Source organism: Lactuca sativa, chromosome 7 (assembly GCF_002870075.4).
Source record: "Lactuca sativa cultivar Salinas chromosome 7, Lsat_Salinas_v11, whole genome shotgun sequence".
Classification (NCBI taxonomy): Eukaryota; Viridiplantae; Streptophyta; class Magnoliopsida; order Asterales; family Asteraceae; genus Lactuca; species Lactuca sativa.
The window spans coordinates 127558819-127630907 of NC_056629.2; the positions used below are offsets into that span (position 1 = coordinate 127558819).

At 39.3% G+C, this 72089-nt stretch overlaps 4 protein-coding genes across 5 annotated transcripts; 3 read left to right on the top strand and 1 right to left on the bottom strand.

Moving 5' to 3' along the window:
• The first annotated feature begins 1939 nt into the window (after positions 1 to 1939).
• On the top strand, positions 1940 to 2539 carry LOC111884234 (uncharacterized). The gene has a single exon (XM_023880548.1). It carries the CDS (start codon positions 1940 to 1942, stop codon positions 2537 to 2539), a length of 600 nt encoding a protein of 199 aa, XP_023736316.1.
• Positions 2540 to 5256: 2717 nt separating this feature from the next.
• LOC128127325 (uncharacterized) lies at positions 5257 to 6192 on the top strand. Its single transcript, XM_052765788.1, has 2 exons — positions 5257 to 5745; positions 6046 to 6192. The coding sequence occupies exons 1-2, from the start codon at positions 5257 to 5259 to the stop codon at positions 6190 to 6192; spliced, it is 636 nt and encodes a 211-aa protein (XP_052621748.1).
• A 15017-nt stretch (positions 6193 to 21209) lies between these two features.
• On the bottom strand, positions 21210 to 26356 carry LOC111884237 (uncharacterized). Of its 2 annotated transcripts, XM_042896644.2 has the most exons (3): positions 25217 to 26356; positions 24967 to 25103; positions 21210 to 24648 (listed from the first exon to the last, which is right to left on the bottom strand). In XM_042896644.2, exon 3 carries the CDS (start codon positions 24012 to 24014, stop codon positions 22659 to 22661), a length of 1356 nt encoding a protein of 451 aa, XP_042752578.1. In that variant the 5' UTR covers positions 24015 to 24648; positions 24967 to 25103; positions 25217 to 26356; the 3' UTR covers positions 21210 to 22658. The 2 variants fall into 2 exon arrangements, with proteins under 2 accessions (XP_042752578.1, XP_023736319.1); XM_023880551.3 differs by having other exon boundaries at positions 24967 to 26356.
• Positions 26357 to 26383: 27 nt separating this feature from the next.
• Positions 26384 to 31768, top strand: LOC111884238 (probable pectinesterase/pectinesterase inhibitor 58). The gene is made up of 4 exons (XM_023880552.2): positions 26384 to 27374; positions 27488 to 28539; positions 31149 to 31359; positions 31458 to 31768. The coding sequence occupies exons 1-4, from the start codon at positions 26384 to 26386 to the stop codon at positions 31766 to 31768; spliced, it is 2565 nt and encodes an 854-aa protein (XP_023736320.2).
• Positions 31769 to 72089: the final 40321 nt, after the last annotated feature.

Genomic DNA, 72089 nt, shown 5'->3' on the forward strand with positions numbered 1-72089 from the left:
ACCCGAATGGAGGGCAGTTGTGTCGACGGTTAAAGCGCATGAGCAGTTCAAATCGTATTCCTTGGCAAAACTGGTGGGGATTCTGAAATCCCAGGAAAAGATTGTGCTACAAGAGAAGAGTGTGGTTTCAAACTTGGGGTCTTTGGCTCTTCTGTCTAAAGGTAAGAATGCAGAAGAAGAAGAAGAAGATTTGAATCTGGGAGACTATGATTTAACACCTGAAGACTATGCAATGATGGTGTCAAATCCCAGAAGGTTCATCAAGAAGAAGTTCCCTACCAACAAGAACAGAAACTGGCAGGGAAGCTACAACTTTGAAAAGGTGAAAAAGGAGTCGAAGGTTGAAGAATCAAAGAAAGAAGCAAAGGGTGAAGCTGACTCTGGTGTTAGTTGTTTTTACCGTGATGGGAAAAATCACTACGCAAAAGATTGCGTGCTGAAAAAGATGGCAGAGAAAGATGAGGAGAAGGATGAAGAAGCGAGTCTCCTGAAAAGACTGGAGGAGATTAAAAGTAAGAAAGCTGCTACTAATCCCTCTATGAATGCTCTAATTGTGCAGGGTTCGGTAGATGATGATGAGTTCGGTGGGGTACAGGTGTGGTCAACCGACTCAGAGGATGATGAAGTGAGAAAGCCTTCTCATGGAAAGGCTTATGTTGCGAAGAGTGATGATGCCAGTGGAAGATGTTTGATGGTGACGGATGTATCTCAGATGAGGGGATACAACACTGATGGTGGAAATGAAGTGGATAAGGAGCGAGAGGACGTATGCTTTACAGCGAAGCCTCTCAGTGTGCAGATCAATGAGCTTGATGAACTGATCAAGAAGGTACAATCCATTTTTATTTCATTTAAAATTCCACAAGCATCATACGAAAAAGAATTAAATAACTTGAATTCAATAATTTCAAATCTAGATAGTTGTTTAACTCAAACACGGGTCACGAATTCTAATCTGACTGACCAAATGAACAGGGTGTCATCCAAGAGTGAGGAGCAAAGAATGTGGATTGAGCAGAAAGAGTTGGAGTTGGTTAAGTCTAGGGATGAAAACATTTATTTTCAAAGAGACAATCTTAAGTTGTTAAAACAGAGGAATGTGTTTTGTTTGATTGCAAAAAGACTTTACACTAACATTACACAACTGCATTTGGATTGTGAAATAGGCCAGAAAATACATCGCATGATTTTGCCCTTCCTTGAGCTAAAGGAGGATGAAATCGATGCTGAAGCATACAACTGTGAAAGTGTTGTATCTTCAGATGATGTTAATCCCACTTATATGTATGGTCTGGACAAAATTGAATCATTTATAAAGTCCAAAGACCATAAGAACATGCTTAAGAATCTTTTGGATGAAAATGATAAGTTGAAACTCAAAGCCGAAACAATACAAAAATTTGACTCATTGAGTGCCAAATTAAGTTCAGAAAATAAAATTGATGTTGAAAATGTATCTGAACTTAATGAGGACGATGACATGAGTGAAATCTCTGTAGAGGATGTGGTTGACTGTTCAGAGTTTATTAGGATTGAACATGAAAACCACAAAAACTTGATTTCTGAAAATTTTGTGGAATTCGCTTGCTTGTCCAAAAATAAGTTCCCAATTCTTAAAGAAAAGGCCGTTGTGTACCAAAAGGTGAGAACCACACCCAATCAGGTTTATAAAGTCACAGGAGTAACCGAACATCAGACAGCCGAACTTATTGCACTGGTGAATGAAGATAATGCAGATGGTTGTGATGAGTTCTTCTGGTCCGCACCGATAGACAATGCAGATGAAACAATCGGTTTATCGGAGCGAACATCATGGAAAGTAAAAGGTAGATATGTGGCATAACCACTTAATAAACCTACCAACTTTGACGTGCCTAGTACCAGTGGTACAAAAGAGGTTCCAGTGGAAAATGTCTCCTCAAAAAGCGAAACCTCTTCCATGGAAAGCGAACCTGTTGTTCAGAAGCCGAAACAGAAGGCAAACATTCATAGACAACCGAAACAGGTGAAAAATCAAAAGCAGCAGAGGAATCTAAGGTATAAGAAAAACCTCTCAGAGCGAAAGCAATTTTGGCACTCCCAAAATCCTTACTATGCTCACTTTGATAGAAACTCCAAGGCAAAAGGAGAAGAGAAAAAGGATAAAGGAAGCTTCGATCCTTTGGATCAAAAGAACCAAAAGAAGACTTCTGGGTCACAGAAAGAACAAGACCAAGAAGACAGGTTTGATCCTGAAAGTAACAACAACCGAAAGTCTAGTTTCGTTCCACCAAACAACAACAACCAAAGACCAGGGTTCAGTCCATCTAGCTTTTATAGCAGAAGACCCAGTCTCGGTCCAGAGATCCACAACAACCGAAAAGCCGGTTTCGGTCCGTCGTCAAACTGGAACCGATGGTCAAGGTTCGGTCCCTCAAATGATCACAACAGAAAGGGTCATTTCAAACCTGAAGGCAGGAGAGAGTCTCATTCTAATTCTTCTAATTCTTCTCCTTCTCATTTTTCTTCTAAGGCTAACTCTCGTCCTACACCAAACTGACAATCGTCGAAGGATTTGAAAGGAAAAAGGAAGATTTCCTCAGCAAATGAAGACCGAAAGCAAGCTAAAGTCCAAACGCCCGAACTTGAATCCAAAATACCTGCATCTAACTCCAATAAAATCAAAGTGTTTACCATTAAGAGGAAAGATGAAACAACCTTAATAAAATGAACATATCTTGTTGATGTTTCTCTTACTATTCCTGTTTCTGTAAAAGGCTCACGAGGACCCAAGAAACTTTGGGTTCCTAAATCTGCTTAATTTTTGCAGGTTATAAGTGACGAGCAATTCGAAAAAGAATGGTACATAGACAGTGGCTGCTCACGTCACATGACAGAAAAGGAAGGAAGAGATAAGGGAGTTTCGGCCACTTCAAAACGGTGGCAATGTCAAGTTTGGTAACAACTCTTATGGAACGATAAAGGGTTATGGGATGATAACCAATGGAGATTTTACAATCAGGAAGGTGGCATATGTAGAGGGGTTGCAGCATAACCTCATCAGTGTGTCTCAACTGGTGGGAGGTACAGGTCTCAAAGTCTCATTCGATGACTAAGGTTCAGAGATAATAGAGAAGAAATCCAACAAAGTCATTCTCAAGTCTAAACGAAAAGGTGAAATGTTCCCTCTGAATCTCAGACCAATCAAAGGGAATCCAGAAATATGTCTTTTGTCCAAAGCTCATTCAGACGAAAGTTGGTTGTGGCACCGAAGGCTCTTACATCTCAACTTCAAAGACATCAACAAGCTAGTCACCGGTGGTCATGTTCGGGGATTTCCACTGCTCAAGTTCGATCGTGAACACTTATGTGCTGCATGTGAAACGGGGAAACAAAGTCGCCAAAGCCACCTAACAATCATAAACACCAAAGTTGTTGAACCACTTGAGTTGCTTCACATCGACTTATGTGGTCCATCATCAATAGAGAGCATTGGCGGTAACAAGTACATCCTTGTAATTGTTGATGACTTCTCATGTTTTACTTGGGTTTTCTTTCTAAAGCACAAATCTGAGGCGACTCCCAAACTGAAGATCTTTATCAAGCAAGTCGAAGTGCAACTGAGAAAAGTCGTTTGAAACATCAGGAGCGACAATGGACTGGAATTCAAGAACAAAGAATTCGAAGATTTTTTTAGCAGAAAAAGGCACCAGTCACAACTTCTCAGCCCCCTATACACCTCAACAGAACGGAATTGTCGAAAGGCGAAACCGATCACTGTGTGAGGCGGCCCGAACCATGCTGAGTTTTGCTTCTCTTCCTCTATATTTCTGGGCTGACGCCATTGCTGCAGCTTGTTTTACTCAAAATAGATCTTATCTCAACAAGCGTTTCTCACTCACCCCTTATGAGATTATTAACAACAAGAAGCCAAATGTCAAGTTCTTTCATGTATTCGGTTCAAGGTGCTTCATCTTCAACTCCAAAGAACATCGCAACAAGTTTGATGTCAAAGCTGATGAAGGTATCTTTATGGGATATTCTCTTACTTCAAAGGCATACAGGGTTTTGAATAAGTGTTCTAAAAGAATTGAAGAAACCTATTATGTGACGTTCGATGACAATTACGTCAAAAAGATGAAGTCTACTAAAGAAGCAATTGGAGAGATTTTCTCTTAAATAGGTCAAGTAACAACATCGATCGCCAACTTCTTTGACCAATTCATGGATTTGTTTGATGAACTTGAGAAAGCTACTCACTCTGAGGCCACGACAGCAGACAACAAGATTGATCACCTTAAGAAGATTGTTGAAAATGCAACCAAACAAATGGGAGAAGAAGAACCAGTTCGAAAAGAACCTCCCCAGAGCGGTATTTCAGTCGAGGGGGAGAATCAATTTTCTTCAAGTCATCAAGACTCACATATCCAGGGGGAGAATCCTATCTTTGACGCACCCGAAAGTCCGGGAGCACCCGAAAGCCCTGTTGCACCCGAAAGTCCAGTGACAACCGAAAGTCCGGATCAACCCGAAAGCTCAGTCAAAGAAAGAATTCTTGGTTCATCATCTATCGAGGGGGAGAACTCAGATATGCTCTATGATGATGACATTCAATTAGAGTTGGAAGAAATGGTAAATGCTGAATTGGATCCATCCTATGATCCAAATTATCCTCCTCTCACCAAATGGACCAGAGATCATCCTGTATCTCAAATAGTGGGTGATGCATCTGAAAAGGTTCTAACTCGATCTCAACTGAAGGCGAAGCAAACTGCCTTATTCTCCAAAGTAGAATTCTGCATGTTTAATTCTTTCATCTCCAAAATAGAGCCGAAGACCGTCAATATTGCTCTCGATCATTCTGATTGGGTTCAGGCAATGCAAGACGAACTCAATGAGTTCAAAAGAAATAAGGTCTGGAGACTCATTCCAACACCAAAAGATGCCTCGGTTGTCGGTCTCAAATGGGTGTTCAGAAACAAAATGGACAAGGAGGGAAATGTGATTCGAAATAAGGCTCGGTTAGTGGTGAAAGGTTATTGCCAGGAAGAAGGAATCGATTACGAAGAGATGTATGCGTGTGTATCAGGGGAGAGTCGCATCATCACGACCTACAAGGAGGTTTTTTCCTTCGGGTCCCAGAGAGCTCACTCCAGAGTTGACTCAATCAACCCATGACGCTGACAAGCCTGCTCCCAGGGGCAAGAAACCAGAAAAGGGGAAAGACAAGAAGGTGGTCAAAGGGGCGAAAGGCCCTTCTCCTAAAAAGAGAAACCCATGAAGGCAGCCCAATCACCTCCACCAAAGAAGAGGAAAACCCAGACCAGGCGAAAACTCATTCTTGCCTCTTCCTCCAGTGAATCAGAGGATGAGGGTTCAGACTCAGAGGAGTCGTTTCGTGGTGACACTCCTCCTCGCTCGCCTTCACCTGAGGTACCAATTTCAACCAAACGTGTTTCTCCTCCCCCAATCTCTATCTCTATTTCCATTCCCCCTATAACCTCCACTACTCATATTCCACCCACTTCTATTCCTGTACCACCTCCCATTTTCTCAGACACTACAACAACAACAGCCACTGGAGTCCGAACCAACGTATCTGATACGGGGGCTCGCACTTCAGCACCCAAACACACACCTGCAACCGAACCTACTTCCAAACCCGAACCTACTACCTCAACCGAACCTCCACCTTCGCCTTCATCTCCAAATCACTCAGCAGATACCGAGACTTTTCTTGGAGGAGAAGACATGACCTTCGATTCTGTCTACTACAGTCCCTACCAGGTTCAAAGCGATGATGACGATGATGCTCCTGTCACCAAAAATCACATCAAGGAACTTCATGAGAAAATTGATAGTCTCATCGCTTCCTCCTCCTCCTCTCGGTCCAATATCTCAGAGGTTGCCATTTAGGGCCTAGTTGATTCTTTCACCAAGACACATGAAGCTTCTATCAACTCCGCCACTGCTGCTATAGAGGCATCTACAAAGGTCTGTGCTACTGCGACCGAAAAAGTCAAAAAACTATTTCACGATGCTAACAGTCTTTTACAATCTTTACAGGGAGCAACTGAGTTTAGTGCAGCGAAGGTCGATTCCGTTGTCGAGAAGCTGGCTACTTCATTCCCATCAGAACAACATTTCTTTGCCGGTCTTCGTCAGTCTCTTGAAGCTGACAATAAATCTTTCCAGGCGACTGTTGAGGAGTGATTGACCAAGCTCCAAGAAGATCTTGCTTCGGAGAATTCAATGATAGATGCGCTTGCTCGTAAAACCACTGCTCTAAAGGTCAAGAGTCTTCAGCTTTCCCAATCAGAAAAGGAGGTTGCGTCTCTTCGATCTGAGCGAGCGGTCATTTCAACTTTTGTTTCGGATGTCCACGGCGCCCTCTCCAACATTATTGAAGCACACGAACCTATCCTCAACTACTCAGTACGGTGAAATCTTGCTGAGAAGCTTGCTCCTGCCCTTGCCCTGCTCAGCAAAATTGAGGGGCTTCCTGAGTTCGTGGCCCATGCAAAACAAGGGGGAGAAGGAGTTTTAAAGGGCGAAAATCAATCTCAACCACCTCCTACTTCTACATCAGCTTCAACTAAAGCAACCGAACCTCCAACAACTGGTCAGGCTTCTGGTTCGGGTGCTCAAGATAAAGGGAAAAAGGCTATGGTTGACAGTGATGGTGATGATGACAAAGAGACCATTGCTGATCTCTTGAAGAAACAATCCAGGGATAAAGATTCAGACATGAGTGCTCGAATCGCTAGAGAGGCAGAAGCAAACGAAAGGAAGATGAAGGAGGCTCATGATCTCCTTGAAAGTCGAAAAACCCTATTCCCTCCATGGACTCTCGAGAAGCTTATCAAAGAAGCTATCGATATTCCCAGTATCCTCTGGTTTGAACCAGTGATTTCCTTGGACAGGGTTAATTCTGTCGACTCTCAGTTCGACATGCCTTTGACCCGAAAGGCCTTTATATTTCATGCATTTTCCCACGTTGCTGATGTCCCTCATCCTCACCCGAAGGTCGATAGGGAGCTTGTTGAATTCTATCTGAGGTCTGCTCAGCCTCAGTATCAGATGTGGAGTGCGCAGAAGATCATCAATGTTCGGGTCCTCAAACCCTTTCGGGAGGGTAACTTCACAAATGTCAGGTTCAAAGTTTTGAGGGGGTCAGCTAAAACCGAACATGCCATTTCACTCGCTGATCTTCCTAAACTGAATCCACATGATTGGATCATTTTGCATAACATCCTCCTCACCAATGAAGCTGAATATGGGCCGATCATAGATCACTTCAAGTGGATGTTGGTTTGCTACATCATGGAGGTTACCAAGATGGATCAGGAGATTGCAAGTGTCTATAAGAAGAAGCCCACCATCTCTCTAGTTGGTTTTGCAAGTGATTTGAATATGATGCAGATGGGGAGAATCGATCCAAAGTGGAACTCAGTCATGTTCACCAGGAATGAAGGCCAAAAATGCCTGTTCGCCTTGGCAGACAAGCATCTTTATACCACTTCGTGCTTGGAGCATGTTCTGGGGATCATTAATCGGTGCAAGCAGAATTCTGAAGATGACAAGAAGTATTTTGATGATATGATCCGGTGGTACATTCGTTTCAGACAGACCATTTTGCCATCATTCCTCGTCTGTTCGATACCACGAAGAAAGTTTCTGCAGCAGGACCCAGCAAGCCTAAGTAGAGTCTCGCTCCAATTGACGCAAAAGGGGGAGATTGTAGGGTCCATTAGGTGTTGCGTCTTGGGCTCGGTCTATAGTCCAAATTTTGTATCTGGATTGGGCCTGTCCATCCGTGATTTTATTATTAGGGTTTAGTATTAATAGATGTTTGCATGCATCTTTGTACATAAGTTTTTAGAGTCAATTATTCACAGAATATATCTTTTATCGATTGTAACCCTAGAAAGCCTCTACAGCGGAAGTTCTTTATCGAGCTCTGCTAAGGCGTGAATCTAATGAATCATTCATCATATTTTGATTCATTCTCTTGTTTGATATTTCTGTTTGAATTATTGTGATCAACCTGTTTAAGATCTAATCGATCAAAGAGTTTTTCAACTCATCACTCCAATTCACTCAAACCAAGGCTCTGATACTAAATTGTAACACCCATAAAATTTGAAACAAATTAAAACATTTTATCTCATTAAAAAACCATTAAGTTCATACAACTTGTTTTCAAGATAGTTTAAACATCAGAGTATTCCCCAGAACCATATCAGATAAATCATAAAACATGAGGAGCGGTACGATCACGCCTTCGCCTTGCCACGATCTCCAGAAGTACCTGAAACAATACACTAAACTGTAAGCCCGAAAGCTTAGTGAGTTACCCCCAAAATACCAACCACACATAAACATACTCATAACATATCACAAATAGAACATCCATGCACATCGGGTGTACTGTGTGACTGGTCCGCCCGCACCGGGCCTTCAGTCCACCTGGTCTACCCTCCGAGTCTAGCCATGTACATTGAGTCTACAATGTGATTGGTCCGCCCGCACCGGGCCTTCAATCCACCTGGTCCACTCTCTGAGTCTACAGTATGACTGGTCCTCCCACATCGGGCCTTCATTTGGCCTGGTCCACTCTCCGAGCCTCGTCACGTCTGGTCCGCCCTCTTGGGGCCTTCAGCCTATCCGGACCGCTCGTTAGGCCTTCGGAATATCCGGTCCGCCCTGGGTATGTTGGCCTACAGCACAAAGCAGGACCTGCCTCAACCCAACCCTCGTCAAACAACCATGTGCACATAAAACAATTAATCACATAACAAATCCTTAACCAGACAAACAGTCTAACAGATCACATAGCATATCAACATCCTAACAAGGATTCCGGCCTAACCGGTCACTAGCATAACATTACCCTATATACCGGGTACCTACCTTAACCAAGTCACTAACATAGCATTACCCTAAATACCGGGATGCAGATCTATCAAAGCAATAACATAATGAACAATACCCGGATTTCCATCCGATAAAGGGCCGACCTTGGTGCCGTAGACCCTGTCGATATAATGAGGATAACTCACCTGCAATTTGTGACTGAAGAGATAAGACCAAGCTGCTTTGTCCACCGACACGAACTCCACCACAGAACACTACCAAAGAACCAATTCCATAAATACCAAAATTACCAAAATACCCTTGGAAGTCAAACTGGTCAACTATTGGTCAAAGTCAAAGTCCTCAGTCAAAGTCAATCTTTTTGGTTGATTCTACTCGCCGAGTCAACCTGTAGACTCGCCGAGTTCCTATTCCCAGAAAACTCTCATAACACAACTTAACTCGCCGAGTCGCCCCAAGACTCGCTGAGTCCAACAATCTTTGAATCCCATCCTGTCCGACTCATTGAGTCGCCGACCGACTCACTTAATCCAAGGTTTTAACCGAAAGAGGTTGGGGTCTGCGACCAGAGTCGCCGAGTCCAAGGCAATCTTCAACAGACTCGCCGAGTTGTTCTTCCAACTCGCCGAGTCCATGCACATGTTCATACAACTCGTCGAGTACACCCATGTGACTCACCGAGTCTCTTTAGTTCTTAATCCATTCAGAGGCTTTTCGAGCCATGCAGGGGCTCCAACCCATAGATCCACCCTTCTACAATCTAAACCTCACATAAAGTTGCAAACTTTACGTGAAACCATGGATATATAGGCCCAAAACATAATAGGGCTTGGGTTTGAGACAAAGGGGCTTCACCAACAACTTAATGACTGAAACTTTATGACATTATGGACCAACACAAGCCTAGATCTGAAGTAGCAACCTCAGATCTAAGCCTCTAACTCGAAATAGCTCTTGACCATACCGAAAATGCCCCAAATCTCACATGATAATAGATCTAGATGCAAAAGAGCCCAATCAACAGATTATTACCTCCAATATAAGCTCCAAATGAAGTAGATCCTGGATCTACACCCCTCCTTTGCAGCAAACCTCTTGATCTTCAAGTCCCTTTCCACCAAAATCACTTATCAATGCTCCAAATTGCTTCCAAGGGCTCTCACTCACGATTTAGGGTTTCTGGATCTAAAAAGGGTAGCAAAGATGCTGAGGGTGGGTTATAATGTGCTTTATATAGGGAACAACCCCTGGGATTAGGGTTTTCTCTCTTCAGCACCAACTCGTCGAGTCCAAGCCACCGACTCGGCGAGCTGGCTGCTTAAACTGCGACAGAATTCCATTCCGACTCGGCGAGTAAGCGGACCTACTCGTCGAGTCCCTTTCCTAAATTTACACTTTTGGCCCTTCATTGAACATTAGAAATTTGGGGTGTTACAACTTCATTAGTTTCTAGTGGTGATATTCCTTGATCATTGTTTACGACTGAATTTTCCTTTCCTTGCACCACATCTGATCTTGTTTCAACATCGGAGACATAAGGTTGCTCTCGACATAAAAAGAAAAGGTGTTTTCAAATTCCACAATACAGATCATCACAAATTTGCCCCCGATTTCCACCGGTATTTCCGCATTGATATTTTTTCTGTGACTAATGCTGATACCAAGTTTTATGCAGGAGAGATCAACACAGTTTTGGATATCATCAAATGGAAAAATAATTTTTCCAAACTTGAGAATGATTTTCTTGGAATTAGATTCACACAAGAAATTTATTGGTAACCAACAATCTTTACCCACGCGAGCCTCTCGAAGTTGACACATGATGAGTTACCTTCTGAGAGCCAGTTGAACATTTTTTTCCAAACTTCTTCATCTCTTAAGAATTCTTGAGGAGATTCATCACTATCGAATCTCAAGGGTATCCTTTGTCCTCCGATATACTTTACTTCAACTGGTTTATCACAGTGGATAGATAACAAAGCTGACATGTGGGTAAGATGTTGAATAGACCTTCCCTCACCCGACAGAACCCTATACTGCATCCATCAGTCCATTGATTCGTCAACTTGCAGGTGTATAGGACGTGGCGGTACTTTAAGGGAGGGCGGTGGTACCAATTTGTGGCCAGTGACTTCGACAAAGGATATACCATCTCTAATATCACCCCCGACGTACTTGTTAGGGTTTGAAGTGATAGGGATTAATTTACTTTCCTATAGTGGTTTGTTAGGGTGATCTTTGATTTTATACCTCTCGATATTCACCTTCAAGGGATTGTTCCTGCACATCATCTCATTTAGGGGTTGTTTGATAAGGCTTCTAACTGGATCCAAAAGTGGACTGGGTCCAAAAATTTTAATTTGGCTTTTAAACTCATGGAATCGGTCCACACCTTGGACTCGGTCCATGATATTAATCTGATTTGGTCCCTTCTCAAAATTTGAAGGACCGGGAGAACTCTGGAGAAAAGGGGAGATTACCCATATTGTCCTAATCTTCTATAGGAATCTTCCCTCCTATCAGCCAACTGTATAGTCTACACAACACCATCGTCTTCCTCCCAATCTCCGACCACCCTTCCTCTTCCTCCAAATCACCAGGTGCATACTTTTTGATTTTCTTGTTCCCGTTTTCCAATTTTGTTGTTCATGTTTTTATTTCCATTTTGCTGTTTTCGTTATCATATCAGGGATGGAAATGGAATACGAAATTAAGAATAACTTCTGCAATAACACATACAATAATCTATTTCTTATCTTCTTCTTCTTTTTGATGTTGTCTAGAAGTAGATTAATCATTTCATGAGCTCCAATTTCACCATTAGAGAAGAAGACAATCCAGTGCTCGATACTCCGATATCTACAAAGAATCAATTTCATACAACATAAAATCGATTATTGCGAAATCGAGTTCAAACATTGAGTTCATATTGTAGAAAATTGAGTTCACAGCAACATTGAGTTGATAATGGAAAAAACGAGTTCATACAGATTTTACACCGATTAAACGAATTTGGCAATTGATAACTTATAAACCAAAACGGGTTCAAAAAAGAAAAGAAAATTACTTGGGAGTTCAAAAAAGGAAAAGAAAAAGAAAGTTACTTGGTATTATTCATGGTTATGAGTCTGCAGGTTCTCTAAATCTTAAGTGGGGAAGATAAAGGCGTTCCTTTTTATTTTAATCAAAGCACACACACCTTTAAGTGCTCAAAGTCTTGTAAAATGAAGCTCCTTTAAATAGTAATTAATTTAAACAGATTTGGATATATATATATATATATATATATATATATATATATATATATATATATATATATATATATATATATATATATATTTGAATTGTTTTGTTATTTATGGAAGTGTTTTTGAGAGAATGACCTTTTTCATTTGTGTTTTACTGAGTCATTGATCCAATGAATTATTATAAAAATATTGTTTGGGGGTAATAGTGTCGTTTTACACAGTCAATCAGATTCAAAATCAAACAGTAAGTTTTGGTTTGAACTCAGTCAGAACTTCTAACCCAGTCAACTCTAACTTAGTTAGCAACTATCAAACAATCCCTTAGTTTTCGTTCCAAGTCTTTCACATTAGAGACAAATCTAATGAACCCGAATTATTTCCATTACTTCCTATCCCCCCCCAAATATACGTCAGATAAAATCCCAAAAGGAGATAAATTAATTTTTAAACTCCGTCTTTTTTATGCTGTTGGGTATGTTGGTGACTAAGAAGTTTGTTTCAACGCTGCCAATCTTGATCACTAGTTTGCTCGCCAAATTCTTCCTTCTTTGGACTTGCAACCATCCGTCTTCTCTTAGGAGCATCTTGGATCTTTAGGGTTATAGCAGTAAGTAACAATCCCATGTCTCTTGTTACCACTCGTTCATCCATTGGAAAGCAACTTACACTGCCACAAACAACCATGTTACCACCTATCTCATAAAACAAGAAATCAAATAAATTCCACTTTGGAAATCATCTCCTTTATCGAAAACTTAAAGGAAAACTAACAAAAGTACAATAATATTATTAGTGAAGTATGGATATTCAAAAGTGAAACATCTTAAGTAGAAGCGTGTTAATTTGAGATACTACTAGAATAGAAAAGGAACAATTTTTTCGTGTATACGAAAAATGTTAACAATGTGTAGTGTCATGATTATGTGATTTTGGAAGCTCTTATATAACAAAAGTGTCTTTGTTATAATAATAAATAAATCACTAATATATGTAATCTAAGAAACCCAAAAATGGTTATAACATGTAAAAATGGTATATTTTAGTCCAAAATATTAAGAGTTAGGATGTTCAATCAAATCAGTAGTGACCAATGGTGTATGTTTGTCACTACTTTGTTAACTATATATGTGAATTACCTCAATATGATTATATTATCTAGCCCATAAAGATTTAAGAGTTGCAATAAATATGTTACCAACCAAAATAATCAGAATATGCAAGTAGTAATGTGAACTTATATTTTTATATAGATGACACCTAATACAAACATAAGTAATACAACCACCGTTTTCCCAATATGTGAAAGCGACAAATTAAATGGCGAAAATTCCATTGAATGACACTAGAACATCATAAATGTTTTAGAATATGAATGAAATCTTTATATCCTTTATGGACCTTATCCATGATGTGTATTTTAGTATAATACATTGTGTGTAAAGGTTATTATTTAATTGGTAGATGTAAGATGTCAGGGGTGGAGACACCATAAGGATAGGATTATAGAAAATAGGGTTTCAAGCGGGAGATGGTTTTGCAGATGATTTCATGGTGATGGTCGTTGAATTGATCGGTGGAGACACCATACGGTTGCGGTAAATAAGGGTTTACAAGTGAATGGTTTCAAAGTGCAGAGCTTGAGAGAGTTCTTTTTTTTTTGTGTAAAGGGCATTCCTTTGCAAAATGGTCCCTTAAATGAGGCATTGACATTTCTTTGCAAAAATGGTCCCTTAAATAAGAAAAGACGGATATGCGCTCATATGAGAGGCATATGAATGGGCTAACAACAACAAAGTAACGAGAGTTAAGTCAAGGGACATTTTCCACATACAAACATGGTCAAAAAGACTACTGATCCAAAAAAGCTGTTGTTTGGACAAAACCTCGTGAAAAATACATACCATAACGACTATTTTTTACAGTTTTGTCAACCTCTTATAATATTTGTGGTAGACAATTAGTAAAATTATGATATTGGCCAGTAAACTATAACATCCCAAAAATCACAATAAATTTTAACTTTTCAAAAATAACATAAAAACCATAAATGTTTACAAAACCATTGTTTCAAAAGTATATTTTGGTAATTAGAGTAACCCAAAATCCAAATAACATAAAACTAAAGGATGTGCACGATCACGCCTTCACCTTGCCACGGTCATCTGAAGTACCTGAAAAAATAAACTAAAACAATAAGTTAAAGCTTAGTGAGTTCCTCCAAAGTACCAACACACGACATATAAGCAACAGGTATCGGGTCCACAACCTCCTTGTTGGATTACCCCTGGCCCACAACCTTTTGGTTGGATTACCTAATACATAATAGGTACACTAGCTCCTGGTTGGATTACCCCTGGCCCACAACGTTATGGTTGGATTTCCCGGTCTATTGACTATCAGCACACAACAGTAGTCTCAACCCCAATATAATATGTCGAAATATACATAACAGATAACATATAACGATCAAGAGATGATCATATAACTAGTCAACAGATAAACATGCAGATCTACGTATCACTACCGCATAACAATATCCTATATATACTAGGATACATAATCTAGTGGGCCGACATTAGTGCCTTATACCCACAAGTACAATGAGGAAAACTCACCTCAATCAGAAGATAGAAATCTCACGCCCAAGGCTGCTCCACAACGCGTCATCACACTGAACACAATCAATACCAACCCTAGTTAATTTATAAGGTTAAGACCATAATCACGAGGCCCTATAATGGACCAAGTCCAAACTGAGCCCACAAATGGCCCAACCCATCTAGAGAACAATAAGCCCAAATGTTCCAAAATGGTCTCAAGTCAACGTTCCAAACTCAAACAGCTGATCTTCACTACATGACTAGCTCATGGTCACATCGTGAGCATTAACTCGACCCAGTCCCCACTCACCAGGTCAACTCAGCCTATCAATTCGATTCCAATCACCTTCATGTCATGACCTCTTCCTGAGTCACTTCATGACCTAATCCGGACAAAACAGTCAGGATGGCAAGCATCCTCATGATGCGACAAGCTTAATCCTCATGTCGTGAGCGATGCATTGACCAGCTTTGAGCATTAAGCTCTTATTCCTTACAACCATAACTTGGTAATTTCCACAGGGTCTTCCCCTACCCAAAGGATGATAAAAATCATAACGTTTTAGTCATGCATGTCCAATGCATGACTCAAAAGAGGAAAAAATGAGATCTAGACTTATGCTTGGAGTCTCAAACTATACCAAAATCTTAGATCCAAGGACTATATCACAGAGAATGACTCAGTGATCCATAAAGTTGCCAACTTGACCAAACGTCAACGCATGTCAAAAGTCAATGGTCAATGTTAACTTTAGTCAACCACCACGTCGTGGCTTTCCTTGGACACACCGTGGCACCCACATAATGATACAACCAGGAATTTCCCAATCACTACACCGTGGCGACCTATGGTGATTTCGTGGGCGATGGGTCTCCAACAACTTAATGAATTAAGCCATTTTCTTCGATTCTACGAGCTCCAAAGCTTATATCTGGTCCATTTGTTTCCAACTTTACCCATTATGACACCCAAAGAGATCAAGATCTCAAACCCTAGGTCCAAATAAAGCTAAGTACAACAATATCTTAACCATTAATCCCTTAATCCAAAAAAGTCCTTAAACCAGCCACTCCAGAATAGTTTCTAATACCAGATCTAGAATAAAGATGGTAGCTTTATACACATGCATGCCTAACGCATGTCTAGAATCCCTTTTAGGTCAAAATGAGCTAAAATGACCAAAAACTCACGCAAGGTTAGGAACCTTGTGACATCCCTAAAATCTCGGCCAGAAAAGACCGATTTTCATTTATGCTTTTAAAATAATTTCAAAGTAAATCATTTTGATTTGAAAGAGTTGCGGAATTTTTTCCTAAAAACAAAGTATGATAAAATAATATTTACCAAAGCATTTCATAAAGAAATGTATTTTCATTATATAATCAAAACTCGAGATGTCATGTTCCGATACAGACCATAAAGCATAAACGATAACATTACAAGTCGTTCAACAAATATATACATATACAGACTTGTAAACAAAACAACTTGATGATTCATCCATCTTATGTCCTTGCGCCACTTCCTGTAATACAAATAAAACTAAGTGGGTCAGGCTTGGGAGCCTGGTGAGCATATAGGGTTTTCAACCCACAATAAGTAATTAACTTTATTTTCATTAACCAACAATAACCCAATTACCCATTCCCGTTATTCTCACTTTATGTCCCTAAAACAACTAACACAAGGGACCTAGTCTAATAATATTTCATTGGGACGACAACACATGCGTTCGGGGGTTTCTCAGCAATATATGTCAAATAAGGCAACCATGAGGGGGATGGAGTACAACGAATGAACACCCAAGTTCATTAACACCTACAGGTGGCGAGCCTGCTAGCGTTCCACATGACTCTCTAGAAAAGTCTGTTGTCGTCATCTAAACTCCGCTAGATGACTGAATCAAAAACAACATCGAGGCCTCTCATCTGTTTATCCCACATCAACTATCTACCCATGTTCTACCCAACATATTAGTAGATAAAAATATATATTTTTATACATAGTTTAAAACCTGTATAGCATTCTCATTCAATACATATTCCAACCAATAGATGAAACACATACACATAACACATATTTCATAGAGAATAACTCATATCTATGAGATAGAAGAAAGTGAATATACATTTAGAAATATAACAACAAAATATACACATAACACGTATTTCGTATAAAATACTTCATAATTATGCGTTAGAAGAAAGTGACTACACACTCACTTGATCAGAAGATGATCGGACAACACTACGGCTTGTAGAAGTAGTATTCTTTGGCAGATCTTCACAAACACCGGACTCCTCGCAGGCAGAGCTTCGGCTCGGGAATCTTACTTCTCGGGATCTTCAGGGATTTGGGACATGCTTCGGGTCTCGGGATTAATACCGGGGTTTCAGGATAATTCTTGCACGAAAATCGAGGTAAAATGGGAGAGAGAGAAGAGAAATTGAGCAAAAGAATCGGCTGCACTCGCCTTCCTTTTATAGGGTCTGGATCCTCGATTTACGTTGGGCGTAAATCCTAGTTACGCTGGGCGTAACCTGGATAAGACCGCTGACTCCCCCCTTTGGATAATATCAGATATTTTATAATTAAATTTAATATCGAAATTATTTAATAAACTTCAAAAATTCATATATTCCTCATACGAACTCTGTTTTTGACGTTCTTTATATCCCCGCGTAGGTGAGACTACGATCTACAACTTTTGTTTAGACTCCGTCGGCTAATTTTGACTTTATTTTTATTATTTATTTTTAGTAGGCCGGGACAGGAAAACTCTGTTATAAATTCATAACTTCTTCATCCGAAGTTCGTTTTCGCCTATCTTTTTATCGTTTCACTACTATTAACGAGATCTTCGATTCTCGTTTAGATTGTTTTGGCCAAAAACCACTCGGTCTCAAATCGAGTATTTGGACTGCATATTGTTAAGTCGAAACTTCGAAAAATCATAACTTCCTCATACAAAGTCAGATTTGGACGATCTTTTTATGCATGCTCTCGGTTTAACGAACTCTACAACTTTAGTTTAGATCACTAAGGCTAAATATCGATCTAACGTAAATTTCACTTTTTACGTCATTCAGCGTTGTCGGTTCTGTCGCGAAACTTCGACAGATCATAACTTCTTCGTTATAACTCGGATTTCGACATTCTTTATATATTCAGAAACATCGTTTCAACTACTACAACATTATCCATAGATATCCGCTTTATCTAACATTTTATTTTGACGCTTATTTTCATTCTTAATTTAATTAAGTCACACGACTAAGCACAAAACACATAATACTCAAATAATACATCTTTATTATTTCAAGATGGGTTACAAGGGTTAACCTAGACTATTACATTGCTATTAATGACAAACCCAGAAATACGGGAGTTACAAACCCCCCCACCAAAGTCTAGATCTATAATATATGTTGCTCATGGGACTCAGGAGAGTCGTAAAGTTGTCAACTTTATGTGTTCCTTCCATTCAAACTTGCTTAGACATGAAGAACATTGGACAATATCTTAGCTCTAACCACTTCAAGCCATAACGTTTGAGCCTTTGACACTTACAAAGGTCCATAAGCAATGTGAGATGTTGAAGATGTTGTTTCCTGGCAAGATCCACCACTAGACCACCTTCTTCTCCAAGCCAACAAATGATCCAAAAGGCCATAAATCACTAAGGGAATTAGGGATAGGGTTTCTATGAGGTAGAAAGGCGTTGGATGCTGGTAATGAACCCTAGAAATGACTTAGAGGGGTTTAAATACAAAGGGAACCCTAAAAGAATCATGACTTGAGCCAGACCAGTTGCCATACCTTGGCAACACAGTGGCGGTCCAATTAAACATGTGTGATTTCATTCGATGCCACGCCATGGGTATGCTTGATCCACGTCGTGGTGGCATAAAGTTTTTCCCAAAATTCCATCTTTAGCCCCTGAACATAAAAGGCTAACCATTTTAGAACACGAGTGTTACAAGTAACCAGGTATCCGTTAAAAAATAACGGAAGTTACTTAATTGACAGATAACTTACGATAAACAACACCCCATGGTGGGCATTCTTTTCTATGTTTGATAGGTTCGTATTGATATCTAATCTGTCCTTAGACGATAAGTCGTTATCTCAATCGAAGCCGAACCTAACTTGACTAATCTCTATTTAGTCAATTAATAAAAATTATAATATTAGTTATTTCAGTGGGGCCTAATTTTTTTTCTTTTATTATAATTAACATAAAAACAAAAACACTTAAAAAAACACAGTTAAGACTATTTTTTACCAAACACATCTATAATAAATAAAAATTATAGTTTTCATTTGTCATCGTTTTTTTCCAATATTTTAATTTTATCAAAAGAAGTTTAATATTAACAATAAAATATGTAATATTAATACCATATGAATTTATATTTACTAAGTATCAAAGTTATCAACCATATGAATATTATTCTTATAAATTGACTTTGAAAATAATAGACATTGTCAATGAAGACGGTAATAATAGATTTATGATATGAGAGATCTTGGGAAACACTCAAAGGATAATAAGTTTAATAATAGGGATATAATTTGATTTGATGTGGTGATTATACGTTATCTCTCGAAAAATTGAATGTTCAAATTTCGTTTAACATAGTAATATAGTTACGAAAAGTATTCTATTACATTTTTATATTCAAAAGATGAAAAGGTATAAAAAATTGGAAAAAAAAGATAAAAAAAAGTAAGTAAAAGAAACAAAAACACCTAGTTGTGAACATGTGATTTCGAATCGTTTTTATAATCGTATTCCAACAACAAGGATAACTCTTTTAAAATTGTTTTGTAGGATCCATTAACACGAATTTTAAAACTTGTAATATTGAAGTTTCAAGTTATGATGAAAGACAAAATTGCAAGCATGGTCCTTGTGGTATGTCGAAAATTTTCACTATGGGCCAAACAAGTTTGGACTAGCATTAATCGTCCAAAAGTTTCCATTTTTTTGCGATTTTGGTTAATTTGGTTTGATTTTTTATAAGACGATTTTGCCGCTTTATATTTGTTTTTTTTTTCTTTTTGTTATTTAATTATTTTCCTAACTAAAATATAAAAATAAAAGAAAAGAAAATAATCTATCCCTCTCTCTCTCTCTCTCACTCTCTCTCTCTCTCTAAGAGAACGTCACCACCATCACTCCCTCCCCCAAACTTCACTCTTGTCGGAAAGCCTGAACACCACCGGGTCTAAGCTCTGGTAGCGAAACCCTAACCCTAAAAGGCGAAGCTTATCGATTCTCAGGAAGCATATCTGAAACCCTCGTTACCCATGAACTCCAGTGGTGCTAGGGCTTGTGTTCTGTTCATCTTGAAACCGCCATCATCTTCATTGATTTGGATTTCCACCTAACCACAGCGTTGTCATCATCATCGATTTGGATTTCAGCCACTAGATCTGGTTGTCATCGGAATATGTCGTCGGACCACCAATGTCGCCATCTTTGTTAGCAAACTCTAGCTTGTAGTCACCTTCATTTCTCTCCATTTCTGACATTTCATCGTTAACAGGAGTTCAGATCTGTTCGTCGGACTTCAGACCTGGTAAGATCACTTTTGTTGAACAATGGCGTCTCCATCTTCCTCAGTCTTTCCGTCCTTATGTTTGTCATAATTCAGACCTTGTGGCCCCCCTCCTTACGGATCTGCAACACCTATCATATCATGGTCATAATCGAAGGGTTTGCTGAGGAAGATGGGTCTGCTAAGGAAAATGGTCATTTGAGAAGGCGACATGAAATGGGTTTGCCGAGGAAGATGGCGACGACGTTATGATTCTTCGACGGTGGTCGGGAGATGTGACTCATATCGACGGTGGGAATGAAGGCGGTGGCGGTACTGATCGGTGGCAATAGTGGCGTTTATAACTCCGAAAAATGGTGGTTGTGGTGGTATTTTTTATGTGAAAATGAGAGAGAGAGAGAGAGAGAGAGAGAGATTCTTTTCTTTTCTTTTATTTTTATTTTTTAGTTAGGAAAATAATTAAATAACAAAAAGAAAAGGGCAAAATCGGAATTTTCTAAAAGATCAAACCAAAATGGACTAAAACCGCAACAAAATGAAAACTTTTGGATCATTAGTGCTAGTCCAAACTTGTTTTGCCTAAAGTGGCAATTTTCGACATACCATAGGGACCATTCTTGCAATTCTGTCATGATGAAAAGGTGCATAACTTGTAATGCATATATAAAGACTTTCACGTTTAGATATATCTAAACATCGCATGAGATGCATTCTTTTATAATAAAAATTACAATAAAAAATATTATCGTGTTCTTACGAATCTCTGAGTTCTCAGAAGATTATACTCGTCAAAGCCCCTCCCCTAACACACATATATACATATATATATATATATATATATATATATATATATATATATATATATATATATATATATATATATATATATATATATAACTGAAATAACAATATACATTAAATTGAAGTAGTAAGTTTTGAAAGTAATTTTTCATAATAGAAAAAGGATATAGATTGAAATAAGTTTTAACTAGAAGGGAGTAAAGATGTAAAAAATATTTAATATTTGATAAAATGATTGTTTCAATGGTAAATAAAAGGGGAAATGACATAAATGCCTTACAAACTTTCTAGGATTAATCATTAAGTCCCTAAACTTTTTTTTTTGTGATTTTATAAGGGAAGAAAGTCATTTTTTTCAGGTCGATTGCGTCTTTTTGGCTAAAGTAAAGGGGCCAACCGGTTACCCCTTTGCTAGATTGACATTTGTTGACCAATTTTCTCATGTTGACTTTGAATTTTGCTTATGCGTCAATATTTTTGTTGTCTAGGTACAACCTCTTGAAGCACATGACCACCTTATCCCTCTAACAACCAAGCTCACAAACTCCTCCTTATACCACCATTAAACCATCCTTACACCACCCCACCCAAACCCAAGAACTCCAGCCAGAATCCACCCATTAACCACTGCTAATACCACCTTAGATCATTCGAATCCCACAATTGACAACCAAATCGACCCACCTGCTCCATATACCACCCCCATCGAAACCCATTTAAACCAGAAACAACAACTACCTTTAACTACCGCTTCAACCACCAATACCGCCAACACCATCGACATATCTTCACCCCGTTGCAACCCCTCTTTATCTCACCCTCATAAACCACCATAGCCGAATCCCACCACGTTCCACTCTTAGGGGCGGAGCTTGAACGATTCATTTGGGCTTGGGGGGGGGGGGGGGGGCAAAAGTATTAGAAAACTAAATTTAATGTTTTTACACATAAAATAACCATTTTTTCCAGCAATTAAACACCAAAAATACCTATAATTACGGTTCTTATACATAAAAAAAACAATTTTTTTTCAACAACTAAACACCAAAAATACCTAAAAGAAGAATTACAACTCAGCCCGACGACCTTTAAGGTCTTTAAATTCATCAATTACTGACTTCGTATCAATGTTTTCAGCAATTTCTCTTTCTATGTAAACCACCAAGTTGTTTGCGAGAAAGTCATCTAACATCTTATTGCGAAGGCGATTCTTAAATATTTTCATTGCTGAAAAGCCCCTCTCTGTTGTTGCGGTAGAAACTGAAAGTGTCAAGATTAACCGAACCACTCTATCAAGCAAATAATATGTCTCACGTTTCTGAGTTTCTACAAGACCCTTGCATAGGTCAGCAATAGTTGATACACCACTTAGCTTGGGATTCTTTGTCATATCAATATTAAAAATCTCCAATTGATATCGTAAGTGAATTCTCTCTTGCTCCGTAAAATCTTAAGGATAATACTTTTCAACGAGAAGATAAATCTGATCAATGTTAATCACTTTAGGGTGTTCTTTTGAAACTAAAGTAAAGCTAAGACTTAACAACTCCATCGCTTTATCATTGAATCTACTATTAAACTCATGTAACTATTTGTCCAATATGGATGTAAACAAATCTACACGATAAAAATGTTCAAAAGTAACATGATTATCGTTTTTCCGAGGCTGGTATCGAGTAGAAGTATATGGAGCTTTCATATCCGGCATATCTACTTGATGTTTCTCACAAAATAACTTTACCTGTGCAAATAAAGAATCCCATCCGTTGTTCCTGAAATCATTTAGACTCTCCTTTGTTGTTGAAACTAACTCCATGACATTAAGAATATCTTGGGATTCCTTTTGTAGAACTTGAGAAAGTATATCAATTTTTCCCATTACTTCTTTCATTAACTGAAGAATAAAAACAAACTCAAATGATTTCAGGAAACAATAAGCTACATCAGCATCTCCGCGTTGAGAATAAGTAGTTGATACATAATCAATTATTCCCTGGAGAACAACATGAGTACAATCAAACATGCTAAGCAAACTGAAAATGGAACGAAAATGAGAACCCCAACGTGTATCACCAGCTCTTCTTAATGTCCCAACTTGATTCAATCCTATAGCTGATTCGATTTCACCAAGTTCCAATAAATGTTCAATCTCAGTTGCATTTCCCTTTTGTAACTTATCATGACGTTTACTAGAAGCACAAACTACATTAATTATAAAAATTAAGTTTGTAAAAAATTGGTGTATAGGAATAATTTCCCTTGAAGCAGCCACCAATGCTAGTTGTAATCTGTGAGCGAAGCAGTGAACATAATACACATAAGGACAATACTTAAGAACAAGTGCCCACAATCCATTCCATTTCCCTCTCATATTACTAGCACCATCATAACCTTGGCCACAGATTTTACTAACATCAAACTGATAGTGCAAAAGTTGGGTCCACATATTTGTTTTCAAGGTTAATGATAATGTGTCCCTAACATGAGCCAAATCCAAGAACCTTTCCCGTATGATCCCTTCTGCATCAACAAATCTCAAAACTATGGCCATTTGCTCTTTTTTAGACTCATCTCGTGACTCATCGACCATGACACAAAAGTATGAATCCCCGACTTCACTACGAATATGCTTCCGAACTTTATTTGCAATAATACTCAGAATTTCTTTTTGAATATCTCCAGAAGTATACTTTGAATTATAAGGAGTTTTCTCTAATTTAACATTTGCAACTTCATCATTATAAGAAGCTAGAAGTTTTAGTAGTTGAAGAAAATTACCTCGATTTTTGGAGTTAGGCGTTTCATCATGGCCTTGTAAAGCACAAGCTTGGAATGTCAACCAACGAACTGTGTCAATTGAAGCTTTTAATCGTAAACGGTTCTTTAGTATTTGTGCTTCATTTTGCTTCACTATCATATTTTCAATGTGTGTTGCTTGATTCATCAAGTTTTCAGCAAATGTAACAGCATTTCTATGTTGTGAACAACATTTCTATGTTGTGAACAACCTAAGTGCTTCAAGAATGCACACTTTTTCCCATCATTAACTTTTTTCCAATTGTCAAATCCTTTAACAGTAAATGCATCGTAACCATTGCACACACTTGGTTTATCATTAAATATATAACAAATAAAACAATAAAAAACATGTGTTGTTGGAGAATACTCTAACCAATTAGGGAAAATGTTGAACCAAGAATATTGGAATCTACAAGGATGTTTCTTTGAACCTTTAGCATGATATTCTTGAAGATGTATTTGGAAAGGTCCTAAAGTCATATAAGCTCGTCTTACTTATTCCCTTAAATTAACCGGATATTCCCACATTTGTTTTCGTTTAGCGGGATCTCTTCTAGATTTTTAAGATCCACTTCATTAGAATTTGATTGTGTAGCTTTAAAAATATCATTCTCTTGTTGATTTTCATGTTCTTGCGGTTGCGGCTCACTTGTTGAAACTTTGTGATGTTTACTTTGTTGATTTTCATTATGAGTTTCTTCATCATCATTCTTTCTTTTGAAAAAAGAATCAATGGTTTTCATCTTTCCCATAAAATTGTAAGCTTTGTATGATTGTATCTGTAAAAATCAAAATTGAAATCATAATCTCATATTGCAAAATTCTAAATTCAATTAACCAATAATGCTCCTAAATCCTACAAATTTTATTTATGAGAAATCATTTAACCTAACAATGCTCCTAAATCCTAACAATCAAAAATCTAATCAGTTAACTAATAATTACATGATATAAAACCAATCAAACATTGTAGATTTTGATTTAGAAAAAAATAATCAAACAGTTGATTCCAGCAGGGACAGGGATGCAGGTCAGTTAAACATAATTGAGATTAGAGATTATGATTTTTGCATTCTGAAGATAAAAAAAAGACAAACCTGATTAAGCAATTGATTCTAGCAGGGGCGCATGGCAACAAGCCTTGCAGCGACAGTAGATGGAGACTTTAGCGTGCAGCACAGCAGGTCAGCAGCATGCAAAGACAATCACGATCCCTTCTTTTGTTTCATTCGGACTATTGGAAAGCACTAGGGTCAGCCCAATTTTTTAATGTGTATGGCTTAATATGGATAAAAAAAACATGGGCTATTTAGACTTCTAATAAAAAAAATCAGGGCCCTATACAACCTTCGCCCATGTCCACTCTCCTCGAAGAACACAATAACCGAACATCTCAGCTCCATCATTTCACATAGCCACCACCTTCACGACTCCCTTAAACCAGCGCCTGTGAACCTCGAGAACATCCATCATCACCTTCGTGAATAACCTTACCAATACCATAGCCAAACCTCCAAACAGGAAACGACCACCTTATACCACCTGTTGTGACCGGAAACAAACATCACCGTGAGTTCTACCTCCGCCAAACCAACACCGGTAACCATTGTCACCTCGGGTTTAACCCAAAGACACTACCACCAATAAAGCCACATGTTGCATTTGTGTTTCTCATAAACCGAAACCATCACCTTGATCTTCGTTTTCTCACAGTCGACCATCACCAGATAACCACTACCCCTTCTATTGTTTTTCACAGAACTGAAAACATATATAAGCCATCTGTTTGTTTTTGAGAAAAAAAAAAAGAAAGAATGAAATATTTGTCTATGTGTGTGAGATCTCTTTCGAACCGGAGAAAATGAAGAATATGTTGATTGTTTTTTGTTGACTACATAAGAGAGAAAGAAATGAGGATGGTAGTGCTCAGTTATCATTCAAACCTACTAAAACAAATAAATGGACTAAAACAAAGATTGTCCACAATTTAGTTCCCTAATAAAACCACAAAATTTGTGGGTTATATGTCTATAAATTGGGGTTATTTAACCCAAGTCAAAATGGAATTGACTTTTAAAGGGTTTTTGATCTTTAAATTGTGGGTGTTTAACAACACCCCTCATTTTGTTTCTCCTCTAAAAATAGAAAACGCAAAATTTTGTTTTCCTCCTAACCTCTGCTTCTATTCGAGAAAAAAGGAACCCAGCTATAAAGATACCTCATTCATCACCTTTTCGCTCTTACCTTAATTCACACAAAAAATTAAGGTTATCCTAAAATTCTAACTAATCTGTAAGGGGGGGCCTTTGTCCAATAGATTCAACAGGGGGAGGGTCGAACCTACTCTTCAGGCCCTCTCTCAATTATCAACGCTTCTTTACATATCATAAAGCTTATATTAGATTTAGGTTTTAGGAGATATATGTAGAGGTAGGAGAAGAGCACCAGAAGAAAGAAAAAAGAAAATCTAAGAATAGAAAATTTTATTTGTTTTGGAAGAGGTAAAGATTAAGGATGGGCAGCACCGCAAAAGTTGCCATTTTAAGCGTGACTTTCATAGCGCTTCTGGCTGCTGTTGTTGCGTTGATTGTCATGATGCACAGACATTCCGAGGAAAAGGCAGAACATACCAAACAGGACGATGACGTAAAGGCCTCCATTAGAGCGGTTTGCGAGCACACTGACTACAAGGAAACTTGCGTTGAAAGCCTATCCAAAACAGGCACCCATTCTACTGATCCTTATGACCACGTAAAGGCCACGTTTGAGATCACAATTAAGCAACTTGAGGATGCTGCTAACAACTCCACGCTCATGAAAGAGGTTCATGCAGACCCGAGAACCAATGATGCTCTTAAGTGTTGCAAAGAGCTTGCAGATCTTGCTGTTATGGATCTAAGGAGATCTGTCGATAAAATGTTAGGTTTTGATCTTAGTGACGTCGGTCATTCCCTTGTCCAACTTAAGATCTGGATGAGTGGTGCGATAACTTATGAACAAACTTGCCTAGACGGGTTTGAAAAGACCGAAGGAGATTCAGGAGAAAGAATGAGAAAATTGTTGAACATATCAATGGAGTTAACTAGCAACTGCCTTGCTATGATCACAGATCTCTCGCAGGCGTTTGAAATAATCGACACACCCCAGAATAGTAATCGTCGTTTGCTTCATATGTCCAACAACGACCTCAATCTTCCTGAATGGGTAGATGATAACGACAGGAGTATGTTACAGAAAGCACCCAAAAAAATCAATCCAAACCTGACTGTTGCACAAGATGGAAGTGGAGATTTCTTGTCAATTGTAGAAGCTTTGAAAGTCATTCCTACTAAATCAAAGAAAGGGTTTGTGCTCTATATCAAACAGGGCGTTTACAATGAGATAATCCGATTCCCCAAAAACTTGACTCATCTAGTGCTCATCGGCGATGGCCCAGAGAAGACAAAGATAACAGGAAACTTGAACTACATAGACGGAGTTTCCACCTTCCACACTGCAACTGTTGGTAAGCTAGCCATTGTAGTGTTATCTTTTGCGAAAAATAAAGTAGAAACTTAAATATATATACCGGCTTTATGTAGGTGTAATTAACACGGTGTCAACAATTTATGCATGCAGCTGTTTCTGGAGACTTTTTCATTGCCAAAGATATCGGATTTGTGAACACAGCAGGTCCCGAAAAGCATCAAGCTGTGGCTTTGCGTGTTAGTGCTGATAGAACAATCTTCTACAACTGCCACATGCATGGCTTCCAAGACACCCTTTACGCACACACCTATCGTCAGTTCTACCGTGATTGCACAGTCTCCGGTACGATTGACTTTGTTTTCGGAGACAGTGCGGCGGTGTTTCAAAACTGTATCATGGTTGTTCGGAGGCCAATGGATAACCAGAATTGCATTGTCACAGCACAAGGAAGAAAGGAAATGCGACAGCCAACAGGATTGGTTCTCCAAAACTGCAGCTTTGTTGCGGATCCTGGGTATTTTCCGGTGAGAATGGAACTCAAATCCTACCTTGGACGACCATGGAAGCAGTATTCAAGAACCATTATAATGGAATCCTTCATTGATGATTTGATCCAGCCTCAAGGGTGGTTGCCATGGAATGAAACTTTTGCTTTCGATACCCTTTATTACAGCGAGTTTAATAATCATGGACCAGGATCTAACAAGTTGCAACGTGTGAAATGGCCTGGCGTTAAGGAGCTAACTACAAAAAGAGTTAAACGCTTCTTGGCCGGAAAATTCATCACCGGTGATACATGGATCCCGCCAACAGGTGTGCCTTACAACTCAGAGTTTATGTTCGAACCCCCAAAAGATGATTCCAAGAAGGATAAAGATAAGAAGGATAAGGATAAGAAGGATAAAGACAAGAAGGATAAGAAAGATAAGAAAGATAAAGATAAGAAATCTGATGGAGAGAAAGGAGATGATAATCCAGGTAAAAAGAAAAAGAAGAAACGTAAGAAAGACAAGGGTAGATCGATATCAGAGCCTCCATCTTCAACCCCAGCACCTTCACCAGCTGAAATTAGTCCTAGCAACATACCTAACCAAGTACCCAACAGTGACATAAGTGCGCCAGCTTTAAGCCCTGTAGCACTGTCACCAGAAGCATCCCCACAAATCAGAAAAGGATCTTTTTTCAATAGAATTTTTGGAAAGGTTTTATTATAAGTGTATGTAGTCGCGAGTTAAAGGATTAGTGTGTATCTATGTAGTTGTTTATAGTTCCAATCGGTATGCACCCGTGATAAGAAACGAATATGTGGCTTTCAGTTCAGATTAAACTTTTAACATGGAATCATATGTAACATATATAAAGTAAAATGATGACAAAACTACAACCTCAGCGTAAACATTGATGATGATGATCATGACTTCATCTATCACCATAAGCAGCATTCATTTAATCAAACCATGTTTGAAGCAGATCGCCAATTAAAAGTAATGCCGATGGGTATGGGTAACATCCATACCCACGTTACGGGTGCCACATCATCTTCTCTCTATAACATATCTATAAACACCAAAAGGAAACGGTGGTTTTTTATTTGAAATGACGTTGAGAAGAAGCAAATCAGGAAAAAACCAGAGGAATAACACACGTTTCGTCCCGTTACCACCATCACGCCCGGTGGCATAACACCCGATAACGGCTGGCTGGGGCGGTGTTCCTACCGCCATGGCGCCGTTAATTAAGGATCTGCCACATAAGCATAACGGCCGGTGGCGTTGCCCGCTCCATATACTCTAATGAAAATTATGGATCCGGATACAACGTTATATAATAACTTTGTCTATATGATGGTGACATTTTCATTTTTAATTGGGGTTTATAGGATAAAATTTGTTAGAATTTATTGAATAAAATATAGTAGGCTAAAAATAAGACTGAAATAAGTGCTCAGTAAAGAGTATCGACTTTAATGGATAGTAAAGGCATCCACAATGTATTAAACTTATTAGAGTTTAATGGATTGATACTTCATCATTTTATTTACTAGATAATTCTATATTAATTAATTTTCTTACAATGCATTGAACTCAATAGAATATATATTTAATAGTTAAAATATTTTTTTCCCATTGAAGAGTTCAATGACCATTGAACTTCATATCTATTAAATGCTAAAACGACATCCCACAATAGTAAAGTTTAATCCATTGAATGCCAATTAGGCATGTCACTTCATTCAACTCTCACATTGAATTATGCATTGTGGATGCTCTAAGGTAGACAATGGATACAACTTGGATGTTTTTTATAATGGATAATCGTTCCATAAAACATGGCGGGATATTGGCTCTCAATCAAATGATTAGGACAACAAGGATTAAGCATTATTTTATTCAAGAAAGCTATTCACCTTTCTTATTGAGCCTCCTCTGTTGAGCTATACGACTCGGCAAATGTTATCTAACATTTGCTATCCACTTGTCCTGCTATCTAACTATCCGACTATGATCATATCCAACATCTTCTATGCAGTGGCGGAGCCAGGGTCAAAATGGGTATTCCAGGAAAAAAAATTGTGTAATATAAAATAAGAAAAGAAAACCGCAATTTCATTAGACATAAAGTTCAACTTCCATAACAAAGTTACGTTTTGAAGTTTACATCTTTGCCATTTCATTTTACGAAAATGAGTAATTACATTTTCAGTCTTAACATTCTCTAGTGCTTCCTCTTTTACACTACAAATCAAAGCATCATTCGTAAAATCGTCACCTATTTTATTATGCAAATCGGTCTTCAAGAACTTCATTGTAGAAAACACCCTTCAACGGTTACGGTTGCAACGGACAAAACCAAAGTTAGTTTTGATAATTTATAAATCAAAGGAAAAGAGATGTGCTTCCCAATTTCCACCAACAAATAAGAGAGTTTTGTAATTCTCTTCGAGTTGAAAAATCTATCATCATGGAGCAAAGAATGATAATAGATATCAAGTTGCCCATTAAGTTGCACCCTTTCTAAATGGTCAAAATCATTTTTTTATTTCTCGCTTAGCTTCAATAACTTTGCTTTATCAAAACTAGAAAATGAGTCACAATGACTCAAAGCCGCCATTTTCTCTATCAAATTTGTGCCAGCTTTACTAAATCTATCCCCAAATTCTTGAATTTGCATATCCAAAACTGTGTTAAAAATCACAACTTCAAAATGATGTCGATTAGTCATATTGTTCCTACGCTTTCGTGGGATAGCATAATATCCCAACATGTCTACAATTCAAATACTATGTTTTTCACAAAAAGCACGTACCTTCTTCTAAATTTGTGGAAACCCATCTTTTCTAAAAGCTTTCAAAGCTTTCTTTGTCCCTTTTACTAACAAAGCCGCTTCCAAAATATCTTGATCTTTTTTTTGAAGATGCTTTGACAAGGTATCCCTGAGGCCTACAATTTCCAACATCAAGTGTAAAAGAAACACAAAATCAAGTGTCTTGAAATTTAAGAAAATACCAATTGCTTGATTACGGTTAGATAAAAAAGACCCCTCATCTTTGACATATTTACGGACCACAACAAATTTACGGACCTCTTCATCTTCTTCATATGGACCTTTTTGGACCAATTCCGACTAATTCAAGAGCTGGGAAGAAATATACTCTTGTCATTGTGGATGAATTTTCAAGGTTTACGTGGGTAGTCTTTTTAAGAAAGAAAAGTCATGTCGCTGATGAAATCATTGCTCTCATTAAGTAGTGGGAAGTCCTCTATGATCACAAAGTAATACAATTACGTAGTGATCATGGAACTCAATTCAGAAACTCCTATCTGGAAGATTTTTGCTTAGAATCTCTCAGAAATTTTTGGCAGTTAGAACTCCCCAACAAAATGGTATTGCAAAAAGAAGAAACATAACTCTCATTGAAGCTGGAAGAACTATGGTTGTTGAAGCTAGTCTATCATTATCATTTTGGGCTGAAGCTGTCAATATAGCATGTCATACCCAAAATCAGTTTATCATTGTTAAATGTCATAGGAAAACTGCGTATGAGCTACTGAAAGGAAGGAAACCATACATTTCTTATTTTCATTTGTTTGAATGTGTTTGTTACATCTTGAATTAATAGATCTGTGTTTGAAGTTTGAGGCTAAAGCTGATGAAGGAGTGCTCCTAGGATACTCCAGCGTATCCAAGGCTTTCAGAGAATTTAATCTTTCAAGGCAAATTGTTGAAGAAACAATTCATGTCACCTTTGATGAGGACTCATTCATTCATGATCGAGTTGATCATCCCTCGTCAATTCTGAATGATCTTACTTATAGTCCTTCAGAACCTGTTCCTGAGCTCTTATCAAATAACGATGATCCCGTTGTTTCTAATGTTGATCAATTAATTAGTTCTCAATCTATCTATGAAGATCAGCCTGTTGTCCCTTAAGAAGCTAAATCATCAAATTAGGAAGTCTTTGCCTATAGCAATACAAATGAAAGTTCTTATCCAAGAATCCTTCGAGATCATCCTAAACTTAAATCATAGGAGATGTAAATTCTGGGATTCTCACTTGCAGAAGAGTCAACAACAACTTTTGCATGTTTGTAAACTTTTTCTCAATGATCGAACCAAAGAATATTGTTGATGCCTTGAAAGAAGCTGACTGGATTAAGGCCATGCAGGATGAACTAATTAATTCGAATGTCATCATGTGTCAACTCTTGTTACCAAAACTCAAGAAAGACTATCATTAGAACTCACTGGGTTTTCAGGAACAAAATGGATGAAGATGGAATCTCATAAGAAACAAAACTAGGTTTGTAGCTTAAGGGTTCTGTCAGATTGAAGGGTTAGACTATGATGAAACATTTGCTCCAGTTGCAAGACTTGAAGCAATTCGTCTGTTTCTAGCTTTTGCCTATTTCAAAAACTTCAAAGTCTATCAAATGGACATCAAGAATGCCTTTCTACATGGAGATCTTTAAGAAGAAGTCTTTGTAAAACAACCTTTGGGGTTTGAAAATGAAGAGTTTCCAGATCATGTGTATCGTCTTGATAAAGTTATCTATGGCTTAAAGCACGCTCCTAGGACATGGTATGACAAGTTGGCAAGATATATTCTTTCAAGTGGATACAAACAAGGAAAGATCAATAACACTCTATTCATAAAGCAATCAAGATCTCATATCATTCTTGCTCAAGTGTATGTGGACGATATCATCTTTAGATCCACCAATGAAAAGCTAAGTTCAGAATTCGCGGAGGTCATGACCAAGAAATTCGAGATGACCATAATGGGTGAAATAACTTTCTTTTTAGGCTTGCAGCTGGTATTTTTGTTTGTTAAGCTAAATATATTGAAGATATGGTAAAGAAGTATGGTTTCTCTGATTGTAACCCGACAAAGACTTCGATGTCTTCATCAGCGTCTATTGGCACTGATCCAAGTGGCATTGATGTAAATGCAACTCTATTTCGAGGAATGATAGGCTCTCTACTCTATCTTACAGCCATTCGCCCTGACATTATGTTTGCCACCATATTGTGTGCTCGCTATCAAGCCATACCTAAGGAATCTCATCTTCACGCTATCAAAAAGGATTTTCCGGTACTTAAAACATACACCCAATCTTGGGTTATGGTATCCTCGTGACTCTAAGTTCAAGATGGTGAGATACACTGACCCGATCATGGCGGGTATGGCATTGATCGTAAAAACACTTCAGGAGGAGCTCAAATGCTTGGAAATAGATTGGTAAGTTGGTCTAGCAAAAAGCCGACATCAGTGTCTTGTTCTACCACCGAGGATGAATATGTTGTCGCTGGAAGGTGTTGTGCTCAGATTCTATGGATTTAAAATAAGCTCTAGGATTATGGTCTAAACTTCTTGAAGACACCCGTCTGCTCTAACAACACCAGTGTCATTCAGATGATACAAAATCTAGTGCAACATGCCAGGACCAAGCACATCGACATCCGTCATCATTTCATTAGGGACATAGTTCAAAAGGAAAGAGCGGAATTGTTTTGTATTCCATCCATTGATCAGTTGGCTGACATCTTCACTAAGTCATCGGATGAAAAGAGTTTAAACAAATTAATTGCAGATCTTGGCATGCTTTCAATGTCTAATCATTTTCTAACTGTTTATTTGCATCTTATTGCTTCAAAATTTGTAAGGACTAGAGCTTTCTTGAAAGATCTCACTGCTCTTGGTGTTAAGAAAAAGAGTGGCATCAAGTCCTCTTATTCTTGAGGATACCTTCTTTCTCCTTCACTTATTGTTATGGATGCAAAGAGCAACCATCAATGCAGTAAGTCTTGTTTTCATCTATTGGCTCATGATCATGTAAAACCTCGAATGCCCTCATGTTGATCTTGAAGACATGATGGTTTTATGGATTCGAGCCAGTTAACTTGTTTGTTACAAAGACTGATGTTAGGGTCAGTATAGTGTTGCGTCTATTGGGCTCGTTAGCTAGTCCATGTTTGTCTCCGGTATGGGCCTGTCCATCCGTGAGTTTTGTAGGGTTTAATATAAATAGATGCTTGCATGCATTCTAGAACGAGATGATTAGTATTGATTAGAAAAGTATTGTTCAGCAATATCATCGTTCTTGTTTTTGTAACCCTAGAATCCTCTACAGTGGAAGTTCTTAGTCGAGCTCTGCTGAGGATCGAGTAATCTAATCATTCGACACATTTTGATTCATACTTGTGTTTTGTTTACTGTTTTACGTTCATCACATACCTGTTACAAAGATCTAATCGATCAAAGAGTTAATTCATAACTCATCAATTGGTATCAGAGCAGGAGGCTGTGTAATTCATACACATCTTTTCTGTGAAAGAGTTTGCGATTAGGGTTATTCCGCATTAACTAATATTTATTGAGTCGTCATTCCATTATTGACGTAACTCAGTATTTATTTGTTTTGCCCTAATATCAAATATTACAAGTCTGATCTTTCAAACAGGTTAAAATGATCAAGCATGGACGAGTCACAATTTAATCCCATCAACATCTCTAACAGCATGGGATCGACGATGAAGATTCCTATTCTTTACACCCAGGATTACGAAGTCTGGGCACATCACTTTGAAGATTATGTCATCGGATCGGAAGACAATGGATACCTTATTTGGGAAGCAATCGTTTCTGGACCATTTGCTCATTCAGGAACATCAAAAATCATTAAAACCCAGAAAGAGTATAATGATATGTTAAAGGACGTAAAGGATGTTGCTCAAAACGAAAAGGAAAAGTTTCAATACAACATTAAAGCATTGAGACTGATTCGATTCGCTCTGCAATCAGATACGTTCAGGCTAGTGAGTTCATGCAGCACCGCTAAAGAAATCTGGGATAGGCTGCGAGAGCTATACTCCACTGATGAGGATTTGGAGCATTCTATTCAGACCTTTCTTTTGTCTAAGTTTGGTGAATTTAAGTAGAATTCTGATGAAACTGTTACTCAGACGTTCGATCGCTTCAATCATCTTCTTAGCAAGATGATCAAACACGATACAGAAAGGAAGCTGATTGAACAAAAAGTAACCTTTTTGAATGGACTTAGATTCGAGTGGAGAGCGGTTGTGTCCACTGTTAAAGCTCATGAGCAATTTAAATCTTATTCGTTGGCAAAGCTGGTGGGGATTTTAAAATCCCAAGAAAAGGTTGTTTCGCAAGAGAAAAATGTGGTCTCTAGTTTAGGGTCCTTGGCCCTCCTGTCCAAAAGCAAAAGTGTGGTAGAAGATGAAGATCTCAACTTAGAAGACTATGATCTTACTTCTGAAGACTATGCAATGATGGTGTCGAATCCAAAGAGGTTCATTAAGAAAAGGTTCCCCACCAATAAGAACCGAGATTGGCAGGGAAGCTATAGTTTTGAAAAGGTTAGGGAGGAACCGAAGACAGAGGAACCAAAGAAAGAGGCGAAAGTTGAATGTGATTCTGGTGTGAACTGCTACTACTGTGGAGGAAAGAACCACTATGCCAAAGACTATGTCCTAAAGAAAATGGCAGAGAAGGATGAGGAAAAGGATGAAGAGGCCGTGTTGATGAAAAAGCTGGAAGAAATCAAGAAAAAGAAAGCTGCTACTAACCCTTTGATGAATGCTTTAATTGTGCAGGGTTCGGTAGCGGAAGATGAGTTCGGTGGCGTGCAGGTCTGGTCAACCGACTCAGAGGATGATGAGGTCAGGAAGCCATCTCATGGAAAGGCATACGTTGCAAGAGGTGAAGAAAGCGGTGGGAAGTGTTTGATGGTGACAGATGTATCTCAAATGAGGGGATACAATATGGATGGTGGGAATGAAGACACCAAGGAGCGAGAGGACCTATGCTTCACAGCAAAACCTCTCAGTATGCAGATCAATGAGCTTGATGAATTGATCAAGAAGGTACAATCCGTTTTTGTTTCATTCAAAGTCCCACAAAATTCGTATTAAAAAGAATTAAAAAGCTTAAATTCAAGAATCTCAAATCTAGATAGTAGTTTAACTCAAACACGGGTCACCAATTCTAACCTAACTGACCAAATAAGCAGGGTGTCATCCAAGAGCGAGGAACGGAGGATGTAGATAGAGTTGAAGGAGTCGGAGCTGATTAAATCCAAAGACGAAAACATTTATTTACAAAGAGACAATTTAAAACTTCTGAAACAGAGAAATGTTTTTTGTTTAATTGCTAAACGTCTTTATGCTAACATCACTCAACTTCATCTTAACTGTGAAATAGGGCAGAAAATTCACCGCATGATTTTGCCCTTCCTTGAGTTTAAGGAGGATGAAATCGATGCTGAAGCATATAATTGCGAAAGTGTAGTTTCGTCTGATGATGTGAATCCGACTTATATGTATGGTCTGGACAAAATTGAATCTTTTATAAAGTCCAAGGACCATAAGGACATGCTGAAAAACCTTTTGGATGAAAACGATAAACTGAAACTAAGGACCGAAACCATACAAAAGTTTGACTCATTGAATGCCAACTTGAGCTCAGAAAATAAAATTGATGTTGAAAACGCATCTGATCTCAATGAGGATGATGATATGAGTGAAATTTCTGTAGAGGATGAAGTCGACTGTTCTGAGTTTGTCAAGAGCGAACCCGAAAACCACAAAAATCTTATTTCTGAAAATTCTGTGGAGTTTGCTCGTCTGTCCTAAAATAAGTCCCCAATTCTTGAAGAAAAAGCTGTTGTGTATCAGAAGGTAAGAACAACACCAAATCAGGTGTATAAGGTCATAGGAGTAACCGAACATCAGACAGCCGAACTCACCGCCATAGTAAACGAAGATAATGCAGATGGCTGTGATGAATTTTTCTGGTTTGCTCCTATAGATAATGCTGACGAAACCGTTGGTCTGTCACAGCGGACGTCATGGAAAACCAAAGGCAGATATGTGCCAGAGCCTCTAAACAAGCCTGACAACTTCGATGTGCCAAGTACTAGTGGTGCAAATGAAGTTCCTGTAGAAGAAGTTACTCCTACAATCGAAACATCATCTGTTAAAAGTGAACCGGCTGATAGGAAGCAAAAGCAAAAAGCCAACATTCACCGACAGCCGAAGCAAGTGAAGGATCAGAAGCAGCAAAGGAATCTGAGATACAGGAAGAATCTCTCAGAGCGAAAACAGTTTTGGCGATCTCAAAACGCCCATTTCTCTTATCATGACAAAAACTCAAGATCAGAGAAAAGTACTGTCAGGCCGCAAGAAAGTAATAACAACCGAAAGGACAGGTTCGGTTCTGAAAGGAATAACAACCGAAGGGAAAGGTTCGGTTCCGAGAGCAAAAGCTACCAAGGTTCTAGGTTCGGTCCCACTAATGACCAAAAACAAAAGGGTCACTTAGAACCTCAAGTCAAGAAAAATTCTCAGTCTAAATTCTCTCATTCTAATTCTTCTCAACCCCATTCTAAATCCAATTCTGTTCAAACTCAAAATCTAAAATCTTCAACAGATTTGAAAGGAAAATCGAAGGTTTCCTCAGTCAAGAATGAACAAAAGCATTCCAAGGCCCAAACGCCTGAACCTGAATCCAAACCGACTATAACAAATCCCAACAAAATTAAAGTTTTCACTATTAAGAAGAAAGATGAAACAACTTTAATAAAAAGAACATATCTTGTTGACATTTCTCTTACTATTCCTGTTCCTGTGAAAGGCTCACGTGGACCCAAGAAACTTTGGGTTCCTAAATCTGCTTGATTTTTGCAGGTTATCAGTGACGAGCAGTTCGACGAAGAATGGTATATTGACAGTGGCTGCTCACATCACATGACAGGAAGGAAGGAAGAGCTGAGGGAATTTCGATCTCTTCCAAACGGCGGGAATGTCAAGTTTGGGAACAACTCATATGGCACGATTAAAGGTTATGGGATGATAACAAATGGAGACTTCACGATTAGCAAGGTTGCATACGTTGAAGGACTACAGCATAACCTCATCAGTGTATCTCAGCTTGTTGGAGGTACCGGTTTTAAAGTTTCGTTTGATGATGAGGGTTCGGAAATAATAGAGAAGAAAACAAAAAGAGTAATTCTCAAATCGGAGCGCAAAGGCGAAATGTTTCCTCTCAATCTCAAACCCATCAAAGGAAATCCAACTATCTGTCTATTATCCAAAGCACATTCTGACGAAAGCTGGTTGTGGCACCGAAGACTCTTTCATCTTAACTTCAAGGATATCAACAAACTTGTCACCGGAGGTCATGTACGGGGTCTTCCATTGCTCAAGTTTGATCGAGAACATTTATGTGCTGCATGCGAAATGGGGAAGAAGAGTCGTCAAAGTCACCCATCCATCATAAACACTAAAGTCGTTGAACCACTTGAGTTAATTCACATTGACTTGTGTGGTCCATCCTCTATCGAAAGCATTGGCGGTAGCAAGTATATTCTTGTTATTGTTGATGACTTTTCAAGTTTTACATGGGTGTTCTTTCTGAAGCACAAATCTGAGACTACTCTCAAGCTAAAGATGTTTATTAAGCAGGTTGAAGTGCAACTGAGGAAAGTCGTTCGCAACATCAGAAGCGACAATGGGCTGGAGTTTAAGAATAAAGAATTTGAAGACTTTTTAGCAGAAAAAGGAACCAGTCACAACTTCTCAGCCCCCTACACCCCTCAACAAAACGGGATTGTCAAAAGACGAAACCGATCTTTGTGTGAGGCGGCCTGAACCATGCTAAGTTTCGCTTTTCTACCTCTATATTTCTGGGCTGATGCTATTGTTGCAGCTTGTTTTACGCAGAACAGGTCCTATCTCAATAAGCATTTCACTCTTACTCCTTATGAGATCATCAACAACAGGAAGCCAAACGTCAAATTCTTCCATGTATTCCGCTCACGATACTTTATCTTCAATTCTAAAGAACATCGTAACAAGTTCGATGTTAAAGCCGATGAAGGGATTTTTCTGGGATACTCTCTTACTTCAAAAGCATACCGGGTTTTTAAAAAAGCGTTCGAGGAAGATTGAAGAAACGTATTATGTGACTTTCGACGACTGCTACGTCAAGAAGCTGAAGGCCATGGAAGAAACAGTTGGAGAAATTTTCTCTCAAACAGGCCAAGTCACAGCCTCGATTGCAAATTTGTTTGAGCAGTTTGTGGAGTTATTCGATGAACCAGAGAAGGCTACTCTCTCAGAAGCCAATGCAGCAGACAACAAAGTTGACCGTCTAAAGCAAATCGTCGATGACGCTGCCAAACGACTGGGTGAAGGAGAATCATTTCCAAATGGACCTTCTTAGCACAGTGCTTCAGTTAAGGGGGACAATCCATCTTCTTCAAAACTGCCGAGTTCACAAGTTGAGGGGGAGAACTCTTCTCCAGCCGCACCCGAAAGCTCTATTGCACCCGAAGGTACTGTAGCTCCCGAAAGCTCAAATGCACCCGAAACTCCTGTAGCACCGGAAGGTCAAGATACACCTGAAAGCTCATCAGTCGAGGGGGAGAATGCCGATATGTTTTATGACGATGACAGTCAATCTGAATTAGAAGAGATGGTAAATGCTGAATTGGATCCATCCTATGATCCAAATTACCCTCCTCTTGTCAAATGGACTAGATCATCCTGTTTCACAGGTTGTGGGTAATGTCTTTGAAAAGGTCTTGACCCAATCTCAACTGAAGGCAAAACAAACTTCTTTATTCTCAAAAGTAGAGTTCTTCATGTTTAACTCTTTCGTCTCAAAAGTTGAACCTAAGACAGTAAACACTGCTCTTGATCATTCTGATTGGGTTCAAGCTATGCAAGACGAACTTAATGAGTTCGAAAGAAATAAGGTTTGGCGCCTCATTCCAACTCCTAAAGATGCCTCGGTTATTGGTCTCAAATGGGTCTTCAGAAATAAAATGGACAAGGAAGGCAATGTAATAAGAAACAAAGCTCGTCTAGTGGTGAAAGGATACTGCCAGGAGGAAGGAATCGATTATGAGGAAACTTTTGCTCCTGTAGCTAGGCTGGAATCTGTTCGAATATTCCTTGCCTATGCTACACACAAGAACTTTGAGGTCTACCAAATGGACGTAAAGTGCACATTTCTAAATGGAGAACTTGAAGAAACGGTGTATGTGGAGCAACCTCCGGGATTCGTCAATGAAAAGTACCCCAATCACTGCTATATTCTGGACAAAGCGGTTTATGGGCTGAAACAAGCACCTCGTGCCTGGTATGAAATGCTAACCAAGTTTTTAAAGATGTCCAAATTCAAACAAGGTTCGGTTGACCCAACCTTCTTTCGTAAGAAGGAAGGTAACCGCCTTATGATTGTTCAAATCTATGTCGATGATATCATCTTTGGCTCAACGAATCCTAGCTTAACAGCTGAATTCAGAAAGCTGATGGTGACTAAATTCGAAATGAGCTCAATGGGTCCAATTAACTTTTTCCTTGGTTTAAATATTAGACAGGGACCCGAAGGCATCTTTAGTAACCAGGAAGCCTACACCAAGACTCTCCTTGCAAAATTCGGCATGATGGGAGACTCAAAGGTTAAAGTTCCAATGGCGTTTGGCACCAAGCTCACTCCATCCTTGGATAAACCAGCAGTCGATATTACGCTATATCGCCAGATGATCGGTTCTTTAATGTACCTTACTGCTAGCAGGCCTGATATAATGTTTTCTGTTTGTTACTGTGCTAGATTTCAGGCGAATCCTCGTGAACCTCATATGCTTGCAGTGAAGAACATACTCCGTTATCTAAAATGAACTACCTCTCTCGGCTTATGGTATCCATCAAACTCAGGTTTCTTCGTTCAAGCCTACTCAGATGCAGACCTTGGAGGTTGTGGACTAGACAGGAAAAGCACCACTGGAGGCTGCCAATTCCTTGACGGGAAGTTGGTTAGTTGGCAATCAAAGAAACAGACTTGTGTATCTCTGTCTACAGCTGAAGCAGAATACATCGCAGCTGCCTCATGTACATCTCAAGTGATTTGGATCCAAAGCCAACTCAGGGACTATGGACTCAATATGAAAAAGATCCCACTATATTGCGACTCTGAGAGTGCAATTAGGATCTGTCATAACCCAGTGCAACACTCCAAGACCAAGCACATAGCACTAAGGTATCACTTCATTAAGGATCATGTGGAAGATGGGAACGTCGAAATTCATTTTGTTTGAACCACTGATCAACTGGCTGACATCTTCACCAAAGCTCTTCCTGAAGCTTCTTTCAACAAAATTCTACAAGGGCTAGGAATGATGGAATCGGAGTCAGTACCAAAAATTACCTCTCAAGATCACAAGTAAGAAGCGAAATAGACCGAACGTTCGGGTTCGGGTCTCTTGTATGCTGAAATGGACCGAACGCTCAGGTTCAGGTCTTGCTTTGGTGTACTGAAATAGACCGAATGCTCGGGTTCGGTTGTATCATCTGATCTTCGCTTATCACTCAAAGGTAGTTTCCTTGGTTGTAAATCTTTTGTATTATTTTTCCAAATTCATTTATCTTATTGTCAAAGTTCTTTTCTTTTTCAATCTTTTTTTTTGGCAACCGAAATAGACCGAACGTTCGAGTTCGGTTTCAAAATTTTTCTCACCCGAAATAGACCGAACGCTCGGGTTCGGTTCCATATTTTTCTTAACCGAAATAGACCGAACGCTCGGGTTCGGTTCCAACATTTTTTTGTATTCATTTTTTTTTATTTATTTCGATCAAAAATTTCAAAAATATTTTTTTTTCTTTCGTTAATTCAAAAACTCCAAAAATATTTTTTATTTTTTTATTTTGGCTTTTATCTTTTTGTATGTCTTTTTATGGGTAAATTATTTCACTAGCTAAGTGTCCTTAGAAGCATGCTGTTGTATGTGTCCAAAGCCTCATCTAATTCTGAATAAAAGCCTTACCGACTTGGTATAAACAAACCTTGTCTTCCCAATTAGGCTCTCACATTTATTCTAATCATGAGCTACCTAACTCTCTTCTCACATGAGATAAGAGTTTTCTGCTTAGTCCCTATTTTTCATAGCAGAGGTACTTTGGGTTTCTTTACACCATCTACATCACTATTCTCCATCTCATTCGCTTCACAAACGTAACCCTTGAGACTCTCAGACATTACCACTGAGGTTTATGGTTACACAATTTCAGTGTTCATGATCTTAGCTTCGTGTCACTACGTGCTAAGTGAAACCCACAATTCAATACCTACTATGCATTGACGGTGAACAATTAACTTGCTCTAGCTTTCACTAATGAATTGACGGACTTATCCATGGGGGTACCACATGAAATCTCTATTTTTCTTTTGAGTGATTCCTATGAAATTGTTAAATCCAATAACATTTCTTCCCTTGGGATCCAGTTTTAATTTTTTTTGAGATTTCACATATCTTAGTTTACCTTGCTATTTAAATTATCTCCAACCTACTTGTTCAACAGACTACACTGGTCTCACAAGTACTTCATTCGATTTTTATCTTATATCAAGATCATGAATTATGAATCGAAGCGAAAGCCACCCACATAAGCCTAATTCAAAAAGAAGCCTTTCAACACTTCTTAATAAGTGTCTGATCGTTATTCAACGAGAAACCACACAAACACTTTAAAGTGTCTCTTGACTTTGAAGGAAGAGATTCGTGCCCGGGATCAATTGTTTCGTGTCTTTATGGACATCACATAATCCCTCAAACATGTTGCTTTATTTCTTTTTCTTTTACACACTTAGCACGAAAATCTTTTAGATTTTTCAAAATTCTGGTTTCATTAATTCCAAGGCATTTTAATTGGATTGGTTGTTATAATAAGGTTGTGGTTAATATTGATCCACGTGGGGATTTCACCTTAAAGATGCCGTTAAACCCTAAAGGAATAAGATGACGACATGGTGACTCAGGCGGGAGTCTAATCGATTTGATTTCAAACGACGCCTGCTGGAAAAGCGTGCGAATAGGAACCGTTTCATCTCCAAACGGCGCCTGATGGGAAGGCGTGTGATTAGGGACTGACACTCTCTCTCCTGCGTGATCATCGGCAACCCCAACTGTCACGCGTCAGTCGCCTCCGAAAAACCCTTAGTTTTTCAATCGAAGATTTGGGAAAGATTCTTCTCTCTCCTCTACCCACAGTATAAAAGGCAATGTAAACCATCGTTTACCTCTTTACTGCACCTATATTTCTAGAGAGCAAGAAATTCCTCCAAACTCTACTGTTCATCATCTCTCCCACCTTCATCTCAACAATGGCGGATTCTTCATCAGTTCACGCGACCTCTCACATCTTGCCTATTCGTCCTCAACAGAGTTTGATCATTGATCTTACTCCTCAGGCATATGACGCTTTCATGTTTCCCATCATTGAATGCCTGAAGTTCTCGCCAATCGCTCCTGCTCTTACCAGGTCTAAAGCTGTTCCAATGGAGTTCCTGTCATAGATTTTTGCCACGGCTCACTACGACAAGGTCGTCGACAGGATTTTCTTCGATGTCTTCGAGCACAAGGTGTCGATTTCCAAGAAAAGGTTTTGTACATTGTTAGGGTTTGAACCTGAATCTTCGAAGGTTAATCCTGAAACCATTCCGATGGGTCATCTATTCAACATGTTCTACAACATGGGGTACACTGAGGTGCTCACCACGGTCACGAAATTCAAGAAATCGTGCCTTCCCCCTCAGTGGAATGGGATGTTCACTGTGCTTTTCAAGGGCTTATCTGAAAGAAGTGCTGGATCCGATGGGGCAAATCGTCTGTTCCTATCAATCCTGTACGGGATCTACAATGGCATCAACATGGACTACGGGTCGGTCCTATGGCAACAACTCATTCAGAGTCTCTCTTCCACCTCTCGACACTCAGAGATCTCTTATGCCAGGTTCTGGACTATTGTCACGAAATGGGTGATGGACAAGTACCACGTCCCCATTGTCGCTGGTGCTCCAATGTCTTCGATTGGTACTTTCCATACCACAAAGATCATTGTTTCTGACGCATCAAAATTTTCCTTCAACGGGTCTATCCCTGAAACAATGTATGGTGATGTTCCTGCCGACAGCCGGATCATTCAAACGTACAAGGAGTTCCGACGATCTGGTCCGAGAGACCTTACTCCGGAAATGCTGAAGTCGATTCATGATGCTGACAAGCCTGCCCCCAGAGGAAAGAAAGCTGATAAGGGCAAGCAGGTTGCAAAGGGAGCAAAAGGCCCATCTCCCAAGAAAAGGAAAACCACTAAGGCTGCTCAATCTCCACCACATAAGAGGAGAAAAACCCAACCGAGACGAAAACTGATTATCGCTTCATCCTCAAGCGAATCTGAGGAAGAGAGTTCTGCTTCTGAAGGCTCTCCTCGTGGTAATACTCCACCAAGATCTCCAACCCCTGAAGTTCACTTCTCTACTTCTCCTGTCTCCACTCCACCAGTTACCATTTCTATTTCTATTCCCCCATTACCTCCACCACTCAAATACCACCTACCTCCATCCCAGTACCACCACCTATATTTACCGAAGCAAACACCACCACCACTGTAGATGTTAGAACCAACGTATCTGATACGGGGGTTCATACTGACGCACCAACATCCACCTCAACACCCGAACCCACACCAACAACCGAACACACCACCCAACCCAAAACTACTACTACTACCGAGCCTCCAGCTTCACCACCACCTTTTTCTCCTGCTCATGCATCAGAGGATGACGAACCACTCCTTGGCGGGGAGGACATGACCTTTGACTCGGTCTATTACAGTTTGTTTCAAGTTCAGAGTGACGATGATGACGATGCTCCTGTCACAAAGAGGCATCTCAAGGAGCTACATGACAAAATCGATTCGCTCATCGCCTCATCTTCCACATCTTAGTCCTCCATTTCTGAAGCTGCCATTTAGAAAATTGTTGAGGCTTTCTCCGAAGCTCATCAAGTTTCTATCGATTCCGCCACTGCAGCTATAGACGCCTCAACCAAAGCATGTGAGGATGCGACCGAAAAAGTCGATAAACTATTCACTGATGCTACTTCCTTGTTAAAATCTTTACGGGAAAATGTTGAAGCCACCACGACAAAGCTGGAACCAATTGTCAACCAGCTGGCTAACTCAGTCGCATCAGAGTTGAAGTCGTTCGCTTCACTTCGACAAACCATTTCTGACGACAACTCAGCTTTCAGAACAACCATTGAGGAGCGTCTCTCTAAGCTTCAAGAAGACTTAGCTGCTGAGAACTCTCTCATGGATGCTCTCGCCTCTCGCAAGGAAGACTACCGCTTTGAAGGTGAAGAGTACTCTACTCTCCAACTCTTAACAGGAGATTGACTCTCTTCGATCTGAAAGAGAGGTGGTTAAATCGTGTGTTTCGGATGTCCACTCAGCTATCTCAAACATCCTTGAAGCACATGACCCGATGCTCAATTATTCTGTGAGGCGTGACCTTGCAGAGAAGCTTGCTCCCGCCCTCTCTCTACTGAGAAATATTGAAGGGCTCCTTGATTTCGTGTCCATTCCGAAACAAGGGGGAGAAAAAGTGAATATGTCTCAACCGCCTCCTACTTCAACTGCAACCGAACCTCCTCCAGTAGGCCAAGCCTCCGGTTCCGGTGTAAAAGAAAAGGGCAAGAATATTGCTGAGGAGAGCGATGAAGATGATAAGGAGACAATTGCCGACCTTTTGAAGCGACAGGGTCGAGATAAAGAGGCTGACATCAGTGTTCGTGTGGCTAGAGAGGCTGAAGAAGCCGAAAGAAGACAGAAAAAAGCCCACGAGCTTCTCGAGAGCAGGAAAACTATTTTTCCTCCTTGGATTCTTGAGAAACTGATTAAAGAAGCCATCGAAACACCAAGTATCTTGTGGCTAGAACCTGTGATCTCTTTAGATTGTTCTAACACTGCCGACTCTCAGTTCGATATGCTACTGACCCGAAAGGCGTTTGTTTTTCATGCCTTTGACAACATTGCTGAGTTCCCCCATCCTTATCCACAGGTTGATCGGGACTTAGTTGAATTTTATCTGAGGGCAGCTCAACCTCAATACCAAACTTGGAGCGCTCAGAAAATCATCAATGTTCGGGTCCTAAAGCCGTTCAGGGAAGGCAACTTCACCAACGTTCGGTTCAAGGTACTACGGGGATCTGACAAGACCGAACATGCCATCTCACTTGCAAATCTTCCCAACCTTAATCCCCATGACTAGGTTATCTTGCACAACATCCTTCTTACAAACAAAGTTGAATATGGTCTGATCATCGACCACTTTAAGAGGATGCTTGTATGCTATGTCATGGAAGTTGCTTTGATGGATCAGGAGATAGTGAGTGTATTCAAGAAGAAGCCCACCATATCTCCTGTTGGCTCTGCCAGTGATCTCAACATGATGCAGATGGCGAAGATTGACCCAAAGAGAAACTCCATCATGTTTACTAGGAACGAAGGACAGAAATGTCTTTTCGCCTTGGCAGACAAACATCTCTACACCACTGCCTATTTGGAACACGTTTTAGGGATCATCCATCGATGCAACCAGAACACAGCGGACGGTATCAAGTACTTTGATGATATGATTCAATGGTACATTCGCTTCAGACAGACAATCCTTGCACTTATCACACATCTGTTTGATACAGTAAAGAAGGCTCCCACTGCTGGCCCAAGCAAGAAGAAACGATAGTCTCACTCCAAATTGACGCAAAGGGGGAGATTGTTAGGGTCAGTATAGTGTTGCGTCTATTGGGCTCGTTAGCTAGTCCATGTTTGTCTCCGGTATGGGCCTGTCCATCTGTGAGTTTTGTAGGGTTTAATATAAATAGATGCTTGCATGCATTCTAGAACGAGATGATTAGTATTGATTAGAAAAGTATTGTTCAGCAATATCATCGTTCTTATTTTTGTAACCCTAGAATCCTCTACAGTGGAAGTTCTTAGTCGAGCTCTGCTGAGGATCGAGTAATCTAATCATTTGACACATTTTGATTCATACTTGTGTTTTGTTTACTGTTTTACGTTCATCACCTACCTGTTACAAAGATCTAATCGATCAAAGAGTTAATTCATAACTCATCAACTGATCTTCACTTATTCTCTTTCTCTTGATGAACATGAAGTTTGAGTTTCTTCTATAACGCTTTAATAATAAAAGGCTACATCACTTGTGATATTGTGTTGTTTTTTTGTGATATGGTTAATCTTGTTTGTTCTCTTTTATAAATGAAATTTCAAGTGGTATATATCTCGGTAAATGGAAATGCATTAATGACCATTCAATTCCAACGATTTGATGGAACGAGTCTTTATCGCCTTTATAAAAAAGCTGCATATTTTTCCCTATTTAAACTTTTTTCTTATTTGACTAATTGTTTTGTTTGTATTCTTATATTGTTTATTCTTTTGTACCATTTTGTAAAGGAATCTAACGGTGGAAATTTTGAGCTCAGTATGCAACTTTTGACACATCATTTTCCCTGGAAGCATGCTTTTCGTATGCATCAAGTCTCATGTTATGCTGTAACATTGAGCATAACCCAATGTCTTACCCTGATTGCATAGTCATCAACATAAGAGTTACTTGTCTGGTCCTTAAATGACAAAAGGTTGTTCATGTCACATGACCTCCTAGTTTGAGGTATGACATGGTACCATTATGAATTAACAGTGAATCTTTGATTCTAGATTGCAACTTACTCTATAATATGGAAGCTTAAAGCACTTCTTGTTGATGAGTTAAACTGTTAATGATTCACGTTGATTTTACCTCAGTAGGACTAAAACAATCCATTCTTTCCACAAGTCTTCTAATACAAAACTTGATGGTTCATGTAAAACCATACACTAATAAAAGTTCAAAAGTCTTTATCGATAGTTAGTCTATGTAACCAAGGCTATCACATGCACCAATCCATTCCTGCCCTTATATTATTCTTTAAAGTTTTATGATTCAACGTAATGTACTATACGTTGATGAGAGCTTAACAAATCTATGATGATGCGTATATTATTGTCCATGATATATTACACGCACCTATCCACTCTTTCCATTTTTCTTGTAATAAAAGAGATTTATGATTTAGCGTATGAAACCACACGCTGATGAGATCTCGTAATACTATGTCAGTGAATGGTATTTTAAGCCCCCACTATCAGGGGACATCACAATCTTACTAGACTACAATTTGAAACTCTATTATGCTTGATGTTAGTTTTTGATGTCAAAAATAGGGAGAAAATCTTGGTAAAGCTGAAAATCTCGCTACTAGAACTATAGAAAAGCACATTCTAAAAGGGAGTCGAGTCAAGCTGACGCCAATGTTCTCAGCTCAGCTCAAGCTCATTAACTATTCGTCTGTCGTCTACTGCAATTCATTAATGTTTGATAAGTCATTCATCTTCTTAGGGGGGTGCATTTGTTAAAACTGCAAGAGTCAAGATTTCATTCTTACTCTCAGGGGGGGAGCACGAGCCAAAAGCATTCCACTTATATACAGAAGAAGTTTAATTTTGACATCATTAGATAGGGGGAGATTGTAAGGTCACACCTTATGATCTGATGAGTCAAACACACGACATGCTGATAGATCAACGTCATCGTCTACTACATCTATAGTGCCAACATATCAACCTGACCAGCGTCAGCTTACAATTCAGTTATCTGATTCTAATCTTTTGTATATTGGGTAATAATATAGATAAGTATAGAATAGATCACAGATCCAGTATCTTATCGATAAGATGGGTTATTAGTATAGATTAGACGCAATTCCTTCAATCAAGGGATATACATGTATAGATTAGTATATATACAACGTTAGGGAAAACCCTAATGTTGTGATCGTGGATTTGTGTTAATCATCTTTGTGACAAACCTGTCTTCTATGTGAAGACAAAACTCTTTATTGGTGAGAGAACAATTTGGAGAACTTATGTGTTATCTACATTCTATTTATTATTTTGCTTAGATTAGTTTTATGTTTGTTATTCATACTAGAAGTATATCTGATCAATACAAACCTTCAACTTTCCATTGCCTTGTAGTTAGCCAGATCATCAAATTTACTAGTGTGTTATCACTGATAAACGTATCCCCATCTGTCATCATATGAAAACCATAAAACTCAAGTGGTGTGCTAACTCTACTGGATCGACGAAGAGGTATCAAATTATCAATAGGCACAATAGGTTCAGCCTCAGGTTGAGAGCTAGTGTCATTGAAGGTTCCTTCATTGGACGACTCTTGAATTTCTTCATGATCAATTGCACTCCTACTGTCCTCTTTGGATATAAGCTCTCTCTCACGAAAGACTCCCCTTCGAGCTAAAAAGACCATGTTCTCATTAGGTTTGTGGAACAAGTATCCAAAGAACTTTTGTGGATAGCCAATGAAAATACATCTCTCGATGTGGGTTAAAATTTATTTTTGTTCATGCGCCTAAAGAGAGACTCATAACCCCAGACCTTGATATGTGCGAGCGAGGGAGGTTTCCTTTATCCACATCTCATGAGGTGTTTTGGCAACCTTCTAGGTAGGAAAACGATTAAGGATTTGGGATGCTGTTTCTAAGGCATATCCCAAAAACGATATAAGGAGGGAAGCTCGACTCATCATGTAAAAAACCATGTCTAGCAAGGTTCGATTATGCCTCTCAGTTACATCATTAAGTTGTGGTGTGCTAAGAGGTGTCAAATGTGAAATAATTCCACATTCCTTTAGATAGTCTTTGTAACGACATAAATTTTCAAAACAACTTTTTTATTTTTAAAACATACTTTTATTCACAAGGTAATACCAAAACATAATGTATCCAATGTTATCATTACAAAGCATATCCTAGAATCTCAAGCACATAAATCTTAATCAGTGTGCACATATCATGCTGGCGCCTTACTGCGATCTTCGCTAGTACTTGAAACACATATCACATAACACGGTAAGCATAAATGCTTAGTGAGTTCCCCAAAATACCACATACAGCACATACGCCTTTCCAGGCCATAACATTGTGGAACCTTCCGGTCCAAGTGTCTCAGGGGATTTCCGTCCCGAATCCCGGTAGACCTTCCGGTCCTACCCACATCGACCTTTCGGTCCATGTCATCTCGACCTTCCAGTCCATATCATCTTGACCTTCCGGTCCTTATCATACATAGCATACATAACACATACATATCACATATAAGCATGTAGCACATATATCTCATAGCATATAAGACCTTTCGATCACACATAGGTACCCTTCCAGGTACAGTATAGTGAGAAGACTCACCTCAAATGAAGTCGGATAACTCTCATGCTCAACGTTCCGACCTAGCCTCCTCCTATCATCCAAATAACATTCCCGATCAATACTCCATGATAGTCTCATCTCCAAAGTTCTTCTTAGAAGGGTGAAAGACCCTTTTACCCCTCTTATGACTCAAAGATCCAACCATTGACTAAACCCTAAAACTCAACCAAAAGTCATCCCTCTGGGTTACGTTGCGCATACCAAAACTGTACGCTGGGCGTACCCGGCCACTCACAGAATCGGGGTGCGCGGCCCCCTACACTCCGTGTTCTAGGATTACGCCCCGCGTAACTCCCAGATTTATGCTCTTTGATCTTTGGGTCTTAAACGGTTAAGACACTTATCCAACTTTCAGAGGTGGCTTTCCTTAAGCCTCTTATTCCATAAAGTTGGTACCTTTAAGCCTTTGCATGGCTGTAAAGGTCACTAATCACTCTAACACCTCTCCTCTTTCCCCATAAAGCTTAGATCTCATGCATGACTTAAGATCCATGCCCAAGTTTGGATTTTTATGGACCCACAACTCATAATACTCTGAAATATAGAAGATCTAAGCTTATGGAGACCTTTTGCTCATAAAGTCTCCACCTTGGGACCAAAAACCCTAAAATTGGTCCAAGAAGCACACCACAATAACAACAAGGAAAGTTCTGAGCTTTTTACCTCCAAGTGAAGCTTTCCCCTCTCTAGAACTCGGATCCAAGCTTGCACTCCAACTTCTAGCCTTCCCAGGAATCTCCTCCTCTTCTTTACTAACACCCAAAGGCACTTTTAGCTCCAAAAACACTCACACAAGCTTAGAACGAAGGTTGGCTCTCTTTTAGGGTTTCATTCTCTCAAATGGTGGCTGAGGATAAGGCCATAGCCTTCCTTATAAAGGGCTCAAGTCTAAATTAGGGTTTTGAGTCTGGACCCACTATGCCCAGCATAGCTCAAGGTACGCCCAACATACTGGGTGGAGTCCGCGTCCAAAACACGCCCTTGAGTACGCGCAGCGTACTCCTTGGTACGCCCAGCATACTCGATTTCCTTGGTTCACTTTTATGGGCTAAACTTGACAACTTGGAAGAGAAGAAGGGTTTAAGAGATGTTCCTGAATTTTGGGATGTTACAATTCTCCTCCACTTGAAATAGATTTCGCCTCCGAAATCGCTCCTCAAACCATGTAGATAATAAAAATCAACCGCTCGAAAGGCACCACTAAGAGGTTCCCACACCAAAACGATATCTTTCTCCATGAATACCTAGTTCCGACCAGGAATTCCAAGTTTAGAACAAAACCGGCCCCTATGACGCTATAATACCCCTTCAGACCTTCCTAAACCCAGGAAAACTTTAGTGGCCTGGCCCGCCACTAGACCGCCCACTCGATATCATCATGATATTCGCTCCTCGAACATCGAACCCTGACAACTCACTACTCCTCTGATCTCACAAGACAAATCTGACAATCGGCTACCGATCACTCATACCAACGTACCAAAACATTCTTCTCCCACCAGGGCTCATCCACTGAACTACTATCAGAAACCATCCAAACAATAAACTTTCAACAACCTGTTCTTTGACACAAAAAAATTTAGGCCGGCTCAGAAGTCCTCAGACATCGAAAATCATAAGCCCCAGCTGCATTCCTCATACCCCCTTTTTAACACTGAGTACCAGGCCTAATCTTGACCCAATAGTTGCACCTCCAGTGCTATCCGTTGCGTTATCCCCACTGTCTCCATGGTTTCCTCTTACTATAACCACATCGGCCCAAGGTGTCACACAAGTAATGAAGTTCGCTTAACCCAAAGCGAATGCTACCCTCCCAAATGGGGATCGACTCAACCCCGACCTCTGTCATCTGTTACTCATCGATCCATGCAACTTGCGATACTTCCCGTACCCTAGTACTGACCCATATAGGTCTAAGACATCAGATGACAATAATACTCCTCAACATGGATCCCACCTCTGGATCCAAAATCTCATCTCAGTTATCCAACGTACCACCAGAGCCAAACTCAAACTCGAGAGTTTGGTCCGACCCAGAGTTGGAAACACTCATCCCAACGGAGCACTCAACTCAGAACTCATTCCCCGCAACCCATGCATACCTCACTTATCCTATTCTTTCGGATTGCGATGACCACACCTTACACAGAACATAACGATTCCCCATTATTAAGGAGACCCCGGTCTCGCCCCTGGTCCGACCACCAGGTTCCCAAAGACTCATAATGTAGGGTCACCCCATGCCTAAAACTCTTCTACGCTCTGCTCTGATCAAGGAGTACCTTACCATAACAACTTCTCGCTGACTAGTGTGTGGTACGCCTTCCCGTGGCATCACATCAACCTCCCACTAACTGGTGAGTACTACGGCTTCCCGCAGTATCACCGCAACCTCTCATTGACCGGTGAGTACCACGGGTTTCCGCGGTATCACCACACCCCTGACTAGTGAGTACTACGGCTTCTCGTAGCACCACAACAACCTCTAACTAGTGAGTACTATGGCTTCCCGTAGCATCACAACAACCTCTGACTAGTGAGTACTACGGCTTCCCGTAGCATCACAACAACCTCTGACTAGTGAGTAATACGGCTTCTCGTAGCATCACAACAACCTCTAACTAGTGATCCGCGGATCAAACATAGATAGGTGCATGCATTTACCCAAATTGTTCACCTCTATAGCTGGCAGAAATTGTCATAACAAAACACACTTCCCTGCTACACTCCATACTCTTGTACAATCTCACTTGCTGTCATTAATCGAAAGGACTTCCACTGGAATCATAGATGCTTGACTTACCACTTTCCATCTCCACTCAAGACTCAAAATCATCCGAAATCCAATGCATTAGATTCAGATACCTCGATACACCACCATAGAACCTCACGACATCTTGTCTCTTCCACTGATCTTCCTGTTCCACAACCTGAAATTGGTTGACTAATCAACTTCTGGTCTTCACAAACCGACTAGCACCCCCATCATTGAACCAAAATTTCTCAACCGACGAACTCACCCTTGAGTTTACGGCCGTGAACTCTTGACTTGGTGGTTTTGGGTGTTTTAAAGTGTTAAATGAATTCTAGAATAAGCCTAGCATTGGTGGTTTAATCCTTTAGGTAGTTTAGGGCCTTAGAATGCTCCTTTGAGGAGTTTACGGCCTAAAGACCATATCCCCAAGAGTTTATGGCCGTAAACTCCTATGGGGTGGGTGTTTTAATTCTTTTAAGCCTCTTGCACACAAAGGATAAATTTTAGACTTTTGTTTAAGGCTAAAGGGGACTTTAGGCACACTTTGGTGCCTTCACTTGGATTTTACGGCCCAAGAGCATTTTTTGGCCGTAAACTCCCTTTTAGGGATGATTTTGATGTGATTTACTCCCCCATTCAAGCTACAAGTAATAGAGGGTTATTGTCTTAAAGTCTTAGGAGTGTTTAGGGCACTTTAAGCCTTTGAAATTTGGTGTTTACGGTCCAAGAAGCTCTTGGGCCGTAAACTCCAAAAGCTAAGTGTTCTTGATTGTGTTCTAGCCTTAAAAGATCATACATAATGTCCTTAACTAGTTACCTAACAAGGAAATGGGACTAGGTAGCTTTTAGGCTTTGTTTTGGAGTTTACTCCCCAAGAACGTTCTTGGGCGGTAAACTCCCGGATCTTACAAATTGGACATGTAAACTATGTTATTAAGCATATAACATGCATTAAAACACAACTAGGAAAGTAGACTCACGATTTGGGATGAAAACCCGAAGATCCGTGAGAGAGAAATTGGCTTTTCTCTAGTTGGAAATGTGAATAATGAATAATTTAGTTCAAAAATCTATTTATAGTCCTGAAATATTTTGGCAAAAAATATTTTATTTTGGAATTGGACTCTAACATGATGAAGTGTTGAAATGCTCAAGTTTCACAAACCCATGAGCATCCACTCTCCTGATATCTCCTTAAATGTAAACCCTAATGTACACAAACTTATTCGGAAAAGTCTGAAGTTCATTGAAACTGGACTAGCTTCTATTGAATAGTTAGTGTTCGTACAAAATGGAAATTTCGGGTTGTCACATCATCCCCCGTTAGAAGGAATTTCGTCCCGAAATTAGAATTTAAGCAAACAAGAAGTTACAAATAATTAAGCGAAAAGATGAGGGTATTTCAGTTTTATCTGATCCTCGCGTTCCCAAGTGAATTCCGGTCCTTGCTTGGCGTTCCAGCGAACCTTCACGATAGGGATACGACTTTGCTTCGTCTGCTTGACCTCACGGTCCATGATTTCTACTGGTTCTTCCACGAAGTTGAGGCTCTCGTTGATCTCGATCTCGTCGAGTGGGATTACAAGAGTCTCGTTGGACAGACACTTTTTCAAGTTAGATACATGGAATGTAGAGTGTACGTTGTGAAGTGCGTCAGGTAGGTCGAGTTTGTAAGCTACGGGGCCAACTCTTGCAAGAATCTCGAAAGGCCCTATGTACCTCGGATTAAGCTTCCCACACTTGCCGAAGCGTATCAAGCCCTTCCAGGGTGAGACTTTGAGAAGGACTCTGTCTCCCACTTGAAACTCCAAAGGTTTTCTTCGTTTATCAGCGTAGCTCTTCTGTCGGTCTCTAGAGGCTTTTAATCGTTCACGGATCTGAACGATTTTCTCTGTTGTTTCCCGAATGATTTCCGGACCGGTGAGAGTACTGTCGGAAGCTTGACCCCTGGCTAATTGGGTATCACCCACCTCAGCCCAGCACAGAGGAGATCTGCACTTTCGGCCGTAGAGAGCTTCAAATGGAGCAGCCTTGATGCTCGTGTGATAACTGTTATTATAGGAAAACTCGACAAGGGGTAAATAAGTATCCCATGCCTTCCCAAAGTCAATCACGCAGGCTCGCAACATATCTTCCAGTGTTTGGATGGTCCTCTCACTCTGTCCGTCGGTCTGTGGATGGTAGGTTGTGCTCATGTCTAGCCTTGTTCCTAAGGAATGTTGTAGTGATTGCCAGAATCTTGAGGTGAACCTACTATCTCTATCGGAGATAATGGACATAGGTACACCATGAAGCCGTATGATTTCCCTAATGTATGTTCTCGTAAGTTTCTCCATCTTGTCAGTTTCTTTGATAGGCAGAAAGTGTGCAGACTTGGTCAATCTATCGACGATGACCCATATGGTATCAAGTCCACTCGTTGTCTTGGGCAACTTGGTTATGAAATCCATAGTGATCCACTCCCACTTCCATTCTAGAATCTCTGGTTGTTGCAGTAGACCAGAGGGCTTCTGGTACTCGACCTTAACCTTTGCACAAGTAAGACATTTACTGACGAAGGTAGCAATCTCTACTTTCATATTAGGCCACCAGTATAGCTTTTTAAGATCCAGATACATCTTATCTGAACCTGGGTGGATGGAATACCGAGTGTTGTGCACCTCGGTCATGACCAAGTCTCGGAAACCACCGTGTTTCGGTGTCCAGATTCGGTTCATGAAATATAAGGCTCCGTCACCCTTGGCTTCTAAATCCTTGTCCATTCCTCTAAGGGATTCACCCGTCACATTTTCAGGTTTCATGGCTTCAAGTTGGGCCGTCTGAATTTGCTTAGACAAGTGTGAATGGATGGTTATTGACAATGACTTGACTTTGCGACCAGAATATTCCTTCCGACTTAGGGCGTCTGCTACTACGTTGGATTTACCCGGATGATAACGAATATCGCATTCGTAGTCACTGAGTAGCTCGACCCACCGTCGTTGTCTCATGTTGAGCTCCTTCTGATCGAAAATGTGTTGTAAACTCTTGTGGTCGGTAAAGATAGTGCTTTTCGTTCCATACAAGTAATGTCTCCAGATCTTCAGATCAAACACCACTACTCCTAGTTCAAGATCGTGGGTCATGTAGTTAACCTCGTGTGTCTTCAACTGTCTCGAGGCATAGGCGATGACCTTACCTTGCTGCATCAGAACACACCCGAGTCCTTGATTGGATGCATCGCAATAGACTACGAAGTCTTCTATCCCTTTGGGGAGGGATAGTATTGGTGCGGTGCACAAGGCTCGTTTGAGCATTTGGAACGCTCTCTCTTGTTTCTCTTCCCAGTCAAAGGCCACGCCCTTCTGGGTCAAGGTTGTAAGGGGTTTCGCTATTCGGGAGAAGTTCTGAATGAATCTGCGTTAGTAGCCAGCGAGGCCTAGAAATTGACGAATTTCAGTAGGCGTCTTGGGTGCTGACCAGTTCTCAATGGCTTTAATTTTGGATGGGTCCACGTGAATTCCCTCTTCACTTACCACGTGTCCTAAGAATTATACTCTTCGGATCCAAAATTCACATTTCGAGAACTTCGCATAAAGTTTCTCCTTTCTTAATGTCCCTAGAACTTGTCGCAGGTGATCGCCATGCTCTTCCTTACTTCGGGAGTAGATCAGGATGTCGTCAATGAAAACGATGACGAACTGATCCAAGTAAGGTCGGCATACTCTATTCATCAGATCCATGAAGACTGCAGGCGCATTGGTCAATCCGAATGGCATCACCACGAACTCGTAATGTCCGTAACGAGTTTGGAAGGCTGTCTTCGGCACATCCTCCTCTAGTACTCGTAACTGGTGATATCCGGATCTCAGATCAATTTTGGAAAAATAATTCGCCCCTTGCAGTTGGTCAAAAAGATCGTCTATGCGAGGCAGAGGGTAACGATTCTTGACCGTCAGTTTGTTGAGTTCTCTGTAGTCAATACACATACATAATGATCCGTCTTTCTTCTTAAAGAACAAAACCGGTGCTCCCCAAGGTGAGAAGCTCGGCCTTATAAAGCCCTTGCTGAGGAGTTCGTTAAGTTGACCAGAGAGTTCCTGCATCTCAGCTGGTGCTAAGCGGTAGGGCGACTTGGCTACTGGGGTAGCTCCTAGGACTAAGTCGCTTCGGAACTCGACCTGCCGTTGTGGAGGTAATCCAGGTAGCTCTTCTGGGAAAATGTCGGGGAAGTCGCTCACTACTGGGATGTTCTTTAGTTCTTTCGTTTCGAGGCTCATGTCGACGACGTGAGCAAGGAATGCATGGTATTCTTTACGCAGATACTTCTGTGCTTGAATACTTGATATAATGCGAAGATTCGCACCAGGTTTGTCGTCGTAGACTATAAGAGTTTCGTTAGACGTAAGGTTTAGACGGACTACTTTCTCGAAGCACATGATGTCGGCGCGATGAAGACTTAACCAATCCATGCCGATGATAACGTCGAAGCTTTTAATTGAGACCGGCATGAGGTCGATTGGGAATGAATGGTTATCTAGAGTTAGGGTACAACCTAAGTATATGATATTTGTACTTTCAGTTTTTCCATTAGCCATTTCTACTGTGAATAGTTCTTTGAGTGCTTGTGGTGGTTGTTTAAGCATGCGAGCAAATTTATGGTTTACGAAGCTTCGCTCCGCTCCACTATCGAACAGAATGCATGCATAGGAGTTATCAAGGAGGAACATACCAGTCACCACTGTCGGGTCAAAAACTGCTTCCCCATGGCCTATAGCTAGTACCCTCCCTGCTCCACCAGCATTCTTTGCTTTGGGGCAGTCCCTCTTATAGTGGCCTGCTTCGCCACATCCATAGCAGGTCGGGCTCGCGCCAGAGCTAGGGACCTGGGTGATCGGTTGTGCCGAGAACTTACAGAATCAGACTGTGTGTCCTTTCCTGTTGCAGTTAGAGCACTGCATTTCACGGCAGGGGCCGTTGTGGTGGTAGTTGCATTTGTTGCACTTGGGCAAACTTCCAGCATACTGACCCACCGGAGCAGTAATAGCAGCAGCAGCAGGGGTTATTGCGGCATGCATTGCCACAATTTGCTGCTTTTTGGCAGCCCGTTGCTTCTTCTTTTCATCCTAGAATTTCCGCTTAGTGTCAGCGGGTTTGGAGGGTTCCGGGATGGCTATGGTTGTTGTTGTTGCAGGGGTTTTGACTCCATGGTCAATGAGTCGCTGTGCCAGTCGTTTGGCACTGTCGAAGGTAGCGGGGTTTGATGCTAGGACATTCCCCTGATACGGAGGCACTAGCCCCCATATGTACCTTTCGATCTTTTTCCCTTCAGTGGGAACCATATTGGGGCAGAGGGCCACCAGCTCGCTGAATCCGGCAGTGTAAGCGATTACGTTGGTTCCCTTCATAGTCAGGTTCCAAAGTTCCTGCTCCAATTTCTGGACTTCGCCCCTCGGGCAGTATTCCTCAATCATGAGGTCTTTCATCGTTTCCCAGCCAATGTCGTTGGCTATGACGAGGGTTAATGCCTTAACATGGCCGTTCCACCATGTCAGGGCCTTTCCTTCAAAGGTGCATGCGGCATACTTGACTTTACTCGCCGCAGGGCATGAATAGATTTCGAAGACTGATTCAGTCTTCTCGAACCATTGCGAGAGGGCAATGACTCCGCCGGTGCCATAGAAAGGCTTCGGCTTGCAATTGGTGAAATCCTTGTAGGAGCACTCTCTCGAGCGCACAGGGGTTTCAACCGGGGTTGATTCAATAGGGGTTCCACCTCTGCTGGCATCAGATGAGTGATACTGAGCCATGGCAGTTGCCACTGTTGCAGCTACGGCAGCATTCAGGGCTGCAGTATCGATGACCGGAGGCGGAGGAGGTGCAGGGTTATTCCTGGGAGATTTGCGAGGAGGCATCTTTCAGCTATAAGTTTATAAAGATAAGAAAGATGGTAAGAATCAATTTGTAAGCAACGTGAAAGTGACACATGGACTAACTAACCATAGCCCAATAGTTGAATGAGTGTTTGAGATCGCAACAAAGAATATTAGTAGGAAACACAAATGTATAGATTTTTCCCACATATTCGATAGATGTCAATAATACTGGTATTACCGATGTAATAAGTTCAGGGAAAATCGACCTATCAGTAGGTCTTACATCATACCATACAGAAAAGTTTGACAGTTTCTTAGATTCCTAATTAGAGTACTGAAAGTTAGGAATATTTTACAGATAAGTGCTACATAGAGCACAGATGTTAAAGGCTATTCCTTAACCAAAAGACAGAGATGTACTAGACATCATCTAACGGCGATGGGAAATCCTCGGGCGAGCCCTGAGGTCGGACACTTGACGAAACACCTCTTGAAGGTGTCGCTCCTGAGCCCTGTGACAGGCTCGAAGTTCCAAGACTTCAGCTCGTGAGGCAGCCAACTGTTGCTGCAGGGTTTCATTGGTCCTCCGGGTCCGTTCCATGTCTTCTTCAAGACGGCGGATGCGGACTGTGTTGACACCAGAGTTGGCATCAATCTCCATGACTCGGTCGATGGCTGCTCGACCTTGCTCAACATTACGAGCTATTCTGCAGATAATGACGGGCAGAGCTCGGTCAGCAGAACCACCTTCACTGACGTTATAAAATCTTCGGTCCCCAAAGTATGGTAAGGGTTGACCCTGTTCATCACTCCAGCGATTAAAGTTGGTTGCCCACAAGGGAGTAGGACCTGGAAAAGCTGGTCGGGGGTTGTTGTTTGGGGGTTGACCTACTAGCGGTAGGTTGTTGACTTCAGGCTTGGAGTCGGATCCATCAGAAAAGCCTTCTGCGAGGTGATCATCCAAAGGGATTGGATGCTCATCTTCGGGCTCTTCTTCGATCCACCCGGCATTGCCTTCATTTGGAAAGTACGGGTCGCCGTGATGGAATCCAGCCATTTAAATCTACGCGAGAAGAGAGGTATAAGAATATAGTATACATGTAACTAGTAGTACAAAATACACCTATAGTATTTTTAAGTTGAACTTCTACTGATCTTCTTGTGGTATTGTTGGTAAGTTTTTAGACTTGTTAACACATCACAACCATTCTAGGGCATATGCTAATCACTCCTCGGACCAGCATAGTTGATCAGGCTATGCCATTCCCAGGACTGACCATACATCCCCGAGCTCACTTGTGATATTTAACAATCGTAATACTTTTGTTCTTGTCATTGTGACACTGATTTTAGTATGAATGCAGACTAGTATACTTAATTAAATATTTTAATATTTAAAGTATAGATTCTGGGTCAGAGTGTTTTTAATCCCTAATGGGTTTATAGTTTAGTATATCTTTTATGGGTTGATATACTTGATTCACTATAAACAATGCTCTGATACCAATCTGTCACACCCCAAAACCAAGAACGGCGGAAACGTTCTGGGGCGGAGGACGTCATGTACAGTATCACAACACAGTAAATGTAAATAAGCAAACAACATCATCCATTGCATTAATTATATAATTTTAATACAAGCGTGTTCTGTACAGTTTTAGACACCAAAAATATAATGTAAATCAAAATAATATGATGAGTCTTGAAGGCGCTCCATCTTCTCAAAAGTCGGCATCGGTACCTGTCTACTGATGACCTGAGAATACAAGTTATTTTGAAAGATTTTATCAGCATTAAGCTGGTGAGTTCATAAGTATTTTAGTGTCGATGTTTGCTATCAAAACGTTTGAACGTGTCTCAAGTATAAGTTTATAAAATGTATGTAAGTGTTTGTAAAAGTTTGAATCTCTCAGAAAAACCTATATTTTCTATTAAAGTCGCCTTCTACCTAGGCTTAACTGTTTTGTATGCTCGTTTGTTGTAAAAGTGTGTAATTTCCCAAGTGTAACTATCATTTATCAAATATAGTTTGTACATTAATGTTTAAGTGAGGTTATCACTAAAAATATGTAATGGGTAAATCATTGTAGTACTGTAGTTTTGTATTATAGGAACTACTGATGTACTAACTACCTTAAACCGGATTTATATTAAGGTATAATGTGATAATTGCACCATACTATCGACTGGTAACAACGACATACGAATGGTCGTAATAACGGAATGACGTTTGGCACCCGCAGACCTGCAGGTCCGGCTGTAGCTAGCAGCAAGGTGCAGGATAGTCAATCCAGTATAGATCTATACGCAAACTCACGCTCTCCCTCCAAGAGAATTCTGGCTACAACTCGGGCCATGACATTTAAGGCATGCTCCGATCCAGTGGATCACAATTGTTATCGTATTCTTGTATATGTAATGTTTCTCGTTCTAGTATAGTTGTATATGTTCTCCTCCTAGTATAGTTGTATATGTTCTCCTTCTAGTATAATTGTATATGTTCTCCTTCTAGTATAGTTGTATATGTTCTCATCCTAGTATAGTTGTATATGTTCTCTTTCTAGTATAGTTGTATATGTTCTCATAGTAATGTAATGTATAGACTCATGAATGAACTGACTCATTGATCTAACAGTTGTAGTAGTATGATCCTGTGTTACCCTGATGGTAACTTACTAGTAATGTGTATAGTACGCATGAATATGGAAGTACTTTTATGTCTATATATGTATAATTGATATATAACTAATATTGAAACGACCTTCGGATGGTCACCCGAAATCCCACCAGACCACATCCAAATCGAGAAAAAGGAAATAGGGCAGATGGCCTTCCTAAGCCCTTTAAACATTGCTTATATATCTATGCATATATGGGCATGCAATTTATAAGAAGTATAACAAGTTTAAATAAAAGTATTTGGTAAGTAAAAGAGTTCGTAAAACATTTTGAAGTAAAGCAGTTTGATAAACAGTTTGAATAGTGATAAAATCATTGGTTTTCTAGTTATTAATCACATGTGATTAATGCAATCACATGTGATTGATTTCAATAACTATAAGAATTGAACTTGTATCCCCCCATAAAGTATTTAAAACATTTAAAGTATTTCAAAGGTTAATTTAAAGGGGTATGAACTCACATGTGGTGAGTGGTTTGGATTGTAGTGTCGGATACCGTGCTAGGTGGCAAACGGAAACTTGTTCACACGCACGAGCCTAGTTATCATATAATAAGCATATATATAACTATTTAGCCAAATAATAACTTAATGAAATAATTTGGGACACTTAGGAACATGTAAACACTTTGTATAAGTGTTATAGGTCCTAATGGTTGCATCTAAGTTGCTACGGGACAAGGCTAAAGGGGTTTAATGTACCAAATGACCTTGTATATGAGCTTACCACCCAACAAACCCCACCTTTGGAGTTTATGGTCGTAAACCCTTGAGTTTACGGCCGTGAACTCTTGACTTGGTGGTTTTGGGTGTTTTAAAGTGTTAAATGAATTCTAGAATAAGCCTAGCATTGGTGGTTTAATCCTTTAGGTAGTTTAGGGCCTTAGAATGCTCCTTTGAGGAGTTTACGGCCTAAAGACCATATCCCCTAGATTTTACGGCCGTAAACTTCTATGGGGTGGGTGTTTTAATTCTTTTAAGCCTCTTGCACACAAAGGATAAATTCTAGACTTTTGTTTAAGGCTAAAAGGGACTTTAGGCACACTTTGGTGCCTTCACTTGGAGTTTATGGCCCAAGAGCATTTCTTGGCCGTAAACTCCCTTTTAGGGATGATTTTGATGTGATTTACTCCCCATTCAAGCTACAAGTAATAGAGGGTTATTGTCTTAAAGTCTTAGGAGTGTTTAGGGCACTTTAAGCCTTTGAAATTTGGTGTTTACGGTCCAAGAAGCTCTTGGGCCATAAACTCCAAAAGCTAAGTGTTATTGATTGTTTTCTAGCCTTAAAAGATCATACATAATGTCCTTAACTAGTTACCTAACAAGGAAATGGGACTAGGTAGCTTTTAGGCTTCGTTTTGGAGTTTACTCCCCAAGAACGTTCTTGGGCGGTAAACTCCCGGATCTTACAAATTGGACATGTAAACTATGTTATTAAGCATATAACATGCATTAAAACACAACTAGGAAAGTAGACTCACGATTTGGGATGAAAACCCGAAGATCCGTGAGAGAGAAATTGGCTTTTCTCTAGTTGGAAATGTGAATAATGAATAATTTAGTTCAAAAATCTATTTATAGTCCTGAAATATTTTGGCAGAAAATATTTTATTCTGGAATTGGACTCTAACATGATGAAGTGTTGAAATGCTCAAGTTTCACAAACCCATGAGCATCCACTCTCCTGATATCTCCTTAAATGTAAACCCTAATGTACACAAACTTATTCGGAAAAGTCTGAAGTTCATTGAAACTGATCTTGCTTCTATTGAATAGTTAGTGTTCATACAAAATGGAAATTTCGGGTTGTCACAACTAACCTGCTCTCATGTATGGATATTGAGGGAACCAAATGCGACCCGAGCAAATCCATGCAAGCCGCTTAATTTACATTAAAGTTAGATCCTATCTGCGTGTTGTCATGCTATAGCAAATTTACTTGTTTGTTATGTTATGTTCTGGTATTGTTTGATTCTCTTTACAGTTTGTTGTGTTCTGTTTTGTTCTGTTCTGTTATGTTCTGTGTGTGCTTCATTGTACTAGAAGTAATGAATAACATTCTCCTAAACTATACCTATAATAGTTTACTAATGTTCTAATTGGACTGATACTGAAAAGACTCATTTATCTACAAAGTTATGCTTATACTTTAAAAATGGAGTTTTGTATAACTATAAAGTAACATAACCTTTAGAAGAGTTTTGAAATGTTTTAACAACTTATAAATAACATAAGTAACATTTTGAAAGAATGTTTAACAACAAATAATTACACAACTATCATTGTGTTCAACTTGTATCCCCCCCCCCCTTAAAACAATTAAAGTAGTTAAAAGATTCATTACGGGGTATGAACTCACCTGATGTGGGTGATTCAAACGGGTATGCGCGTACGGATGAGAAGTTCCACGAATGAAGTTCCGAGACACAATAAGTCCTAAAAGATATTTAAGGACACATAATGACATGAATATAGTGTTTATAAACAACTATACGAAAGGAAACACCTTCCGGGACTAGGAAACACCTTAACCAAGTGTTGGAATCACATGTGATTCAACCTAGGAGGGTATAAAGGCACTTAAATGAGTTTACTACCATGAGTTCATGGCCCAAGGGAGTTTACGGCCGTAAACTCATGGTTACTCATGGGTTTGTGCAAGTTTGAAGTCTAGGGGGTGATTTAGGGACATTAGCTTTAACCTAGGATGAGGAAGACCACATCTTTTGGCACTTTTGGGGTGTTTACGGCCCAAATGAGTTTACAACCGTAAAATCATGGCGAAATATTCTTATGAGGGTCCTAAAGGTCATAAAGAAGCATTCTAAATTCATGCCTAAGCCCTTGGAAGTGTTTGTGGCATCAAAACACCTCTATTTTGAGTTTACGGCCCAAAGACCATTTGATCATGTGTTTACGGCCGTAAACACTTTTGGAAGATGATATTTTGATTGTTTTGAGTCCTAAACACATCTAGGTAAAGTTCTATGCTTGTCTCTTGGGCTATGGAAGGCATTTAGGGCATTTTGGCACAATAAAATGGAGTTCACGGCCCAAGAACTTCGTTGGCAGTGAACTCACTTTTGGTCCTTGTTTTTAATTGATTTTGATGCCTAAACATGTCAAGGTTTGTCCAATGTTTGGTTTCCAAGGTCTAGGAGTCATTGGGCACACTTTGGCCCTTGAAATGGAGTTTACTCCCCAAGGTGTTCTTGGGCGGTAAACTCCTAAATCTTGGTGTTTTCCTATGATTTCTAGTGTATTAAGCATATATAAAGCTTTAAAACAACACTAGATAGAAGTACTCACTTTTCGGAACAAAAGTACGAAGATCCTTGAGAGAGAATTTGGCTTTTCTCTAGTTAGAATTGTAACTAATGAATAATTTGGTTCAGAATTCTATATATAGTCCTGGGATTTTTGGCAGAAAATATTTCTCTTCGAAGAACTCTTTCTCTTCTTCCCTCGTCCTTTCCCGATTGCCAAGACAGGGGCGGAGTTTGTAGGAGTAGGAGTAGTAACAACCGCCTTACCCTGAAGACCACTTTCCGCGGTCTTTAAGAGTCCTTGAAGTTTGCTGAGTGTGACCTCTTCCTTGTTCATGTGGTATGTCATGCAGAATTGATCATAACATGAAGGTAAGGAGTGCAAAATGATATCTATTGCAAGCTCCTCGGGGAAGTTCACATTAAGCTTCAGCAAACGGTCCACAAATCTTTGTATTTTCTGCATGTGGCCCGTGATGGGTTCACCATCCTTCATGCGAGTTGTTATCATGGAGGAGATGATTTCATACCTCTCTTGATGAGCACTTTGATGGTATCTTTCCATCAAGTCTTGGTGCATCTCATAGGGGTAGAAATCTTCATAGGAATTTTGGAGATCCGCGGTCATTGTGGCCATCATGATGCATGCCACTTTGGTGGCATCTCTTTCATGTGCCCTAAATTCAGCGATCTCTTGAGGAGTAGAAACTGACTCATCAATCTCCTTAAGTTCCTTATCAAGGACATATTCCTTGTCCTCGTAGCGAGTAATCATTCTGATGTTTCTGATCCATTCATTAAAGTTGGATCCATCAAAAGTAACTTTCCCACATAAGTTCATAAGGGTAAAGGAGCCATTGGGATTAGAGCCAGAAGCAGTAGTGTTTGCAGACATCTGAAAATGAAGAAAGAAGGTTTTAGTTTAGATATAGAGATAGTCCTTAATAAAACACCCAAATGTAGTATTAAGGCTAGGATCCAATCACAATATATTATAACTTAGAAGAGGTATGTCGTAGTCTAACTAATAACATATTTGAAAGGTAGGTGAATGACGATTCACCAATTTCCACCAAAAACGAAATATTAAATATTAAGTTTTTTTGATTTGGTACTTAGAAATTCCTAGATTCTTTTGAGATTCAATGAACTTTTCAAATGCATGTTTCAATCTCGAGTGTGCCCTCCAAGTTTTGTGACTGGGATGCCGAGGATCACAAAACGAGGTGTGAAGTAACCATGCAAATTACTTGGTACCCTTAATAAATTACCCCTCAATCGATGTGCCGATTAACCACACACGCTCCATCGATACTATGATAAATATTAAGTCACCCTTTACCTACCTTTGTTAAGTCCAAGTTAGTGTGCCGGTTAACCACACACGCTCCACTAACGACTTAGACAAAGTGTAAAGTGTAATTTCATGGATTAGCACCTTATTCACATTTTTCCTAACGTAACTAAGATTGGGAATTTAATAAAACATTTAGTTACTTTATAATATTCATCATACTTTTAATGAGAATTTATAAGTCCTTGTCTTACCCGTTCGGCTAACGACCCTCCACCGGTCAAGCAAGCGGTGGGTGAGAGTGGACACCCATTAAGTTGCCATTTTATAGGCAACAACCTTATACCCACCTTATAGACCGGCTTCGTGAATGTGGCGTACTAGCGGTAAGACGACTTTAATCTTACACATATATATATTATTAACTTATAATATTATAAGTATAAGGGTTGAATTTTAACTTTTAAAATTCTAAGGGTTGGAACTAAAGTTTTAATGACTTTACTTGTTCCAAAACTTGAGGGCAAGTTTTGTAAACTTTCAAAACTTTTCATTTCTTGTAACTTATGAGTTTAATAGAGTAATAAAAATGAAGACTCTTCATTTTTCTAACTCTTGTGTTCTTTTAATGGTTTTTTTAAATTCAAGTAACTTTTGGTTTTCCATAACTTGAGGACAAGTTATGGACTCCATTAAAACACATTATGATCAAGAATTAAACTACCACATAGGTTACAAATAATTCCTATGATCATCTAAACATCATAAGATCAAGAACATGAATATGAACACTTTCATGAATCAAAAATTACACATAAAACTTTGTAAAATTTTGATAACAAGTTGTTGTAAATGGATTAGTAAAGACATTACACCATCTAAAACAAGTTTTCAAGTACCAAAACGGTTTAGGGTAATGTTTCTAGTCCATTTCCAGCAACTAAAGTCGAAAATTTGCACTCTGTGGCTTCTACTCGCCGAGTGCATGAACCTACTCGGCGAGTAGGTTGAAGATACACATGAACTCGGCGAGTCCCCCCATGGACTCGGCGAGTTCATCAGGCAGACAACATGTTTTTCGACTTTTTCAACTATTTTGCATCAAGTATCAAACAAACAAGCCTAGGCTCTGATACCACTGTTGGGTTTTGAGCAATCTAACACTTCCTAAGTGTGCATGCAACCCTAATAAACCTTGGATCTATGTTTGTCTAAATACATGCAAAATAATAATTTTCCAAGGTTCATAACCTATCTAACATGGCATGGGGTACTTTTAAACATAAAAGAGTTAGAAGAGATTACATACCTTTTTTATGAGTTTGATTCTTAAGGAGTTTGAGGGCCAAGCACCAATAGTGTGAATGCCTCAAATGGAATCACAAATCACCACAAACTCTTGGAAAACTTTGAGAGAGTGTATACACACACTAATTTTCGGCCACACACAAGCACACACACTAGTTCACTAGTTGCCATTTCATGCACCATAAGCATGCTTATATAGTGTACATGGTTAGGGTGAAACCCTAATAACCCATGACCTTTCCTTTTCCAAGGACCCATGGGTTAAAAACTCCATGGATCATCCATGGACTTCCATCCAAGCCTAGCCCATTAACAAATGAGTGTTAGCCCACACCATATAAAACCAATAGCCCATAATCTAATTAGTCTTCCTTTTAATCTCTAAATTAATTCATAATTAATTTAAGACTAAGACTAATTAAATAACATAACTTCATATTAATATATTATAACTTATAATATATTAATAAACATATGTGTATAACTCTCATAAAATTATCCATAAATTGTTCGGGTGAAGTGCAACCCAAATGGACCATGCCGGGTCTTATCAAAACCATAACGATATCATTGTCTAAATAAAGCATGAAATGAAATTATGTTCCTTGTTATTTATGATGAATAACAACAATTTTTTAAATTAACCCTAATGGCTAACACTATCAAACATAATCTCATAAGTCCTAATCCCGGTAACAACTGACTTTTCCATATTACCCATGATCATGTTCAACTTCCCATGCTTGACCTTTTCACTTTCTTTTAGTCCTTGAATATCAGAACAAATGTGGCAACCACATCCCATATCAAGGACACAAGAATTTGAAATTGATTTTCATAGAGTACATACTAGATGAAGAGCCAAACACCTTGCCCTTGACTTATCTAACTTCTTTTAGGTACTTAGGGTAACTTCTTCTCCAATGTCCTTTTTGGCCACAGCGAAAGCACACGATTTCTTTTAGATCAGCAATAGGAGGAGCATCAAAGTTGGCATTATCCTTCGACCCACTAGACTCTCCAATGTGGGCTTTAACTTTCCACTTGGGTTGGGAGTGGGCATTTATGTTCTTTCACTTGTCTTGTTGAATAGCCATAACTAGCTTAGTTGTAAAATTGTTAGAATGAGACTTCTTCATTCATGCTTCAATTTTTTGCAACATATTGTGAAGCTCAATCAATGTGGTCCTAATATTATTCAAATGGTAGATCAAGATTAACAGATCAGAACTACTGAGCAAGGTTGAGCACCATGTCAATGGAAATCTCCTTGTCGAAGTTCAAATTGACTTTCTCCAATCTTTCCATGTGTCTCTACATCTTCTGCACATGAGCACACACATATTCCCCATCTTTTAATTTGCAGGTAATAAGGGACTAGACGACTTCATAATGATCTTGTCTAGAGAAACATTTTAAAGAGACCGGTTCATTTCATAAGTACGATAGTCCTCATAGGTCTTTTGGAGCTTAGGTGTCATGGTAGCAATCATAATGCATGCGACCTTGGTGGCATCATCCATGTGATGGTTATATTAATCCAATTCCCAGGAGTATTAGTTTATTTGCCAATTCCTCAGGAGTATTAATCCAATTCCTCATATCTCAATGTCATCTTCAAATTATGCATCCAGTCCATGTAGTTTGGACAAGTAATCATGTCCTTTGAGAGGATTGACAAGAGAGTAAAGTTGTGAGTGGTTGGAGGAGGAGGAAGAAGAAGATTACTATTTCCAAACATCTAAAACAAGAGATAAGATTTTAGTTAGTTGATTCAATCCATAATATTTTTACCAAGATTAATATTCAAGGCTAGGATCCATACATACAATTCGAAACTATGTAGAGGGATGTTGTAATCTAATTGTGAATTTATTTTAGGTATGTAAACCAATTTACCAATTTCAATATAATATTAGCTTCCTAGATATATTGAGATTCAATGAACTACTCAATGGCATCTTTAATTTCAGATTATGATCTTCAGTTTGTGACTGGGATGCCGAGGATCACAAACAAGATGTGAATAACCATGCAAACCCATGTGATATGCTCTAGATTGTTTATGATCTCATATTGATGTTTCGGTAACCACACATGCTCCATCAACAATCATAAATTCGAGTACGTGCCATCATTTTATATTTGTAGTCCCACAATGGTGTGTCGGTTAACCATGTACGCTTCACTAACGACTCACAAATAAATGATGTTCGTTTTCATGGATTATCATATAATTTCACATTTTTCTGAAGTAACCAAAGTGAGATTTTATATAAGGTTCTAGTACTTTATACATTATACTTTTCATGTAATTATGTCCTATCAAATCCATTCGACTAACGACCCTCCACCACACAAAGAAGCGGTGGGTGAAAAGGACACCCATTCAATGGTCATTTTATAGGTCGTTTCCTTATACCTCTTTTATAATATGGCTTCGTGAATGAAGTGTACTAGAGATTCGACTGACTTTTAGTTATACATATAGTAATATACATGCATGGGTGTATTTTAAAACTTTTTCAAAACACAATGTTTAAATTTAATTATGTTAATTAATTAATCATTTAAACCAATAATACATTTAATATTTATCTTTTAATTAAATTTTTAATTAAATATTATATTAAAATTCATTAAGGATGATTCCATTTAAATATCTTATAATTATATATTTTGTTTCCTTATTTACTTCCTCGAAATTCGAATGAAGGTTCAAAATATCTAACATTGATTTGTTCAGATTTTATAAAATAAAATAATAGATAATGACTAATAATTAACCTACTAATCAAACCAGGCAAGCAAAATTCAGAAATCGAATTTTTCAAAAGATGTGTCGCGCCCTGTGATATATATATATATATATATATATATATATATATATATATATATATATATATGTGTGTGTGTGTGTGTGTGTGTGTGTGTATGTTTTTCAGGTTTCATTTAATATATATATATATATATATATATATATATATATATATATATATATATATATATATATATATATGTGTGTGTGTGTGTGTGTGTATTTGTGTGTGTGTTTTTTTTTCAGGTTTCATCTATTATACACTATCTATTGAAAAGGCATGACTTTCATACCACTACTAGGGTTTTTAGGTTACAACTACATTGTACATGCGAAATTTCACTTAACTCTTAAGGTTGCATGCAATCTAAACTAGATCTGTCTTTTTCACTTTTAATAGCAACATACTTATGAAACCAAAACTAAAAAACATATGAAATCATATTTATGAGTAGAACCACATACCTTTGCTTGATTCGAAACAAGCTAATCAGAAACCTTGTAGTCTCGTTGGAAAACTAGCTCCAAAAGTATGGTAGCCTCTAACGCGTCACACCCAAAAACTCATGAAATCATAGGATTGAATAAGAGAGGGGAGAGGAGGGAGAAGTCTCAGATTTCTCTCGTGGTTAAGTGTTAGACCGAAAAATACAAGGGGTATGCCCCTTTGTATAGTTGTCTGATAATCCTAAAACTCTAGATTTAAACTTAAAATAATAATATTTCAAATAAGTTATTATCTAGTTACATTTTATCAGTTGGAGGCTTCCAAAAACCCTATCCAAGAGCCCTAAAACCATCCACCATATAAGAGGGTTCTAGATCCTCTATTTTGTCACCTATTGAACAATTACAACTGAACTCTTGCACATTTAATTAATTTTAATTAGCCCAAATTTAATTCCAAATTAATTATTACTATTTCTATTTAATATATTAATCATATAATATATTAATAAGTCATTTATCTCTCTCCTATAATCAATCCAAGCCATTTCCTGGTTATAACGGCAACCCACAAGGACTATAATTTTATTCATCAACATTATACGAATTTAGTTAGGACCTTAGACACCTTAATCCAAGAAAATGTGCATTAGAACTATTTCAACTTTCTTATCCTTGATGTGTATGCACCACCCCCTGACATCACGAAACGCGAGAAAACCCCTAGTTACACACTAAAATTGAACACACTAGAAATGACTAACCATTAAGTTCAAAACCCTATAAAAGTTAATGACTAATAAATCATAATTAAACACTAAAAATTAACACACTTTGAATTTATAAAAATACAAATGTACTCCGAAAGGCAAGTCTGAAATGTTTTTATGGGATTTCGGACTTCACTCCAAACATATTGTTCCAAAAAATGATCATTTTACCAAAAAAAAATGATTGTTTTTGTTAAAAAGACATTTACGTTGGTTAAAAGTATAAATATCATATGATTTCCTGTCAAGCATTGAAAACAATTCTTAAAAGGTGGTCGATCACCCCAGGTCTGTTGAATCATACCAAGGAACGTATAACTTTCAGACCAAGGAATGGATAACTTTCAGGAAGAGAGAACAAAGGGCAATACCAACTTCAAGAATTTTCTCTGTAAGGTTGTTGATGGGAATTTCACTGCAACAATGAAAGTATTATGCTACTCAGGTATGGCTCCATACAATAGTGATACTATCAAAGATTTGGAGGCTACACATCCATACAATCCACCCCCATCTATGCTAAGCACCATATATTATAAGCCTCTCATTGTAGTGGAGATTGACAATGTCCTTGGTTGCATTAAATTGTATCCTAAAGGAACTTCGTATGGGAGATACAGCTTGAGAACTCAATATATTTTATATGCTCTATGTAGCCACAAATCTCTTATGTTTCATCACCGCAATAGTTAATCTGTGGTTATGGGGAAGATGTCCATCATGTCTGGAAGGTTTTGTAGCACCTGTCACTCTTACTCTGCTCCTACGATCTGACAGTGGAATCCATCATACTGTCGTAGGCATTATATGGAGGCATTTGGGTTCCAACGTTGCTATGAAAAGT

What these genes read in the sequence shown, in the direction of transcription:
- LOC111884234 (XM_023880548.1), top strand. Translation starts at nt 1,940, where the DNA reads ATGGAAAGCGAACCTGTTGTTCAGAAGCCGAAACAGAAGGCAAACATT.
- LOC128127325 (XM_052765788.1), top strand. Translation starts at nt 5,257, where the DNA reads ATGAAGGCAGCCCAATCACCTCCACCAAAGAAGAGGAAAACCCAGACC. An exon ending in AAGACATGACCTTCGATTCT is followed by an intron (nt 5,746 to 6,045) that starts GTCTACTACAGT and finishes CAATCTTTACAG; the next exon opens with GGAGCAACTGAGTTTAGTGC.
- LOC111884237 (XM_042896644.2), bottom strand. Translation starts at nt 24,014, where the DNA reads ATGAATCAAGCAACACACATTGAAAATATGATAGTGAAGCAAAATGAA.
- LOC111884238 (XM_023880552.2), top strand. Translation starts at nt 26,384, where the DNA reads ATGGGCAGCACCGCAAAAGTTGCCATTTTAAGCGTGACTTTCATAGCG. An exon ending in CTTCCACACTGCAACTGTTG is followed by an intron (nt 27,375 to 27,487) that starts GTAAGCTAGCCA and finishes TTATGCATGCAG; the next exon opens with CTGTTTCTGGAGACTTTTTC. An exon ending in TCAATAGAATTTTTGGAAAG is followed by an intron (nt 28,540 to 31,148) that starts GTTTTATTATAA and finishes AACTCAATTCAG; the next exon opens with AAACTCCTATCTGGAAGATT.